The 67,668-nt window shown below is 36.3% G+C and overlaps 15 protein-coding genes and 1 non-coding gene across 23 annotated transcripts in view; 5 read left to right on the plus strand and 11 right to left on the minus strand.

Moving 5' to 3' along the window:
- LOC106436783 overlaps positions 1-326 on the plus strand; it is a 2,878-nt gene extending 2,552 nt beyond the window's left edge. Inside the window, exon 5 of the mRNA XM_013877727.3 lies at positions 28-326. Coding sequence (XP_013733181.2) covers positions 28-135 — 108 coding nt within the window. The 3' untranslated portion in view covers positions 136-326. The remainder of the gene's footprint in view (positions 1-27) is intronic.
- Positions 327-1,268: 942 nt separating this feature from the next.
- LOC111213754 (gamma-tubulin complex component 5-like) lies at positions 1,269-6,071 on the minus strand. The gene is made up of 16 exons (XM_048756109.1): positions 5,822-6,071; positions 5,486-5,743; positions 5,315-5,412; positions 5,076-5,238; positions 4,868-4,978; positions 3,760-4,722; positions 3,491-3,643; positions 3,306-3,405; positions 3,135-3,229; positions 2,846-3,040; positions 2,705-2,761; positions 2,557-2,628; positions 2,291-2,389; positions 2,023-2,154; positions 1,742-1,918; positions 1,269-1,665 (listed from the first exon to the last, which is right to left on the minus strand). Exons 1-16 carry the CDS (start codon positions 5,942-5,944, stop codon positions 1,522-1,524), a joined length of 2,940 nt encoding a protein of 979 aa, XP_048612066.1. The 5' UTR covers positions 5,945-6,071; the 3' UTR covers positions 1,269-1,521.
- A 120-nt stretch (positions 6,072-6,191) lies between these two features.
- LOC125575309 lies at positions 6,192-7,468 on the minus strand. 3 transcript variants are annotated; one of them, XM_048756120.1, is made up of 5 exons: positions 7,323-7,468; positions 7,110-7,199; positions 6,917-7,019; positions 6,627-6,840; positions 6,192-6,539 (listed from the first exon to the last, which is right to left on the minus strand). In XM_048756120.1, exons 2-5 carry the CDS (start codon positions 7,188-7,190, stop codon positions 6,524-6,526), a joined length of 414 nt encoding a protein of 137 aa, XP_048612077.1. In that variant the 5' UTR covers positions 7,191-7,199; positions 7,323-7,468; the 3' UTR covers positions 6,192-6,523. The 3 variants fall into 3 exon arrangements, with proteins under 3 accessions (XP_048612077.1, XP_048612075.1, XP_048612071.1); XM_048756118.1 differs by having other exon boundaries at positions 7,110-7,203; XM_048756114.1 differs by having other exon boundaries at positions 7,110-7,238.
- An 83-nt stretch (positions 7,469-7,551) lies between these two features.
- On the plus strand, positions 7,552-7,623 carry TRNAW-CCA. The gene has a single exon. It is a non-coding gene; the product is annotated as a tRNA-Trp (tRNA).
- A 9,202-nt stretch (positions 7,624-16,825) lies between these two features.
- On the minus strand, positions 16,826-17,605 carry LOC106408673. Its single transcript, XM_013849398.1, has one exon. It carries the CDS (start codon positions 17,603-17,605, stop codon positions 16,826-16,828), a length of 780 nt encoding a protein of 259 aa, XP_013704852.1.
- A 5,910-nt stretch (positions 17,606-23,515) lies between these two features.
- On the minus strand, positions 23,516-24,914 carry LOC125586249. Its single transcript, XM_048756137.1, has 3 exons — positions 24,573-24,914; positions 24,067-24,304; positions 23,516-23,982 (listed from the first exon to the last, which is right to left on the minus strand). Exons 1-3 carry the CDS (start codon positions 24,662-24,664, stop codon positions 23,728-23,730), a joined length of 585 nt encoding a protein of 194 aa, XP_048612094.1. The 5' UTR covers positions 24,665-24,914; the 3' UTR covers positions 23,516-23,727.
- A 224-nt stretch (positions 24,915-25,138) lies between these two features.
- On the minus strand, positions 25,139-27,313 carry LOC125575308 (probable DNA replication complex GINS protein PSF1). 3 transcript variants are annotated; one of them, XM_048756125.1, is made up of 7 exons: positions 27,035-27,313; positions 26,695-26,796; positions 26,511-26,578; positions 26,323-26,436; positions 26,080-26,242; positions 25,806-25,955; positions 25,139-25,358 (listed from the first exon to the last, which is right to left on the minus strand). In XM_048756125.1, the coding sequence occupies exons 2-7, from the start codon at positions 26,767-26,769 to the stop codon at positions 25,332-25,334; spliced, it is 597 nt and encodes a 198-aa protein (XP_048612082.1). In that variant the 5' UTR covers positions 26,770-26,796; positions 27,035-27,313; the 3' UTR covers positions 25,139-25,331. The 3 variants fall into 3 exon arrangements, with proteins under 3 accessions (XP_048612082.1, XP_048612081.1, XP_048612085.1); XM_048756124.1 differs by having other exon boundaries at positions 26,695-26,810; positions 27,035-27,312; XM_048756128.1 differs by lacking the exon at positions 27,035-27,313 and having other exon boundaries at positions 26,695-27,001.
- A 9,808-nt stretch (positions 27,314-37,121) lies between these two features.
- LOC125586254 (MAPK kinase substrate protein At1g80180-like) lies at positions 37,122-37,958 on the plus strand. The gene has a single exon (XM_048756145.1). It carries the CDS (start codon positions 37,335-37,337, stop codon positions 37,710-37,712), a length of 378 nt encoding a protein of 125 aa, XP_048612102.1. The 5' UTR covers positions 37,122-37,334; the 3' UTR covers positions 37,713-37,958.
- Positions 37,959-39,607: 1,649 nt separating this feature from the next.
- Positions 39,608-40,852, minus strand: LOC106390505 (glyoxylase I 4). The gene is made up of 3 exons (XM_013830992.3): positions 40,518-40,852; positions 40,327-40,432; positions 39,608-40,107 (listed from the first exon to the last, which is right to left on the minus strand). Exons 1-3 carry the CDS (start codon positions 40,670-40,672, stop codon positions 39,865-39,867), a joined length of 504 nt encoding a protein of 167 aa, XP_013686446.2. The 5' UTR covers positions 40,673-40,852; the 3' UTR covers positions 39,608-39,864.
- A 289-nt stretch (positions 40,853-41,141) lies between these two features.
- Positions 41,142-43,316, minus strand: LOC106390496 (pentatricopeptide repeat-containing protein At1g80150, mitochondrial). The gene is made up of 2 exons (XM_013830980.3): positions 41,544-43,316; positions 41,142-41,458 (listed from the first exon to the last, which is right to left on the minus strand). Exon 1 carries the CDS (start codon positions 42,940-42,942, stop codon positions 41,764-41,766), a length of 1,179 nt encoding a protein of 392 aa, XP_013686434.2. The 5' UTR covers positions 42,943-43,316; the 3' UTR covers positions 41,142-41,458; positions 41,544-41,763.
- A 183-nt stretch (positions 43,317-43,499) lies between these two features.
- On the minus strand, positions 43,500-45,913 carry LOC106408663 (probable polygalacturonase At3g15720). Its single transcript, XM_048752541.1, has 9 exons — positions 45,908-45,913; positions 45,182-45,292; positions 44,961-45,098; positions 44,712-44,888; positions 44,608-44,631; positions 44,307-44,514; positions 44,129-44,210; positions 43,805-44,027; positions 43,500-43,727 (listed from the first exon to the last, which is right to left on the minus strand). The coding sequence occupies exons 1-9, from the start codon at positions 45,911-45,913 to the stop codon at positions 43,500-43,502; spliced, it is 1,197 nt and encodes a 398-aa protein (XP_048608498.1).
- A 2,882-nt stretch (positions 45,914-48,795) lies between these two features.
- On the plus strand, positions 48,796-49,439 carry LOC106418686 (EPIDERMAL PATTERNING FACTOR-like protein 8). Its single transcript, XM_013859437.3, has 2 exons — positions 48,796-48,993; positions 49,088-49,439. The coding sequence occupies exons 1-2, from the start codon at positions 48,897-48,899 to the stop codon at positions 49,294-49,296; spliced, it is 306 nt and encodes a 101-aa protein (XP_013714891.2). The 5' UTR covers positions 48,796-48,896; the 3' UTR covers positions 49,297-49,439.
- A 676-nt stretch (positions 49,440-50,115) lies between these two features.
- LOC125586257 lies at positions 50,116-56,573 on the minus strand. 3 transcript variants are annotated; one of them, XM_048756147.1, is made up of 3 exons: positions 54,540-56,573; positions 54,114-54,185; positions 50,116-52,435 (listed from the first exon to the last, which is right to left on the minus strand). In XM_048756147.1, exon 3 carries the CDS (start codon positions 51,424-51,426, stop codon positions 50,161-50,163), a length of 1,266 nt encoding a protein of 421 aa, XP_048612104.1. In that variant the 5' UTR covers positions 51,427-52,435; positions 54,114-54,185; positions 54,540-56,573; the 3' UTR covers positions 50,116-50,160. The 3 variants fall into 3 exon arrangements, with proteins under 3 accessions (XP_048612104.1, XP_048612106.1, XP_048612112.1); XM_048756149.1 differs by lacking the exon at positions 54,540-56,573 and having other exon boundaries at positions 54,114-54,533; XM_048756155.1 differs by lacking the exon at positions 54,540-56,573 and having other exon boundaries at positions 51,793-52,435; positions 54,114-54,533.
- On the minus strand, positions 52,688-53,584 carry LOC111199963 (glutathione S-transferase T3-like). Its single transcript, XM_022690618.2, has one exon. It carries the CDS (start codon positions 53,582-53,584, stop codon positions 52,688-52,690), a length of 897 nt encoding a protein of 298 aa, XP_022546339.2.
- A 6,703-nt stretch (positions 56,574-63,276) lies between the features above and the next one.
- LOC106390491 lies at positions 63,277-64,911 on the plus strand. 2 transcript variants are annotated; one of them, XM_048756171.1, is made up of 4 exons: positions 63,277-63,971; positions 64,179-64,351; positions 64,497-64,551; positions 64,597-64,911. In XM_048756171.1, the coding sequence occupies exons 1-4, from the start codon at positions 63,399-63,401 to the stop codon at positions 64,702-64,704; spliced, it is 909 nt and encodes a 302-aa protein (XP_048612128.1). In that variant the 5' UTR covers positions 63,277-63,398; the 3' UTR covers positions 64,705-64,911. The 2 variants fall into 2 exon arrangements, with proteins under 2 accessions (XP_048612128.1, XP_013686421.2); XM_013830967.3 differs by having other exon boundaries at positions 63,278-63,971; positions 64,497-64,911.
- A 748-nt stretch (positions 64,912-65,659) lies between these two features.
- Positions 65,660-66,817, minus strand: LOC106390482 (protein LURP-one-related 5). Its single transcript, XM_013830953.3, has 2 exons — positions 66,433-66,817; positions 65,660-66,253 (listed from the first exon to the last, which is right to left on the minus strand). The coding sequence occupies exons 1-2, from the start codon at positions 66,658-66,660 to the stop codon at positions 65,849-65,851; spliced, it is 633 nt and encodes a 210-aa protein (XP_013686407.1). The 5' UTR covers positions 66,661-66,817; the 3' UTR covers positions 65,660-65,848.
- Positions 66,818-67,668: the final 851 nt, after the last annotated feature.

Consider the following 67,668-nt stretch of genomic DNA (forward strand, 5'->3'; position numbering starts at 1 on the left):
AACATTAGACATTGTTCAAACAAACAGAGGCTAGTAGCAATCTCAGGATGTGGTCATCTGCCGCATGAGGAGTGTCCAAAGGCGCTTCTTGCAGCCATGACCCCATTCATAAGCAGACTTGTACTTAGTGACTGAGTGATCACTTCTTGTTGTCTTCTTAGATCACAATCGATTAGTGGTTTGTGTTTTGTTTTTCTTTTTGTCTGCCCCAAAAGGAAAGAAGTTGGGGGGTGATTTTGAGGTCTTAGCAGCTGTGTGTGTATTCATCATGACCAGAGTTATTGTAATTTTCTCTGTTTTCATGTGATTGAAAGCTTTTCTATTTATTTGTCCGTTAAAGTACAAGTGTGAAATGCTGAATCTTGGTAAAAAGAATCCGGTTTGCATTAACTTATGTCCGAACCAAACCAAGTTTCTTTTGTACCGACTATAAATAAGGAAAGAGAAAAGTAATATTAGTTGTGAAGGCCTATCACGCGCCTATGGTTTTACTCCCTCTTTGGATTCTGGGATTGGTTTTACACTTTTACTCTTTTGATTCTGGGATGACGCGCTCAACGCGCTTTGCATGGGCATCATCAGACAAGCTTCTTCTCTCCTTGTTTATTTAAATCAGACAAATTTCATTTATAAATAAGAGAAACTCGTTTTGATCAAAAAAATATATATATATAAGAGACTCCATCAAAAATATTTCAAGACAAATACCTAAAATAGTAATAAAATATATTTTTATTTTCCAAATAGCACATAAGAAATAAAATTTCAAACCAGCTAAAAGTAAACTCTTTAAAAAATAGATTTAGATTTGAATTTATTAATGATAATATAATTCTTTTGTTACAAAAATGTCAATCTAGAATTTTGATACAATTTATATCGATTTTAACTGTAGTATTAATTGTAAAGTACTTTAATCTTACAAATAGTTTTGTTAAAACTATCATTTCAACTTTGTGTCAAATTATCTTATGACTATCATTTCAACTTTGTGTCAAATTATCTTATCCATCATCCACTTTGTTACATGGTTACTTTATTAATATCGTCTCTTAATATGGGTTAGTAGGCAAATTAACCCATTTTTTAACCAAAAGTAACTTTTATTTGCCCTGGCAGTGTCAAAACAAAAGACAAGGGATTCAAGAGTGAAGACGCTTCTTTTCCTGAGTGCATCTTTTTTTTTTTATAACATCCTGATTGTATCTCTTCTTCTGAACACCAGCACCGAGTATGCTTACAAGCACTCTCTCTGAACAGGCTGAAACTTTATAGAAAACTTTTCTTCTTTTCTTTTGCCTAACACCTTTTACATATTTTTTGAGTTTCAAACATCACAAGCACATAAAACATATACAAACTGGAAATGTCTTGAGCTAATAATGCATTCACCCACATCTTACAATCATATCTATTTTAAAAGCTTTGAAAGCTACTACGAAAGAACTGACGAAAAGTCTGAGACCATCCAAAGATTTCCCCCGTCTCAGATTGGTCGATTCAGACATCATATTTGGCAGTTCATGTTCTAGATGAGCTGGTCTCTGCTCCAGAAACAGTCATCAAGCTTCCAGTGTCGGACATGTAGTGATAATTGTAATTGATTCTGGTCACTAAATCAGCCAAATGAGGAAAGTGTCCAACATTCAGCTTCGAAGACAATACCTGCATATTCAATAATCAACTAAGCTTTCATATTACAACTAACAAGTATACAGAGTTTTAGATTCGATGGCCTTACTCTAAGGAGGAAAGCTATGCAGTCTTCAAATTGTTTCTCAATGCGGTCTATTTCCATTTCGCATCTAGCCTTGATCGCTGCTGAGACTGCTCCACCGCTGCTCAGAGTCTGTTGTATCGAGTAGAACTCCAGAGCTAATCCGAGAATCATGTTGATCCGACTTGCGATGATTGCCCACTACACAGCAACCATCAAACATGAAACACTTAGTTTTCTGGCGCCACAAATTCACACACACAAAATCTTATGCAACTGAAGAGATAATGTAATGGTCCATGTACCAGCTTTTCTTGAACCACAAAGCATTGCCTCTGAATCGATAACAAGTAGGTCTCATGTACATATATGACCTCGTCTAGAGACCCTGCTTTTACCATTGCTTCGCACAGTTCGCGCCATGCTGTGTGATATACCTGTTTACAAGATCCAGTAAGTATATTATTGAAGCCGTAAGATCAACTTTCTATTTTGCCCACAGCTCTTCCACATATATTACTTCAACGAAAATGATACTGTAATCATAATCAATCATATAGTATCAGACATTACCCTGTCCATTACGTATTGATGAAAAGCATCCACAAAATTAAGTAGCTTTTGTTCAAGTAACCAGTGGTGCTTGCGGATTTTTGTTGCTGAGCCTTTACCCTATCACATACACAAACGCACCAAATCACAAATTTTATCAAACTACACCACGTTATTATCAATACTCTTTATATTTATCCATATTGATCATAACATTGATTAGCCCCTTTGAAAGTGTATTTAGATGTCACATGAAACATTCTAAGAAGAAAGAAATGAGCAAGAACCTTCCACATCCACCTTCGTGCTTTATCTAGCACATATTTTGCTCGTTTGACCTTCAGCAAAAATCCCATCACCTGTTTTCATTTAAATAATTAACACATGAGAACGACAAACTGTTTCCCCAAAAAAATACAGATGAGAAAGGGTTACCTGGTTATACTTCTTAATGGCCTCACTATTGGCAATAAGCTCAAGCGGCCATGGCACCTTCAAAAATAGTTTGGATATTTAAATACACAAAAATGTTAATACGCTGCAACTGGTTGGACGAGTAAATGTCTTTCTCTGTACCTTGTATGTGAATTTGAGAGACTCGAGGCAGTCTATCCCAAAGTTGTTAATACGGCTTTTACGAGTGGAAGAAAGGGGTACTACATCACCCTTGTCATCTTTGTCTTTGTCTAAACAACCTTCTCTGGAAATAGATACCACCAACGAATCAGGACTGTTTAACAGCATGGCATCAGCTGAATTCCTAATTGATTCCTGTAGATAACCATTCAAATTTGGAATCAACCTTGTTTGTGTGAACACGATATACGGCAGTTTTAGTAGAAAGAGCTAAATCAAACTTGGTTACCTGAAGGATTATGTTCAACTCAAAATCATCATTTGTTAACTCTCCCTTGCCCAACTTGTTGAATATGACAGTCAGAAAATGCTGCAGAAGGTCCCCTGAAAATTTTACGGTTTCGTTAAGATTCCAGATACAGGCCATGTAGACAAAGATGCTGAAGCACATAAAACCTACCTGAACCTAACAAGTAAATGGCACGCAACACGGCAAGTTCGTGCATCAATTTCCAATCATTCATTAGTTTTGATAAAATCATTTTGCCAATGTAGTCCACCTACAACACGCACAACTTTCATAAGCTCACAAAAGTATGCAATGCCATAGAAACAAACGGCACTGCAAAGCATATATCACCGTACCTGCCTCCTGATGTAGATTGTGAAGCATTCTTGCATTATTACAACAGGAAGCGGAGCATCCCTTGGCTCTGCCTTTAGCATCCAGCTGAGAACTTTTGAAAGAAGGGTACTATTCTTTTGGAAAGGTAGGAACTCTGACATATGGAGCTCCGGCTTTTGTTTTTATTGTTGATAACAAAGATTCCAAAGTCAGCTATCAGAAACTATTGCACGTGGAATAAAAGTTAAGGAGTGGACATAGAATGATTATATCATCACTATCAAAGTACCTGGAATGACGGAAGCAAAGTGGGAAAGGGAAACAACGTTTCAAGAACTTCGGTGTCATCCTGAGAAGAAAGATATTCAGATGTACCAAATTGGAATCCAAATTTGTAGTTTGTGCCGCTCAATCCAGCATCTGCCAGGCCAGATTCCTCAAAAATAGCACCCAACAAACTCTCATCATTTAGAGACGGTAGACAGTAGTTGTGTGACAAGTTCAAGACATTCCAAGCATTCTTATTCCTCTCAAGATCCATTTTAGATACTGAAACAACAGGGTTTTCATGACAGAATAAACCCTGCAATGCCTTTTTGACAGTGAGGCTAGTTTTTCCGTCCTTCACACCAGTAAGATAACATGCACTCTGGTGTTCTGATTTGGCCTCCATAGCTCTTTTCTCTTGCACGGCACCGACCAACAACTTATACCACATTCGCTCTGAGCACGTGAGCACTGGAAGATCTTTGTCAACCATGCCACTCTCCAGCTCTCCACTTATATATGATGCTAAAGTTGGAGAAATCTCCCATTCATCCGCCTCATCTTTCCACAGATATCTAGAGACGTGATCACCATGGCCTATAAGGCCAGCAAGTGTTAGACAAAAGATTTCAGACAAGGATAAGTCTGCAGTGCTCCTAATGTTGTTGTTTTTCGCCGGTAGTGTAGAATTCCCAAAACAATTTCTCCCATGGCGCTGAATCTCTGAAGACGTGGAAGGAATACGCTGCATCAGCTGCAATGACTTTCCAGCAGAAACAATCGATTTAGAGATGTCTTTTAAGAATAATGGGCATAGCACCCGATTGTTCTGCTCTTTGTCTTTGTCAGAAACTGAACTGGAGTCAGTTCCACTCAGTCCTTTCTTTTCACTTGACTTTGGGCCCGGCACCTTCATCAACATATAACTTTTCTCCCAAAACTCTGCATCGTTGACAGAGACGGATTGATTGGCTGTAAAAAACAACTGCGAAGAGCAAAAACCACAACCAAAGATTTATCATCATCATTAAACTTTCAATGAGCTAGCCTTGTAAAGAAGTCATTGATGCATGTTAAACTGCTATAAAGAAATTTAAGAAGAGCCATAGAAGATAGATACAAACACGTACCTCACCAAAAGGATCATCAAGAGTTCCCTCAAACAACCATGAATCCAAACCCTCTATATAAGGCAATAAAGTTCCAGCAAAGATTTGCAGCAGCATGTGAAATCCTTCCACCTGGTCCAGATATTATCAAATACACCAGCTTGGGAAGAAATCAAAAACGAAGGGAGAAAGAAAAACATAAAAACAGAATGAGAGAAAGGCAACAAACCTCACCACGTTGGACAAGGCATACTTGATCCAACTTCTTGTAAAGGAAATCAAGAACGTGGACAGCAACTTCAGCAGTGGAAATAGTATAACTTGGATCAAAATACGCATGAGGAATAGCACCACGTACGACTTGCAAAAGGTATTCAGCACCTGAACACAGACTACCAAATAGAGAAAAAGATTAAATATACACAAAGTTATCTCTTGAATAAAAAAAGAATATAGGCAGCAACACACCTAGATAAAGCACTAGTTAATCCCAAGAGGGTTGGAGTGGCAGTAAGAGTAGAATCATTGATCTTCACTTCCTCGTTCAAAGAAATGTCTCTGAGTCTCTGTCCTAACGCCACTTGTATATCATCAGTCTCAGCAAAATAAATGTTCAAGAAAGTAAGTTTCGATGCTTGCCTGGAGCCAGGCAGAGACAGAGTTAGAAAATGCCATTAAGGTAGGAGGAGAGTTGTTGCTAATTCCAGCGAGGATAGACTCGACAAGCTTCAGACAAGTTGCGGCATACAAAAAAGGAGCGAGAAGGGCATGAAGGCTTGTCCGAGACAAATGAGAGACGCGAATCTCGTTGGTTCTAGCGAGGAAAGACTGTCGAGCTTGGTCCCAGACAATGACGGGGCTAGACAGGCCTTGCATAGCTTGTAAGACACCTCTCACCTATCAACAAAACAAAAAGAGGTTGTTAGCCGATGAGAAACCGAGGAGAGTAGTGTTTGGGGGGGGGGGGGGCATTACCAGATCCAGTTCAGTGACGGTCACTGAGGGAGTGGAGTGTGACCAAACTCTGCGACTGCACATCGCCCCCGGAGTTAGGGTTGTTTCTAAGCCAGTCCGATCAACTCGAACCGGCGACTCCATAATTGTTGGTTTCCTTCCGCTACCTATATATTTTGATTTTGATTTTGATTTCCGCAGTCATACGAGGTAAAGAGAGAGAGATCTCAGGCCCATTGGTAAAGTAAGCCCGTCGCAGTTACCAGTAATTACCAGAACATATCCTTTTTATTCACAAATACTTTTGTTTTTTTGCACTTTGAGGACTTCCACTCGGTACTAATCATGTTATAGCCCCACCCATTTTAAAAAATTTAAGAAAATCCCTGCGCCTCTGAACTTCTTTAACATTTGAATACAAAGCGATGATAAAGATACACTTGGGTCCTCAAACTAAAGCATCTTTGATATAAAATCATCATAATGCCTTTACTATGAAAGATGCAGCTTTTCTAAATCTGCCACAAGACAGCACAAAGTAAGCTACTTGCTTGGCAAAAGAAGCTAACTATCAAGGAAGCCACCCCTGCATCATTGCATCCACCATGTCCATGACCATGCTTATGCATTTTTCATCAAAATCCATCTTTTGTGCTCCTGCTGGCTGTTAAATATCCTTATTATTGGTTGAAGAGTCTCCTCTCCCCCCCACCGCAACCACAGCTACTTATAACGCCTCCTTCAAACACGAAATCAAGGCATAAAAATTTAGCTAGTAAGGAAAAAAGTAGATCCAAGTAGTGATTAGAATAACCAACCAACCAACCTTTTGAGAGATTTACTTCTTAATCTGATGGGTTTCCTCTTCTTCTTTTTCTTTTTCATTTTGCAGATTCCAGTCACAATCTCCTCAATGTCTATTGTTGTATCATCGACATGAGTTTTCAACAGATTGCATTTATCCAAACCCATCAGTTGATGAACAGCGCTTGGGACAAGGGAGGTATCCTTTTTTCTTACATATTCCATTAGCACAAGCCCTGTCATATACCCCCAAGTAACATACTTGTAAAAGATGGAAAGCTTCACAATAAGAATCATGATTGTGCAACATACCGAGAGCGCGGAGCAACTTGAGATCAAAATAATCAGCGAGTTCGTAGTGATCAGTTATTTCAGCTCGATGAATGGCTAGCTTCTTTAAGCTGATGAGCAAATCCTGCAAAAACGAATTTTGGTGAGGAGGATTGGTAATAACAATCGTTGAATGGGTTTCCTCGTCTCAAAGTAAATAAATAAATATAACTACCAGTTCAGGTTCTGAAAGAGAGCAAAGCCAAGAGATATCTTGCGTCCTATTGTTCTTCAAGACTTCGCTGAGTTCCTCCATCTTTTAAGTCTTCCTAAGAGAAGGAAGGGCATAAAGAACACTTTGTTTCTAACAGCAACAATCCAAATACTAAATCAATGGCTGAACCAATAAAAACCAAAACCGTTAGCTAACATGGACTAGTCGGCTCACCTAAATGGAATTAAACAGGCTTCAAATAAGAAAGCAGCTGGCGATTTAGTGCTTGTCCTCCTCACCACCTGGGTTTTAAAATAATGGAGACTCCAAGTCAGAGTAATAGTCAGCAAGGGGGAAGGAAGGAGACGCAAACAATAAACCCTAATTTATCTATCAACCTCTCGTCGGTAAATCAATTTAAATTTGGTGTGATTTATAATTAAGATACGTAATTAAACACCAAGGATCCGTGGCGCAATGGTAGCGCGTCTGACTCCAGATCAGAAGGTTGCGTGTTCGATTCACGTCGGGTTCAAAAATCTCGAAAATTTGATCCTTTATTTTTTTTGTTTCATAGTTACGTCTGTTTATTTAAAATTAATGTCGAAACAACGTAGCCAGGGGGGAAGTCGTTGGTCAAAAGCATTCCTCTTTCTTGTTTGATGATGCTGAAATGTTACTCTGTGAGACTGATTCATAATATGAGATAGCTTAAGCTTATAGCTACACCACATTAATGGTATGTTACTTTAAATTTTCATAATCTGCAAAGGCTCTGTGATGTATTCTCATTACACTTTCATCAGATTCTGATTGCTATTACTTCACCATTCACCAGGGAAGGAAGCTGCTCGATATAGACTTTCCCGAGGGTCCTTTTGGAACAAAGGTTACTACTGTCTTGGATGAAATCAACATGGGATAGACTGAGATTCTTGTTTTCACTTTTACTTTATCTCTGCTACAGTAAGCTCCTGCTATAGTCAAATCCTACTACCACATGAGAATAGTTGGTTGCCCAGGAGGTGAAGCAGGTGTTCTTCTTTTTCTCTTTCTCTCTACGTATCAGATATCATATCTTACCCACTTTAATGTGGAGCAAAGAGAGATATATCTTTTGAACGGCAGAGGATGAGCATGACGTTGTCTGGTTTTGGCTGGAGAAAGGCAAGTCTTTTGAGTGCCCTGTGTGTTCCCAGTACTTTAAGGTATGTATGTATCCTAGCTTCTCTTTAAATCTACAAAGCAAATTAAGTTTCATAAACTTATCACTGCAAAATGGGTTTAATGATTGATAGCTTCAAGTGGTTGGTCCTGGGGGACCTCCTGACGGACATGGCGATCACCACCACTGAACTCCCAAGAATAAGAAAGAAAGGGTGTGGTGGTGGCTTCGCTTCTGAAACGCGAACCCCCTTTTGGTTTTCTTTATGCTGTTTACTTCTCTTCCACCCAAGGTTTTGAAACCCGGACTGGACCGGCCGGTTGGACCGGTTCAACCGTGACTCCCACACCTAGCCGAGTCCGGGTCAGTTCTAAAACTGGATGTGAGTTGAACCGGTAAAATCGGCCAAAAACCGTAAGAACCGGTGACCTGGTTTTATTGAAAACTCCGGTTTATAATTCAAATCTAATTAACCATTTGTTCTTCATTGATTTATAAAGAATTTTCTTTCAATTTGCTTTGATTTAGCTAGATTTGATATAGCAAACGAAAAAGAAACCTTTTATGTGCACGAAAAAAAAATGTAAATGAAAACATTACAGGAACTTGAGCTCACGTAACAATGGAGGAGAGAAGAAGAAGAAACTGTTGAAACTCTACGTTAGATTGCTTATGGATTGTGTATGTGAATGAAGAATAAGAATAACTCTCTTATATTAACCTCAAAGGTAAAACTTACTCAAAACCTTTAATTCCTCAAACTCATACAATCTCATCATAACTCGATGGATGTATTTATATAACTAAACATAGATCCTATTATCATGCTTATAGATAACTCCTAAAACATCTTTATCCATATCTCAAACTCAAATAGATTAGGACTATGTTTAGCTTGCTTCACACGTCATTCTCCTTGTCTTGTTAACTTCATGCTTACTCCAACATACTCCCCCTTAAGCTTGAAGTGAACCTGTGCTGCATCTACAACTCCAATAAGTTCTCTCATCTCTGTGAATCTGATCTTCCCGAGTCCTTTAGTCAAGATATCCGCTTTCTGCAAGCTTCCTGAAACGTGCTCCACCTCCACTTGACCATTCTCGACACACTCCCTTATGAAATGATATCTTCGGTGAATATGTTTAGAGCGGCCATGGAAAACAGGGTTTTTCGTAAGAGAGATAGCGGACTTATTATCAACTCGGATGGTTACTGCCTCACATTCTCCTCCAGTGATCTCGCTTAGAAGTTCTTGAAGCCATATGGCCTGTTTCGCAGCTTCAGTGGCTGCCATGAACTCAGCCTCGCAAGATGATAGTGCCACGCTTTCTTGCTTCTGAGAACACCAGGTGATAGGACTGTCGTTGAGGTAGAATATGTGTCCTGTTACGCTTCTACCATCATCATCATCGACGGTGAGAGAACTGTCACTGTATCCTAGCAACCTTACAGTATCAGCGCGCGTGTAAGTGAGTCCATAAGTGCTGGTTCCACGCAAATACCTCAGAACCTGCTTCAAAGCTCCATCGTGAGAGACTTTAGGATCAAGCATATACCTGCTAAGAACTCCAATGCTGTATGACAGGTCAGGGCGTGTGTGGATAAGATATCGTAAGCATCCAATGCTTCTTCTGTATTTCTTCTCATCAACACCCTTCTCATCGGTAGCTTTGGATAACTTCAGATTCATATCCATCGGTACATGTGTGGGATTGCAGTCGTTCATACCTGTCTCAGCAAGAATACGTGAAGCATATCTCTCCTGTCTCAACGTGATGCCTCCCTCGTGCTGTACCACTTCGATCCCCAAGTAGTAGGTGAGCCTACCCAAGTCACTCATCTCGAATTTAGAGGCCATCTCTTGCTTAAACTCGCTTATCATTGCAACATCAGATCCTGTAACAAGTAAATCATCCACGTATACTGCTACAATAAGAATCTCCTCGTTCTTCTTTCGTTGATACAACGAAGCTTCTTTAGAGCACCGTGTGAAGTTCAGATCTCGGAGTATCTTGTTTAGCTTGTAGTTCCAGGCTCTTGGAGCCTGCTTAAGTCCATAGAGGGCTTTAGAGAGCTTGTACACCTTTTCTTCACTCCCTTTGACCTCAAAACCCTCAGGCTGCTTTACATAAACCTCCTCTTTAAGATCTCCGTGGAGAAAGGCGGTCTTTACATCGAGATGATGTACTTCCCAGCCATGTGATGCTGCCAATGCAATGATGAGACGAATGGTTTCGATTCTTGCAACTGGTGCGAACACCTCGTCGTAATCAACGCCATGTCTCTGTACATATCCCTTTGCCATCAGCCTTGCCTTGTACTTGTTCACACTCCCATCCGGATTACGCTTTAGCTTAAATACCCATTTTAATCCAATGGCTTTTGCCCCTGCAAGTAGATCAACTAGAAGCCAGGTGTGATTCCTTTCAATGGATGCTATCTCTTCTTCACAAGCATCTACCCATACCTTCATACCTTTAGCCTCTGAGTAATTCCACGGCTCCTCGTTTATTGCCATCAACAGCCATTCACATTCTGTCTCAGCCATCAAGATATAATCTGACAAGTACTCTGGAGTTTTCTTTACTCTTGTTGAACGTCTTAGATCAGATTCCTCATGTGCCTCTTCTTCTCCATCAGATATCTCTACTATCTCATTGTCAACTGCTTTATCATCATTACCACTTGTTTCTTTGCTTCCTTGTTCCATTCTAACCAGTGACGTATTGTTGTCTTCCATAGAGCCTTCATCAAGCTCGACTTCCCGAAGTCCTCTGTTTCCAAATTCTCCAATCTTGATGCTGAATGAGCCCGTACTGTCCTTCTCAACGCAGTCTTTCCAGTTCCAGCCTTCTTCCTCCATAAACACTACGTCTCGACTCACGTGAATTCTCTTGCTTGTGGGATCATACAGACGATAAGCTTTGGTACCTGGTTCAGTTCCAAGGTGTACTAGAGCACGTGATCTATCATCAAGCTTCTTCCTGTGAGGAGCTTCTGTTCTTGCGTACCCAATACAACCAAATACTCTTAGATGCGACACGTTTGGTCTGCTCCCTTTGAACATCTCGTAAGGGGTCTTGTAAGCAAGAGTTCTAGTTGCTGAGCGGTTGACAAGATATGTCACATGTCTTACGGCTTCTCCCCACATATAGTTAGGGACGCTCATATGCTTCAAGATCCTTCTTGTCATCTCCAGTACCGTCCTGTTGCGCCTTTCGACCACACCGTTCTGCTGAGGAGAGTACGGTGCAGTTAGGTGTCTTTGTATCCCATTTTCTTCGCAGAAGCTGTTGAAGTCATGAGATGTAAACTCTCCACCTCTGTCAGTTCTCAAAGTCTTGATGGTGGTTCCTGCTTCTCGCTCTATCAGTGCCTTAAACTTCTTAAATCTCCCGAAGGCTTCACTTTTCTCCTTTAATAGCATTGTCCACATATAGCGAGTGTGGTCATCAATGATCACGAATACATATCTGTTTTGGCCAATCGTTGAAGGGTTAATTGGACCGCAGAGGTCTCCATGTAGTAGTTCCAGTCGCTGAGATGCTCGAAAGTTTGTTGCTTGTGGAAAAGGTCGTCTTGCTTGCTTACCAAGTAAGCAGGAGATACATGTGTTCTTGGTGATAGATATCTTTGGTACTCCTGTGACTAGCTCTTTATCGACCATAAGCTTTATGTTATCGAAGTTAATATGCCCCAATCTCGCATGCCACTTGCTTGAATCACTGGACGTTATCACCTGCAAACACCTTGCGTTCTCTGCTTCCAACGCTACCTTATACAATCGATTTCTCCCTCTGCTGGTTCTGATCAAAAGCCTCCCGTCTCGATCATATATATTTAGAAGATCCTCCTTCATTCTCACCTCGCAACCTGATTCTGTAGCTTGGCCTAAGCTTATGATACTGCTCCTAAGAGTCGGGATAAAGTATACGTTTGACATCATCTTCTTCACTCCATCCTTGAATCGGAAAACAACAGACCCTTTGCCTTTAATGTCGATACGTGAATCATCTCCAAACTTAACCTTTCCTGTGATGCTGTGATCGAGTGTAGTGAAGTAAGAACGTTCCCCAGTCATGTGATTACTAGCACCATTGTCTAGATACCACACGTTGCTTTTGTCAAGACTAGTCTCAAATGTGTTGGGTTTCACCTTTTCCTCGTTGAGAAATACTATCTCATTCAACATCAGCTCATCAGCCAAGTGTGTTTCTTCTCCCTCTTTGGTTTCTTGAGCCTCCTGAAGCTTTAACAATCGATCAGGACAGTCAGAGGCGTAATGTCCTAATTTATCACATCGATAGCAGGTGATCCTCGTTGCATCTCTTGCTTCTCTTCCAGCATTGTAACGACCACGACCTCTTCCTCGGTTGAAGAATCTTCCACCACGACCACGGCCTCTGTGTTCACCATTGCAACCTTGAGTGTATTGCTGCTCTGTATACATCAACTTGTTTGTATCCTCGGACGTCTCTTCTTCCTCATTGACATGTTCTTCATAAGCTTTTAGGCGTCCGATGATGTCCTCAAAGCTAGTAGTCTTAAGATCCAATACCTGTTCCAATGCAGCAACAATAGTTATGTATTTTCTCCGGGGAAGACTCTTCAGAAACTTCTTGACGAGCTTTGACTCTTCTATTTCTTCTCCAAGAGCAGAGGATTTCGAAGAGATCTCTGAGATTCTGCTTGAAAACTCATCAATAGTTTCAGAATCTTTCATCTTAAGTCGGTCGAAGTCCGACATAAGTGTTTGCAGACGCGCCTCCTTAACTCTATCAGCTCCCATGTGTCTCGTTTTAATGGCTTCCCAGACTTTCTTAGCTGTATCTAGTCCTCCGATTTGTAGAACTAGGCTTTCGGGAATGGATTGGATTAGGAGTGCCATGGCCATGTTGTTCTTCTTCAAGTCTCCTTCTTATGTTTCAATAAGCTCCCACACATCATGTACTTTCAATAAGATCTTCATCTTGATTGCCCAAACCGTATAGTTTGTATTACTCAATATAGGACACTTGATCGTTGATGATCCAATGTCTTGTTGCTTCGCCGTAACCACCGTAAGATCTCCCATAGTTTCAACTTTGAAGCTCTGATACCACGTGTTGAAACTCTACGTTAGATTGCTTATGGATTGTGTATGTGAATGAAGAATAAGAATAAGAATAACTCTCTTATATTAACCTCAAAGGTAAAACTTACTCAAAACCTTTAATCCCTCAAACTCATACAATCTCATCATAACTCGATGGATGTATTTATATAACTAAACATAGATCCTATTATCATGCTTATAGATAACTCCTAAAACATCTTTATCCATATCTCAAACTCAAATAGATTAGGACTATGTTTAGCTTGCTTCACACGTCATTCTCCTTGTCTTGTTAACTTCATGCTTACTCCAACAGAAACGTGGATGTGCTGAAATGGAAAATAAAATATTTGAAAAATTAAAAAGGTGAATGGGTTTATGGTAGGGGAATAAAGTCAAAATATCATTAATGTTTAGTTTAATACAATTAACGGTAAAAATGGGAAGTATATCTGTGTATATATTATTTAGTGATATTATTATATACATATACAAAATACTATTATTAAAACCCGGTTAAACCGTGATTCAAATATTTCACCGGTTCGTTATCCGCTCCGGTTTTCAAAACCTTTCCACCACAATAGATATATATGTCCATCTACGTGGACAAGCGTTTCTCGGCCTTCAACCTTCTTTTGCCAAATAATTGAGAGAGGCCATACTCTTATTCTTTCCCTTTTTGCTCTTTAACCATTTCTCTATGCATTTGATTTTTTATATAAATATCTATATACTAGATTAAGATCCGGAATGAACATCGTATATATAAATTATTTTACATATTATATGTTATTTTATATATTAAAAATTAATATATATATATATATATATATTGGATAATAAAAGAGTCAGTAACTATTGCGTATATAATTAAATTGATGTGAATGCGTAAATAAATGTTATTAATCCAAACGAACATTTTTCTATTTTCTATTTTATATAATTAAATTTACATAATATATACATAGATAAATAGTATATTTTTAATATTGATATATTTTTAAATGATGCATTCTACTTATTTGTACTTTTTATAACAAAAAATTTAATTGTTGATAACAAATTTTCATTCTGCAATGTTTTTAAAAGTTTTAGTAATTTATAATTTTTATAAATATTCAATTCAAATTTTAAATTTTAAATTGTCAGAATTTTGTCAAAGATTTTATCAAAAAAAATTTGTTCAAACCAAATTTCAAAATTAAAATCTTTATGTATTTTCTATGGTATATAGTTTAATTAAAAGATATTAATAAATATGAGACTTTCTACTTACATGATTTTGTAATAATTTGTATCTTGTCATAAAAAAAAATTAAATCATGGATCATAGAAATTTCAATAGGAGACTTTAAAAAAAGTTCAAAATATAACATATACGAAAAAATCTAAATTTTTATTATATGATTAATGTGCTTGTTTAATTTATTTTAATAACTTAAAGTTAAACAAAAATGATAGATATACACTAATTTGTATCAAATCTTTATTATTCAAAATCATTAATTGTCATATATAAATTAGCCACATTAGGCAATTCCGTAATTTTTTTTTTAAGGAAATAATTGAGACATTAATAATTAATTTATGATTAGTTTAATAAAAATCATATTATATATTTATATGAATCAACTTATATCTCTAAGGATTTTAAGAATCATTGTGGTGATGACATGTGGCTACCTCAAATGTTGTAATGCTTCTCTTTTAATATATAGGAGATATATCAGCTATAAAATATTTCTGTGTGCACAACTTTTTTTTGGATTAAAAGTTAAATTCGCTTTTTACTTCCCGCACTCATATTAATTCTTGTGATAGTCAATTGTTAATTTATTACTCTGAATGAATTAAATAAACATTTTATTTACTAATTTCTGTTAACCAAATTTAATTTTATTTTTATTTTTAATTGTTTTCAAATAAAATTTATAATAAAATAAATATTTTTAAAAATTTCAAACGAATTTAGTATGAATATGTTTTAATATATAGTGTGATTTCATAAAGAAGAAAAATTCACAAAAATAATTTTGATATTAGAAAAGAAATCATTTTCCTTTTAAAACATTATCTTAAAAATATAATGTTATATATTTTCAAAATAATTAATGTATTTTATATCTATCCATTTTGTTAGATTAATAATTTAAAAATAACATTAAAAATTATCTTTCATCGCTTAAAAATATTTTATAGTTACCCATTATGAGAAAAAGACCAAAATAGCACTAAATCAAGTTTTTGTTCCCAAACTAGCACTCAAGGCCAAAAGTCACAAAAATAGCACTCAAGGGATGGGGTTTAAGGTTTAGAATTTAGGGTTTAGGGTTTAGAGTTTAGGTTTTAGGGTTTAGAGTTGAGAAGTGAGGTTTTGGGGATAAGATTTCAAATTTTGAAAAATAAAAAAATTTAAATTTTTCAAAAGATAAAATGTTATTTTGGTCATTTTAGTTTTTGAGTGCTATTTTTTGTAATATAAACTTAGAAATGTGCTATTTTGGAGATTTGCCCTACTATTATTGAGATAATTTATTCATTATTGCATACTAGTATTTTATAGAAAATTTTACATTTTTATCAGACTACAAAATGAAAAACATTATCTATAAAATGTTTCAAAATATTTAACTAATATAAAATGATTTTTCATACAAATCCCAAAAATCAGTGTGTATTTTTAAAAACAAATATTTTAAGCAAGATAAAAAATATTACAAAAGGAAACTAATAATACTTCTTTACTATGAACATATTTTGATCAAATAATTAAAAAAATTGTTTTAACTAGCATAACTCTAAATTATTTTAATAAACTAAAAGTATTATACTTTACCGTATTGAAAAAGAACTTTGTTTTGCTTAATATTTACTTTTGTTTTAATTTATTTTTTCTTTATATTCATATAATCCAATATACGTATAATAAAAATATACAAGAAAATCTAATTCTTATGTTTAATATTATTTAGAATAAATTTCAACATATTATCTTATTTTCATTTATTTAATTTTGACTCAGTCAACTTTAGTTATTTTCTATTCAATTTTTAGACATATATATATTGTTATACATTATTTTGCTATCAAACATAACAGCTAACCCAAATGCAAATAAAAAATTAATCGAAATTGTATCTGTTTAGAAAAAGTTATTTTTGAATTTGGAGAGATAGAAATAATTTAATACATCCAAATAATAACTAAATTGACATGACATTATATATCTAAAATTACGTATGTAATTAAAATAATATTATATTATTTAAAAAAGTTATATGTAAAATATTAAAAAAAATTGAAAGTAAAATTTTAGTTAGTTATTATAATATATTTACTTTATAAATAAGCACATGAGAATCACCTAGTATGAATTATAGAATGAATGATATGGTATTGAACCTTATGTATATTTTTGAAACATCAGAAAAGGGTTAATTATATATCCAAATTTTGAACAATGGCTAAGAATCTTCAGAGAGTCCATCTACGAATTATGTTCACGAGAGGCAAAGTAGTGTCAAGCCCGTTGAAGCGCAAAAGATAGTCCCGCACCACCCCATTGACCCCAGCCCGGACCACGAAACTTTGCGGAAGACTATTGGGAAGCTCATAATGCAAAATGCTCAGCACCACGCCATTGACCCAATGCAAAATCACTAGACGAGGAGGAACATTGGGAAGCTGTTCATAGGAAACCTCCAAGGCATGCGAGAGACCAGCTGCAGTCATGATATCATTGTGCTCAGTAGCTCTCTGCATCTGTTCCCATGCCCGCACTCTCTCCTGGTCGACCAAGGGTCGGGTGGAACCAGGGTGATCAGCTTTCAAGTGATTCTTAAGCTGAGAATATGTCCCTGAGAAGTTGCAGTTCTCGAAAGCGCAAGACCTCGGTTTAGCATTCATAGCTCTCCTTCCTCCCGACTGCACCTTCATCGCCTCATGAACCTCTCCTCTGCAGTACGGACAGTTCAAGACCTTGGTTACGCGGCTCATGTTTTTTTTGCGGTACTGCTTGAAACAGTTGGAGTGACGAAAATTCGTGTCGCACATGTAAGCACGGCATCCATTAGAGGATGAAGAGCAGCGCAGGAGGACGGCATTGTGTGGCACTTCCTGGCAGATCACACACATGACATCCTCCCATTGGCTTGGCCCTGGTGCCTCGATAGGTTCTTTCTGAGTCCTTGTAGAGCGAAGTGGGTATGGTGACACTCTGGTCCGGTTGCTTGGAACTGGTCTCTCCTTTGGCATTTTTCCTGCTAAAATGATGTCAACATTTACCAGAAACAACACTTAGCCATGAAAAACAAATTCAAAACCTTTTTCTTAAAGACTAAATCTCAAGGTTCATATCAGTCTTCCACACAACATTGACACTACTTGTACAAAAGAAAGCAAAAGTGCATAGAGATCCATAAAACATATATCATAAGCAATAAAATGAATTGGATGAATCAAATACAACAAATGATCAGAAAGCCAAAATGGTTGGTCAAAAAAAATTGAAGTATACACTACTTATCAAAAACAAACCAGTTGTAGATATTTGGATGACCATTGACCAATGATCATCTCTCATTAAAGAGGTTACTGGAATCTCGCATTATGATTGGAATCAGAGTTCTGGAGAATATGAATTATAAACTAATGAAAAAAAATAAAAATAGACACGACGAGTGAGAAAAGTAGATTACCTTCTCGTTTTTCGGTTTAGTCGTCTAAAGAGATGAAGATATGCATGTTTGTGTCATGTCTTGTGGTCTTTTATAAGCTACTTTTGCGTCCCATCTCTTTGTAGAATGATATGGAAATGTCATTCATTTTTACATTTATAAATTTTCCCTTCAATGAGATGAAAACAAAAGTCAAATAAATCATTTTTTACTGTTTGTAAAGAAATTTAAAGGTACGTATTTCCATAAATCATATCTCATGCAAATTGACAAAAAAAAGAACTATTCAAATCTTGTTTTTGTAATAGATTTAATGTGATTATTGCAGTGTTATTAATAGACTTAGTTATTCAACGAGAATCTATTACTCACGCGTCTATCTTATTAAAATAGAAGTACAAATAGAAAATACCCTAAAACTTATAATTTATTTACAAAAGCAATGCCAATAAAGTAATAAATAATCTTAACTTTAATTAATATTTGTTTTTTCCAATTTACATCATTTCCTAAAATAATTATAACTAATAAAAAATTGTTTGGCAACAAAACTGACGTAATATCCTCACTTTTAATTTCTCCTAACATTTGGTAAATTACATTTATTATACACTAGGGTCGGCCCGGGCTACGCCCGGGTTTTTTGTTTTAATTTTAATTTTGATTATATATTTAGTACGTTTATTTAATATATAAATTTTAGAATCTATAATGAGAATATAAATAGCTATAGACAAATATAAAATATATAATTTTAAATCATTCATTGCTTTTGGCTTACACAATTTAAAAATTTTAGTATCCAATTTTTTTTATTGGAAATTATATATAAGGTGAAGAGCAGAATGAAAAAAATGAATTAAATTCTAGTTATAGTATTTAATTGGTTAAATTGTAGACATGTGTTATTTCACTTAAAATAAAAAGGGTCGGTCCGTGCGCGGATTATATATTTCAATTTGTTATATATATTATTTATTTTATATTTTTTATTACTTTTTCTTATATGTTTTTGATATTTATAATATATTTTATTACAATATTAGTAGGTAAAGATAATATAAATACTCATTATTTTAAGTAAAACTAAATTATGTCTCTTATTCAAAGAAATTCATTAAAAAAAGTAAATAAAATGCATTATTTATTTACATGTTAAATGTCCTCAATATATTCATCTCATGTATGTTTTTTAGTGTGTTACTTCCCCCACATTGTTGAAGATTAAAAACTTAGAATTGTGATAAAAATTGGTAATGAATACATTTGTGAGTGACTTATATGCACAGACAATTGTTATAACTTTTATTTTTTTAAAAAAATTGGAAAGTTTTGTGTTTATGAAATTTAAAGAGTTCCACTAACTCTTTCTTCCATTTTTTTAACTTCTTCAATTATTTTATTGTTTACTCTGTATAGTTATATACTTATATATCTTATGTAGTTCTTTGTGCATGTCAGTCGAACCAATACGATGGAAGCACATATCTATATCTATAATAATAAAATTGCTTAGAAAAGCTCTTCCTGCGTCCACGTCACCTCTCCTATTCCAATATTGTGCCACGTGGCACGCTCTTTTCAATTACAAAAAATATTTTGTCGCGTTACAATGGGATTCGGATTTTAAGTGTCAAATTCAGTGCCCCACTATTTTTTCCAGAATTTATTTTGGGCTTCTTTCAATAGGGAGAGGAGGCTAACAGAGTTGTCGTGCCGTTCGAGATTCACCAAATCCCAGCAGCTTCTTTGTAACGTATGCAGTTTATGTTTTTCCTCTACATTACTACAATCATTCAAGTGATTTTGATCTCTCCTCTCACTCTCTCGCAATTAATCAGCCTCATCATCATCTACGGTAACCGATTGCACCTTCGCCTATAAATGTATTCGGTGAATGCGATGAGCAACTACACCTCTCTGTTCTCTGAAAGAACACTCTCTGTTAAGCATCAACCCGCTGGCGGATTCAAGAATTTTCCTAGCGGATTTGAAAGCTGGCTGCTGTTCAAACATTGCCAAGATCGTCGTGCCTCTTGGATTCTCATCGCCTCCGGCTCCTTTCAGTCCCAGCTCCGTAAATACTCTGATCTCCTTATTCACCTTAATCTTCGACGCCGCTTCAAACTTCTCCAGCTTCACATCAAAAGCTGTCTTCTCTACGGCTCTATTCTCAGCTGAGCCAGATGCGTGAGCGGCAAGATTATCGGCAGCTACAGACACAGTTGATACCTTAATTTTGATTAAATAGTGTAACCAATGGATGGATTTTAGTGTGGGTATTGAGAGGGAGCAAAATTATAAAACGTTAATCTATTGCCTTTTTAAGTTTCGATGATATAGTGTTCTTTTTAATAAAAACGGAAATATATTTTCTTTTCACATTTATAGATGTTCCTTCAATGAGAGGAATACAAAAGTCAATTAAATCACCTTTCTATTGTTTGTAAAAAACATAAAAAGTATGTATTTCTAGAAATCATATCTCATGTGAACTGACAAAAGAAAAAGAACTATTCAAATCTCATTTTTGTAATAGATTTAATGTGTTTATTGCGACGCTATTAATAGTTGTAATAATTAAAAGCCAATCTATTATTCACACATATGTATTTTATTTTCACTTAATACTAATCAAATAGTGCAACCAATGGTTGAATTTTAATGTGGATATTGCAGAGCGAATAATGAGAAAAATCATTAAAAGATAATTTATTACTCTCTCTGTTTTGATATGTAAGTAGTTTTAGTAAAAAATGTTTGTTTCATAATGTAAAATATTTACATAATCCAAAACACGTTTTACATTTATTACATGTTTTGTGACCAATCAAATAATTCATGCTTTTTTATTATTGGTTGAATTTATGTATTAAATACTAATTTTTCAAAAGTAAAATTTTTCTTAATATTTATAATTCTAGCTAAAACTACTTAAAAATAAAAACTAGAACATATAGTGTCGCTTTTAATCAAAACTAGAATATAGTATTCTGAAAGTGTCGTTGCATAGATGGTTGGACTTTAATGTGTTTATTAGAGCGCTAACAGTATAGAAAATCATTGAGCGATAAACTATCACTCACACATGTATTTAATTTCTTCTAATTTCGACAATATAGTGACGTCTTTAGTCAATGATGGAGTATTATTTTGAAAAATGATGTTGCAGAGACGGTTGAATTTTAATGTTTTTATAGCGGCACTAACAATAACTAAAATTATGAAATGACAATCTATTATTCGAATATATATACACATATATATATATATATTATTTTTATATTTTAATTTTGATCATATAGTATGTCACCATTAGTCAAAATAAAAACAGTATTTTTTAAAAATCATGCTGCAAAGAGATTTAGATTTTAATATATTTAGTGCGGCGCTAACAATAAGTAAAATCATTAAATGACAATCTATCATCATGCATATATCGGGTTGCTGGTAATCAGATTAAGAAATACTCTCTCCATTTTTTAATATAAATTATTTTAGAGAAACTTTTTTGTTCTAAATTATATATTGTTTTCGGTTTTCTATTTAACATTTATTAATAACTAATGTTATTTGATTAATGATAACATATCTTCTATATTTCTATTGGTTGAATTGTGGTTAAGTAAATAATTAATGATGTTTTTGTTTAAAAAATATAAAAAATTAATGGTTTTCTAAATTTACGTGCATAGCTGTAAAACGACTTATTTTAAAAACGGAGAGAGTATTATTACTCTCGGATTTCACTCATTTTTTGTTAATCTTAATGTGTTTATTGATGCATCAATAATAGGTAATGTCAATAAACAACAATTTCTAAGTGAAATATGTATAAATTTTATTTCAAATTATACAATGCCACCACCTTATAATTTTTAAAAGATATTCTTGCTTAATTTCATATTTCATTCATTTTTAATTAAATTAATTTTTTTTATCACGGGGGGTAACATTAGATAAAATCACTAAAAATATTTTATCACTCACATAAGTATTATACATTCATTTAATTCAAAAATAACAAATTAATTTTCACTCACTCTTTAAGTGATCTTAATATATTTATTGACAATAAGCAAAACCATTACAACAAACTTATTACTCTCAAATCATCCAGAGATGTCACTAGTAAACTATTAAGCAAAAGATTAGTACTTATTCATATAATTTGAAGAAAAATATTCGAATTATACAGTACACAATAAGGAAATGTTATTGACCGAAGTAGATAGAAATGACGTTTTTTTTTTTTGATCAAAAGATAGAAATGACGTTTAAAAGTGAGTTTCCTAAGGAAATGGGTGGATGCAGAGATAATAACAAGTCCACAAAGTACTGAACTTTGACCATGTAGCTTAAAGATGGGAGAAGACAGATTCGAGGATTATGTGGTCGTTAAAAGTAGAAAGAGAATGGTATAATATGAGGGCTTAAAGAGGCCTAATGAGTAGTTAAGAGGTTAATAGATAGAGAGGACAATGCTTAAATTGCAAGTAGTTCCGACACATAAAGTGTGTACTTTCTACCAACATCCTCCAATTAGAGTCTCTAGAATCAATCTCTGTGTTAGTTAGGTGTTTCTCAGCTTTGGATACTTTTGATGAATAGGTTGTTGGTAGAATCCAAGTTATATATATCGCTTTCCAGTCCTCCCTCTGATCTGATGAAAACCCCAATACAGTTCCTCCTTACATCAATGAGCCCTCCTGATTCTTGCTAATAAATTAAAGATTCTGTCATCGATTTTTAGACTCCTCCTTAAGCTCTTCAGACTCTCCATATAGTTCCTCGGCGACAGTCCTGACCAAGACACAACAGACACAGCTGAGCTACCTACAACTTCCGCATCAAAGGTCTCAACCTCTCTCTCTCTCTCTCTTTCCGTTTCACTCAGAGCTTAATGAAACATGTCAAATACTGATTTGGTTTCGAACTGAACCATTGTCTTGTGTATGCAAATACACATTGATGTTTCACTGAATAGAGTGGGGCTTTATTTGTTAACAATGCTGAGGCTAACACCATCGGGAGAGATGGAACAAGTGGAAACTACAGCAGCTCAGTTGTGGACATGTCTGAATGCATGCAAGAGGCCATGCTCCCTTCCAATTTGGAAACCAGGGTTCTTAATGAACATTCATCTACTACGCAATGCTTAAGCTTTAAGCCTTTTTTACATGCAGTGGTGTGGGGGAACGTACGTTAGAAAAAGAAGTCCCGCTTCTATGTTTTGCCTACTTCATCACTCCCTTCTCTCTTGATTCTTTTCTAGAAATGGGAAGGTTCATCCCCTTACTTTCATTCACAACATATCAGGCTTCCATGTGCAAGCTGATTGAGTAAGGGGATGGCAATATACTATCAAATGTATTTCTTACTCTTTGTGCTATTTGGACATGTGTTATCTTTCAAATGTAGGCATCTCTTGCTAGTTTACCCATCTGTAGCATTGTTGGTTTGTTCTGTCCGGTAAGATCAACTTTATCCCAAAGTGATATTTTTTTTTATCAAATATATAAATGTGCATATGATGATGATGATGATGATTGTAACAAAGATTCTAAGCAGTTTTTGTTTTTTCTGCAGAAAATACAAGCTTTTAACTGTTGATGTTTAATAAAATAGTAATAGTGACTTCTTCTACCTCTTTGGAGTGTCTAAGTTAGAAGACTAGTCTAGTTTTTAACTCATGTAGGGTCAGAGAGATTTGGAAAGGGGCTTAGAAGTGGAAGAAGAACACTGGATGATCTTCCTGACGTCGCTTCGTATGGAGAGGAAAGCAGAGAGTGAAGCGAGAAAGAGCGTTGGGAAGACACGAGCAGAGGAGTTGAAAAGGAGAATGTCTCTGAGAAGACCCCAATAGATCAAGAGCGTGCCAATGAAGGTTAGTCTTCTGGGTTTGAAGATGCTGAGTAAAGCACCTAGCAGACATAAACAGCACCCAGCAAACACCTGCGCAAGAACAAGAAGCAGATTAGTTGGAATATGAACTAAATGAGATTGTGTTGGATGGAGACAGAAAGGTCTAAAGCAAACCTCTAGATGGCGGATATCATCATCATCGGAGGAGGAGGGTGTATTGAGGTGGTCGAAATGGTAAAAGTGGAACAAGTTGTGGTAGCTTGGGAGTGGAGAGCCACGGAGAAGGGACTTGGCAATGGCACCAGGATAAAGGAGTGTCTTGACAAGTGGTGAAGGAACGAGTTCGCTTTCAACCAACTGAGAGGATATAACCTCCAGTGGTGATTCGCAGGTCTTGTTCCTGCACGCTACTCTGCAAATCCGACCAACACAGATAGAGAGAAAAGATAGTCGCTCAGAAACACAAAGCTCAAATTCAAAATTAGAAAAATGAAACCAAAAAAATAAAAAAACTCAGTGCATTGTAACAAGGTCTTGCTTGCTCTAATCTAATCCAATCCAATATATACACGAATCTAAAAATCTAATTCTTTCTACCTCGATTTCACCAAGCAAGAACATATTCTCGTTAAATGAAAGAGAAAAAGAGAGAGGAATGGTGGTGAGGAAATGTGTGTTACCGGAAGAGAGGAATCTGGAAGACGATGATGAATGCAAACAGAGATGAAGCGACGACGGAGATTGTCGATGCCCATTTCTTCGAAACCGCCATCCTTCGTTTTTTCCCACCCGATAGAATTTTGATATTATATTTTATAGGATTCTTTCTTTGTAGCAGAGGGAAAACTCAGATAAATGATTTAAGAGACTAAATGCGAAATGTTTTTTTTTTTTTTTTTTTTGGACAAAAATGCGAAATGTTTTTATTTATGTTACCCCCACGTTTTTCTTGGTCAACTGAAAAGCAAGTTTTCTCTCGTCTTTTCTTATAAAATAATAGTACAATGTTTTTGTATTTGCATTTTGTAAATAATGAATGCATTTGCTGCTTCAAAACCCTTATGGTTAATCCTCCAAGAGAGGTTTAGTCACTGGTGATTTTTTGTCGTATTTTTTTCAGTTTCACGGTTTACTCATAAGCAAGTTAAACGAAAACGACAGAGACTATTAAAAACCTCCAAGGCTTTGATTGCTCATTGATTAAAAAGTTGTTTGTGCTAACCCAAAGCAAATGCCTTGTTCCTTATAATGCATCACTCAAGTTACTTTGAAAGAGAAAATAGATTTTACATTGAGTTTTTTTGGGTATGAGGTTTCATTGTTCCTGTCTTACAATTATACAAATAAGAAAAAGACTATGTAAGCTTACACTCTTTTTGTTCACAAACCAATACCGTGTGATTAATCTGTGACACCACCCAAGCTTCTATTAAGATCAATCAACCTGTCAGCTCCTCCATTTGCCCCTGTTTTCCCAAACCATTCACAGTTCAGTTTTCTCCAAGAAACAGCTTCTCTACATTAACAAAACTCCAAAAGGACTCTTTATATTATAACTTGACATACAAAACTCCATTTAATCAACGACCAAAGAAACCAGTAGAATGGTTTGCCAATATCTACTAAACTCAAGGGAAATGCGACGAGGGTCATTTCTTCCTAAATCACAAAATGTACACTTACACTCACATTTATCTATTTAAATCAGTCTAAACCCTACGCTTCCCTATTTGCATTTCTATCCAGTTTTTTCTAAAACAAATCCTTTAGTTACCATTCCGCCAGCTATGATTTATCTTTAGCAGTAGTCATAGTCAACGTTTTGGCGAATTTCGATTGCTTACAGTATTTTAACCTTCTTGTCATTACACAAGGCGGAAAGAGAGGGAACAATAAAGCAAAAAGAAACTGACCCGAGCAATGTAGGGTTCTGCATCAGTTCGTTTGAGGAAATGCATAGAGTGACGTGCGAAATTTGTTGTCTTGTCACTCATCACAATTCCATCGTCGATATCTCCCACAACTCTGACCTTAATGTACGGATCCTTTGGAGGCACCATATCCTTCAAGCCAACAGCAAATACAACAGAATAATTGATTACTCTCGTGTTGTAGTAGTACAGCACAGCCCACCAAGTAAACAAAAAATTTCAAAATTCTTTGAGGGTGGAAAGAGTGCTTGCTTACGACATTCAAATCGATTCCTGCTTTCCCCATGTAGGATTTGATAGCAGCGGAATGGTTCTTGAAGTACTCCTTCTCGAGTGTGGTGAGCTTCTCTTGGATCTCAGGTGGGAGTTCAAGTCCTACTCTCCACCCCAAATCACGCACAATGTCGGCTCTATTGTGCCTGAACACAGCGGCACCAATATCATTCGTTACAAACTGTGAGGAGAGTCTCTGGAACTTGTCAAGTGAAATATGACTTACACATAGGCCATGAGGCAGCGCTTGTTGCGGATCAAAGAGAGGTGATGAACGAGTGCTCCATAGTAGTCAGCGTTTCTATTGTTCTGAACATCCAACCCTTCTTGTTCCATTTTCCTGGTAAGTGGGAAACATGTACAACCTCAAGACTTTGTTGGGCATCGATTTTTTGTACAAAGAGAGGGAGATACCTCATGAGAGACTGGATGAGACGTTGATTCTGCCTGCTTTCTTCGATTGTCTCATCAAAGAGCTTGCTCTGACAGAATGACCAAATAATAATAATAAGTAGTGACTTTTACCATTCATTGCATCCTATAGCTTCCACATTTCACAAGATGGCTGAGTGAGCATAGAAAATGGGGGAGGGCTTACATTGAAAGGTTTGAGCTGACCCTTCTCTCCACTCGCAAAATCCTTAACCAGCTGATACCCTTTTCTCCCGTACATGTTGAATTCGTCTTTGTGTTTTAATTTCTGAGGGCAAACATCTATTCAGGCAATTCATCAAACATCTGGCGTGCTTTCAAACAAAACCCAACAAAAAGAAAAAAACGAAAACCCCAGAGCTATAAAATAATTTATATTTATGTATATGTTTTATATGTGCGAATCGAATCTAGCCGGTTGAAATGGTTCCGTCATATCGCCGATTTAAACGGATAAACGAAAAAAAAAAAAGAGGATTTAAAAGCATTATGGATCAAAGACATACCCACTATATCATTCGGGTGAATCTGCAACGGAACAGCTCTCGCGGCGGCGGTCGGTCAATTCCAGAATTAACAAAATATAATCTAATCAATTACTATAATTCTCTTCTTTTATTTTAAAAGGGTTGTGGGAATTTTTGGCGGGGTGGTTCAAAAGGTTTTGAGATTTAGCGCCACTTTTTTCTATTTGCGTGTGTATATGTATGTATGGGTGTGTGTGTGTTGGATTTTTAAAGCGATTTGTAACTTCTCTTCTGAAGATAAGGCGTGACTGATGCTGTGGTTAGAGCAACCGCAACGGCGGTTTATACTCAGTCCCTAGGTGTTAATCCTTAACTATTAACAATATAATAACATTATTTATCTTAGATAAGCTAAGGATGAGTCCTAAGCTAAGGATTAAAATTGGTTAGTCCTTGTTGACGTGGCAGGGGAATTGGTTCCGTCTCTTCACGGGTTTCGCGACGCTATCGAAGGTAAGTTACCAAAAAATTATATGAATGTGTATTAAATTAAAAGAGTTATTATATAGTTGGAAGTCACACCTTTAATTCTATTTATACAATTGACGGTTCAATTCTAATATTAGAATCTAATAATTGTAAAATTAAAATCTAATAATTGTAAAATAAAAATATAATACTTGTGCAATGAACAAATCAAAAAAGTCATAAAAAAATTTCATTTCATTTTCATTTCAGGTGATGAAACTAATAATTGTTGTATTTCATATTTAATCATGTAATAAATAAATATTTCAATTTAATAAATAAATATTTCAATTTAACATGTTTTAATTTATTTTAAAAATGTTTATAATATTTTCAAATTTATTATTCTTTTATTCTTAAGGATTCCTAATGGATAACACCATTGGACATACTAATTTGATTAGAGTCCTTAACTATTTAAAAAAAAAAAAATAATACTATAATATACCTAAGGATTCCAATGGTGAGTACACCATTGGAGATGCTCTTACCACTTGTGAGTCGATCTCTCTAACAATACTCGTAGGCTGACATATTTCACACGCAAATAATAATATTTTTCTCCAAATCAATAGAAAATGACACAATCAAGAGACTAGGAACATGATTAATGGAAAAAATCTTAATTAGATTCTTGATAAATATTTAACTAATAAATTTAAGTTAAGAACTCTTGTTAAGAAAATATTAGTTTGAGTGTTCCAATGGTATAACTAAATTAAGAGTTTTTTTAATTATAAAACATTATTTTATAATAAATAAAATTTATTTATTTTATAAAACATAGTTTTCGTTCAAAAAAAAAAATAAAACATAGTTAAAATAACATTTTAAATATCTAATCTATTAAAATAGAGTCCTATTTGAAATTCCTGTGGCATGTTTTTTTTGGACCTATTGAAAATGTTGTGACTAAATATAAAATCACTTCATATACCATTATACTTATTAAATAAACAATTAATTTATTCTAGCTTAATAATCGGTTATGTCAAATGACTCAACAGATTTAAATGTTCTTTATCGGATCTAACCTGTTATATTTTCTCAATTATTTGTTCTAACCTATTATATTTTCTCTAGGTGTCACATGAATCTAAAAACTCATTTTTTACACGTACATATTCCAAACGTTTAGCAACATAATTTACATTAACATTATACGGTTATGTCAATATGTTACTAAATATGACTACATAGTTATGCATGTGCTTATAATTAACTTAATCTTTTCATGTCTAAATAGTAGATTGTAAGTCGACTAAACAGATGACATTCTTTTTTGACTTTTATATGAGTCGTACCATAATTTTTGAAACTCATATTTATGCAGTGTTTGATGTCAAACCATTTTCTATACCGTAAACCCTGATTCTTATACTAAAAATCATAAATTAATCTATTTTATGGTATTTTATAAATTAGATTTGACCAAGAATTGTGTTAGATCCATAACAACTTTTGTAAATCAATGAACCTCTTTATGGTACATTATAAATCAAATATATAATGTATTTTGATCCCTAACAACTTTTACACAATTTCACCAACTTATGGTATCTGATATTCATTTTCAAACATCTTTGAATTGATAACTAGATACAATATCTTTAGGTATGATTTCACATGAATTAAGTTATGATATTAATAACATATAATTAATTATAAACTTTACCAATTTTAAAAATCAATAAATATCAAAATATATCAGCCGAGATTAAAGGCAAGAAAATAGACCCGAGAAGTGGTTCCACAATTAAATTTGAGCAATGTTCGGTATATCCGACGCTATTTGCTTTCTCAAAATTGGTAACAACTAGATTTTTTAAATATTTAATATACTGCCGTGGAAAAAAGAAACTATTTTTATAGATAGTGTTCATCGACACTACTTTTGCAAAATCGTACCCATAAAATATCTTCTATGGCCTAAAAAGAAATCTTCTATCATAAACCTTTACTTTTTAAAAGAATAACATTTTTAAAAAGAGATGACGTGTGCAAGTCAAAATAATTAAAAATAAGCAAAAATATAATTTATTATATATTATCGATAAAAAATAAATAAATAGTAAATTATGTTCATAAATTAACAACTGTGTCAGTTTGCGGGTTAATGATGGGTTTCGAGTATTTTTACCAGATTTTATCAGTTTTTAGCTAATGAAGTTTTCAAAAAAATTTAAATAGATTTCTACATGTCACTAGATTTAGTGATTTACTGGTTCGATTGCAGATCCGGCTTAAATACAAAAACACTATATTTAAACTATTTGGTATAATATAAAGTCTTGCAAAACTAAAAAACTTATATTTAATATATTTAGGAAAAAAATTAAAATTAAAATATTTACATCTCACTATTTTACGAAACATCACGATAGTAAAGTTTCAAATTATGTTCTATCTAATCAAAACAAATAAGTTTATATATTTTTTATAGAAATTATCAACAAAAAATATATCCGCGCTTTGTAAGCGCGGATCAAAAACCTAGTCTTATATATTAAAACAGAATTCACAACCTTGATTCATGTGTGATTTTAAAAAAATGGACTTAGTGGACCATCACTAGAAATCAGTTATCATTTATTCATTTATTACTACTAATATGGCTTATTATATCATTCTCTAAATTTCTGTTTACACGCCTACAATTTCGGTTTGGTTTACAAACCAATATTTGCTTCCTTAATTATTGTAATTGTAAATCATTATCAAACCAATGCATCAACGTTTTTGCTCAACCGTAAATATAAATCATTAACAAACAGTCCTTAGACTAAAACATTAACGTATAGTTCTAGAATTGTAAATGTGAGTTGTTTGTTATTTAAAAAATGAATTAGAACCTCTGTTATATTTACTTACACGTTATATAATATATGATCAAGTGATGATCCACCTCTTACACATCCCCTTGAAGCATCTCACTTGTAAAGAAACATTAAACCGGCGGTTTTAATTTTCAACTTCTTACACATTATATACATAGATGATCACATATTCATCGCACAGATGCGGTAAATAATACAAAATACTTATTATACTAAATATTTATATAAAAATAAATGAAAACAAAAACCTTGCGTGGGTCGAGATGTAGATCTTTCTCTGATTATGGTCGTTTCACACTGATCCCGTAAATAAAACAAATAATTATATGAGTAATATTTTTGAATATGACAATAAAACATTATTTTACTAATCTATATATATATATAATTACGATTTTAATAATGAAATAATAATCCAAAAATATATATATAGAAGAAGATACAAATGCATGTGAAATTTTAAAACAATTTATTCGATAAAAAATATACTATATAATTATCATGTTTTAAAAATTGATAGACATATATATATATATATTATAATATATACCTATTTAGAATCAAAAACAAAATGTTTATATAAAAAAACGAAAACAAAAACCCGCGCGGTTGCGCGGATCGAGATCTAGTAGATTTTAAAATAAAACGTAAAAACATAGATTAGTAAAATAAACGATAATCATTTCAAAGAAGCATCCAAGCTCAGTTGTTATTTTAACTACGTTTAAAATTTACGCCATATATATTCAACCAAATCAAATTTCAGTTGATACACTTGTCTATCACGAGTTTTAGTTCGAACACCCATTATATTGGCGGGATTTGTAGGGATATATGTAGAATAAGTAAGATCCACATGTGAACTTCCGTTACGTTCTCCTTGTTGGAAATCTGAAACATCAAATTGAGTCTATCCATCTCGTTCGTCTTCTACTATCATATTATGGAATATGACACATGTCTTCACAATCTTTCCAATTTTGATTTTATTCCAAAAAAGCATTGGATTTTTAACTATGACAAATCAAGCTTGCAAGACTTCAAAAGCACTCTCCACATCTTTTCGTTCCTTGTGGAATTGGAATAGATTGGATAAAAGTTGCTCATTTCAGATAAATATCATCAGTGAAATAGTAAGCTAAATGATGCTCTCTTCCATTGACAGAGAAATTCACCTGAGGAGCTTGACCTTTTATGATGTCATAAGAAATAAGTGAGCGATCAAGAACATTGATATCATTTAAAGTACATAGAAGTCCAAATAACACATGACATATCGAGAATCATATGAAGCTACTGCCTCTAAAACGATTGTGGATTTTCTCGAACTACGTGAATATACCTCTTTCCAAATGGTGGGACAACTCTTCCACACCCAATGCATACAATATGCTTCCTACCATCCCGGAAATCCACTATGCTTTGCCATATCAAGTAGACGTTGAAGATCATACGGTGTTGGTATTCTTAGGTACTCATCGCCGAACAAATATGTTATTCCTTCCACAAAATTTTCCAAACATGACCGAGTAGTAGTTGCACCGAGTTGAAGGTATTCGTCAACTGTATCAGCCGCAATACCATATGCCAAGACATGAATAGCTGTTGTACACTTTTGAAATGTAGAGAGACCAAACCTTCCATGAACATCTTTCTTTTGTTGAAAGAATTGAACTTCATTGGAGATTCGATCAATAATATGCATGAACAATGACTTGTTCATTCTAAATTGTCGTCGAAATAAATTTGCAGGGTATGTTAGAGTTTCACTAAAATAATAATTCCATAAACGTATATAGCCTTCTTCACAATATTTTCCGATAAAAACTCATTTTTTTCTTCGCCTTCCTTTCATCTTCTTGATCACCATAATTAATGAACAGATTCTCGAACGCTTGATCAAAATATTGATCAAAATACTGATCAAAATTTTCATCAATTGATCCCTCAAAACTGTTATGGAAAGAAGATACCATATATGTGTGAAAATTGTTTTAGATTTTGATGAAAGAAATGAATATAAGGAAAAACATGAGAAGGAGAATGAAAAACATAGAAAGGAGAAGATATAATATTTATAAAATTTGTGTTATCTAATTTATGGAAAGACAAACAGTATGTGATACAACACTACAACTTTAAGAATATAAAGTTTACAAACTTTACAAACGTGACTGATGACACACATGATGTATGACCTGACCACAAGAGTACAAAATAAAATTCCAAACCTGCTTTACTTTTTCATTCTTTCAAGACCTTTAAATACAATAACTCCATGACATAACCAAAACAAGAAACACAGACTTAAAATACAGCAAACAATAAATTTAAGCTGAAATACAACAAACAACAAACAAACACATATATTAAGCAACACGAACCCGACACCTAAAACAAAGAAACTTAAACAGATGACTCATCTTCTTCTTAGACTTAAACTTAAGTAATTAGAGAACAAGTCATTAATGAGCTTTTTCTTTAGGCTTCTTCATATTCAGATAGCGGTTCTTTTTTTTTTTGCAATTAGCATATCAAGTAGACCCATCTTCGACAACATTTTTTTCATATCCAAATCATGCTGTTTAATGGACTACATACTCTGAAACACAGACAACGCCTTCCCCTCTACCATCATCTTCTTGCCACGTCCTTTTGCTGCCTTAGCACCAGGAGACGATTGGTTCCTTGATCAGCTTCAGCAGTCTTAGTTTCATTTACGTGAGAGTTTGATGATTGTGCACCGTCCTCACAGTTCCTCCTTTTAGAGCTTCCATCGGTTTTAGAACTAGAAAAGTCACACTATTTCTTGTCATTGTGCAGCTCATTCAAAGCATGTTCAAAGTTAAAGTTTTTATTATGGTTGTTGAGAAATATTCCATGAGCTAGTTGGAGAACATCATTCTTATTTTGACCTCTACTTTTCTCTCTAGTTGCAGCTTCATACGATCCACAAAACTTGCAGACAAGGTCATTGATCTTGTGCCAATGCTGCTTACAGCGACTTGGCTCTTTGTGTTCAGAACATGCAACCTTCGGACTTTCCATAAAGTAGACAGCAATTCTTTTCTAGAAAGCAACAAATTTTTGCTCATTCCCTACAACATGATATTTGCTCGTGTTTAACCACTAGCTGATGAGCAATACATCATTTGTTGGCGTGCATTTCCTTCGTTCTCTACGCTCTGCACGAGTGTCTTCACCAAAGTTTGATCTTCAATACCTTAAGTGCCAAATATATGAACATGTGAGGAAGATAGTTCGACACTATCTTGTACTAAACCAAATATATTATCTTATTGACTATTAAGAAGTTCAACAAAATTTGACGTGTGCCTATATGGATTAGAATCCATCTGAATATGTCAAAGAAGAGAGAAAGAGAAGAACAATGTTTATCACGGGATAAAAAAGAGAGGAATGAATGTGTTTAATAGATGGAAGAGAAGAACAATGTTGAAAAGACGAGAAAAAGGGAATGTGTTTAATAGATGGAAGAGAAGATGAACCAACCAAATCGACTTGACATATATCTAACACATTCATCACAACCAACCAAATCAACTTGACAAATATGTAACACATTCATCACACTACACCATCGATTTATATCTAACCATAACATTTATGTATTACCTAACACAACCATAATCTAACACTAACCAAAATATTTATTACCGACGATTCAATTCAGACCAGGATCAAAATCAATTCATTTCAGACAAGAATCAAAATCAACATCAATTTGAACATAATCAAAAGCACTAAGAAATATAAACAATGTTTTTTTAAACTTTAATCAATTGAATAGATCGAAGAGAAATGTTTTATCTGTATTGCAATTGTAGTCCTTTTTTTTTACGAACATTTCTCATGTCTCATGATCCATCCATCTTAAGACACAAAGACATAAACAAATAAAAAAGAATCACATGATTTATATATTAAATTGAGAAGTACGAGACAAAAACCAACACAAGAGAATCGAGTTCTACAAACGAGATATGCTTCATACAAACGAGATGAAAATATCTATCAATTGAAAAGCAGATCTTCCTTAAACAAGAGCAAATCATCTCAAATTGATCAAAACTGTTCTTGATTCTCAAGAATCAAGATCATGACACCAAGCCACCCAACGAGAAGCTACTAAACCAATAAGAACATGAATTAATAGACATGATGATCAATGAATGGAAATTTATCCATTGAGTCAAACGTTAAAGGAAAGGATCAAAAGAGTGTGAAAGCTCTCCATCAACATATCGTTATCAGAAACACAAATTTCATAAAGAACCGAGAAGATCGATGTTGCTGGGGAAAATCAAACCTTGAGTTTGCAAAGAAGATCGATTGTCTCTGCAGAGAATTTATGATGTTTTTCAATGAAACTTACATCTGCAATTGAAGAACTCATAATTAATTGAGAAAACTTGCGACCTAAACAAGAAATAGTACAATCTAAGACATGCATAACTAAGGGATTCAAACATAAAAACAAAATAACGTAGTTTTACCTTTCGATTCGACTGAATAGCAGCAAACGATTTTCTTCGTCTAGGAGAGCCACCGACGATTTTCTTCGTCGAGTTAAACCTGATTTTTTTTCTCAAATTCTTTTAGCCAATATACTATCAATGCGTGTCTTATAAAAAGCGTATCATTTATCCCTTATTTAGATACGTTCAGGTCCGGCCCTGTGTTTAAAATTCATGAAGTATGGGCTTCGGGCACCAAATATTATGAGGGATTCTGGAGCGCCAATAACAGTAATATCTCGTTGGTGTAGTGGCTAGAGAGCTTACATCTCGCGTAAAGATGTTGGGTTCGATGCTAACAAAGGGCATGTTTATTGTAAAATTGCTTTAGGCTTGTGAGGCTCGTCTCAGAAGTAAATAGGGCCCTGAGCTAGAAAAAAAATTGGGACCTTTTTGAAGAGAAAAAAAAATTGGAACCCTTTCCCTAAAGAAAAAATATCATTTAAAAATATTTTGGATTCTAATTTGGGCTACATTTTCTCTTTTAAAAGTGTAATGAACCCTATGCAAATGCACTTCCAGCACATAGCACATGCACATGCCGGACCTGAGGCTTGTTATTATTTTGAACCGGCACTGGATACATTCTTTTAGTTAAAAACTATTTTTTTTAGTTCATAATTACACTAAAACACCTTCTTGAAAAACTGTGTTAATCATGGTCTAATGACACAGCAATATTCGGTGTTCAATCAAATCTTCAGTTACGGATAAGGTGCCTTGTAAAATAAAGAAATTAAAGCCACTTTGTTCGCATGCATAAAATTAAATCAATCTTTTGTCCACAACTGTTTCTAGATTTAAAAGGCGATTTGAAAGCTTTGGCAGTGTAGATCTGCGGTGTAGCTCTAATGTTGGTGATTACAAAGTAGACATGGCCACACAAAATATGTTACCCATATGAAAAAGCGGCACATGAGCGAGTGGTTACTGTCCACAATATGCAAAAATAACTGGCTGGTCCAACCCAAGCCATACAACAAGATATTGTCAAAAATAACAAAAATGCACACTCTTCAAAGTTTTTATTTTTAAAACCTCTTAACGATATATTATCAGCTTTACAATTTCTGTGATTAATGATTTTTAATCTCCAATAATCAGTCATCTGCCGGTATTTGTTGTTTCAACATAATCAAACACAGCGTCGATGGATTTCTGTAAGAAATAAAGAACAACTTAATCCATGTTTTACACCCAAAAAAAAAAAACTTAATCCATGTTATTTTACCAAAAAAGAAAAACTTAATCCATTTTGCTGAAATTATGCGATGACCAATTCAAATGAAATTTTGATTTGGCAGATAAATGGATAAAGCTTTACGTTAAAATAGATTTTAATTTTCTACACCTAACCACACAAAATCTACTCCCATAATTATCCGTTGCTTTGACCGAGTTTTATCTCCCGTTTAACTACGTAGCTAAGATAATATTTGGTCATTTTTTTTTTTTTTCCATCTGTATTTTATTAAACAGGCAAAAGCCATAAAAACCATACAAAGGCCCAATCCCTATAAGCCCAAAAACAAACGGGCCAAAGAAAACGAAAAACACAAGGCCTACAGCCCACCTACGCGAGACGAAAAGAAGACCACGTGTCATCACCTCAACAACAAGGGATACACGCGTCACACGAGAACACACCTCCACCGATCGCGGCCCGACCGCGAAGAAACTACCGGCGAGGACGAAAAACGACCACGAGGTTCGCCGGAACACACCGGAAACAGAACCACACCACCAGATACAACCGAGACCTTGACCAGATCCACCGAAACCACCTCCAACGACAGTATTGGAACTGGATTCAGTTTCTCAAATGAACGCGTCGGAGAGAATCAATCGACCGGAGTCGAGATCTCATCCAAGCTCAGGCCCCCCCCACCATGACGAAACCTTCACACACCTCGAGCACTCCCCGAGGAAACCAAACGACCAACCAATCTTGCGATACTTTAGCCGGCAATCACCACCGAAGACGAACAGAACGGCTCAAGAAAGAGCTCGTAACGCCATCAATGTTTCAACGCCGGATACAAACGCTGGATGGTTCCACCGAAGAAAGCGCGAACCACCAGAAGCACAGCCAGCTACACGCCATCGAGGAGACAGCCGTATACCGGAATCGATAAACACAACTCATGGAGGGAACCACCGCGACTCTCGATCTCAAAGTCTCAGAGAGAAAAGAGAGAGAGTCTACCATTCCCTATCCATCACACTCGTGTCTAAAAGATAGCCGACTAAAAGATATAAATGGTAGGAAGGGAGATAACTTATTTTAAATATTTGGGATAAGGGATATGAAGAAATGAATCAAGTCTGAAACACAGTGATCAACCACTTTTAGCAAACATCCAAAAAACCAGACAGAGAGAGAACCTCAGACAACAAAGAAAGACGGAGGAAAAGGAGGAACAGTTACCGCCATCCATGGCGGGTCTTCAGAGATCCAACATCTCCTTCCGCCGACAGGGCTCCTCTGGCATAGTCTGGGACGACCGTCTCATCGCCGAGCTTAACAAACAGGCCAACGAGCACAAAGGCGAAACTGACGAACAGGATGGTCAGGAGGACCAGACAGCCAGACCCACCTCCGGAGGCGGAGTCAAGCCGATAAGAACCGAAGGGGACATCGAGAGGAGTCGTTCAAACGGCGGAGGAGCTAACCGCCATCATAGAAACACCGGAAGAGTGTCTCCGGCGGTGGATCCTCCGTCGCCGAGACTGTCGGCGTTTGGATGTTGCTCTGCTTTCGGGAAGAAACCGGTTAAACAGAGGAAAAGGCCACCGAAACGCAGATCCAGGTAGGAAGTTAATTACCCAGAGGCAGAGGATCAAAAGCGAGTAACGTCAAGAAGACAGACACACAAAGAAAAGAACATAAATACATATTACATACTAGGAGTGTTAATGAATACCACTCATATCTTTTTCATCTTTGTTTGTGCTTCTTCTTCTGCTTCTTTTAATTTAAACTTGTTTTGGACTCAGCCGATGTTTATATCTCCTTGGTTTACTTCAGATTCCCCCTACCTTGGGAGGGCGTTTTACCTATTTTGGTTCTTGAGAAAAATCAAAATTACAAAATAAAACAAGCAATTAAGATCACCTCCGCCTTGCTGATGAAGCATGTAACAATCTCAACAAAAACTGCAGAATTCAGCTGTTAAGAGAATCTCATTTGTTAATGTGCGGGGAACTTCAGTAACAAAACAAGCATTTAAGATCTCTTGTAACAATACTCGCAATTGATCATGAAACATCAAACGATCACAGTCCCTCTGCTGGGAAGCTTTATGGTTCCTGACTTCGAAATTCGGGTCAAGCATGCCCTCCTTATTGTCTCTCAGATGACAAACGCTTCCTGGAACAGTCCGTTCAGTCTGGGATCACATCTGTATCATACATTTGAAGTCATGTTTTCATATTCATTATGTAATAATTAAACTCTGATCATCTCCCCAGCAACTGTAATAAATTCAGGAAACATTTTGTAACGGCCTCACAACACATGTAATATTGATTGGCTTTTGAGCTTTTTCTTTTTTGGTTGCGGGTCAGAACGGCCTTTTGAGCCCTGAACGTGCTAACTCTTGGGTTAGTGTAACCCTTTTGATGTTATAAGACACCTAACTATCATCAATGCAAATATAGACATTAAAAACAGGCCCATAAGAACAAGTCAACCTTAAAAAAGAGAAGGGTCATAGGACTAGGAGCAGCGAAAATGACAGTCAACTAGTCAAGAATGATGCCTTTCGGTGACTTATCTCCCCCACCTCCTAGTGTTCTAAAGCTTGTAGCCTTTGAATAATCTAATCAAGCTGTTAGGTCAGATTTTATTGTATGCCATTCCTTTTCTCCAAAGAGAACCTTAGATTTTATGCTTAATTTCCTATTTTAATATAGAAACATATTATAGAGTATATGATCTAGTTGGATTGGATTATATTACTAGAAAGGGAAGGCATAATTTGCATGATTTTCTTTTAACTAGTTGCTGATATATGTTTAGTTTTGTTACTGGCTTAGATTTAAGTGGATAAGTGATGAAAGGATATGATATGATTGTTACTTATCTAAACGTCAAACTAAACATTCGATCTCTTATTAAATTATTCCTTACAAAAATTCCAAGTTGTTTCCGTAGGGATTAAAAAGACTCAGGTGAAGGGATAACAAATAATCCTATAAATACACCCCCAAATCATCACTCACTCACCATATTATCCAAAACATCAGAGTACCCACACATAAACAAACATAAAGGACAGGAAGATGAATTCTGTACAACAACTTCCTGTGCAGTTACGTAATGTTACCAACTCCAAGAAGGTTATTACAGAGAAGAGAAGGTCGGTGACAATTCCTTCAAACGGCAATAATCCAGAGAGCAGGCCAACGATTCATGATCACGACGTGGACAAATGCGCAGAAGCTTTCATCCAAAACTTCAGGAGACAGCTTCTTCTTCAGGGCGATGATTGATATATAACTTATGTACATATAAAAGGAGATCATGTCTCATGTGTGATTATTCCATAACATATCTAAACTTGACCTAGCTAGATCTGCATGCTTCCAATGTTTCAATTGTGCTATAAGTAACATCTCTTCATTTTCATAAATGTTACCAAGCAAACAACTATCAAGAGAGAGTTTGGTTTTCTCAACTAAATAGCAGAGAGAGAGAGAGGCTAGAGTGAAGCAAGTGGTCATTTTCCTGGCTAATGAATCACATCAATCTCAACAAAGAGTCTTATTACACGCAAATATTAACACACAAGGGAGAGAGACTAGAGGAAAGCAAATGATCATTTCCCCGGCTAAAAGAATCACATCAACCTCATAGTCTTATTTATTACACGCAAATATTAACATGCAAATGAAAGAGACAAATTAAAATGTTATACGCAAGTTATTAACAAATCATTGAGCTAGGGAGGGAGATGACAAGAGTCTAGGGGTGGATCTGAGGTGGCTGGACCAGTTGGTGGATGTTGACACGAGAGCATGAACGAGCCATCTCTCCTGCAAGAGGCACAACGGGGAGGCTGTCGCAGTTGCAAATCTCAATCATGAAGCCATCAGGATCGTGGAAGAAGAGCTGGTCGACTTGGATGCCACCTTCTTCCACCACTGCTCTCACATACTCTATTCCCATTTCCTTGAGCTTTTTCTCTACCGCCCCCATGCTCTCACACTGCATTCACCAACACACACAAATTAAGTTTCTTCCATCAAACTGAAATAAATCGGCTCTGGTTAACCCTTCTCTATTTGTGTGTCTTTTACTTTTATGTCAAGTAAACTAATATGGTGTCAGATTTCACCTATCCTCCTTCATAAATACAAACTGAATGTCTACAACATGAAGAAAACAAGGAAAAATGATATAAAAAAGACAAAAAGGGTGGGGTACCTGGAAAGAAATGTGATTATCCTTGGGATTGATCTCAGTTTTCTTGAGTAGTTTCTCAGGCTCTGTAGATTGCAGAAGATGAATCCCAACTCCGTGACCAAACAACCTACTCACACATACACAAAATATTCAAAAGAGAAAATTTGAAAGTAATTTTAAAAGAAATATTGAAAGTAATATAAAACATGTACCATGCGCCATCGAAATCAAAAGAGCCAGGTCTCCGGATCGGGAGGAAACCTAAAACGTGTTGGTAAAAGTTCATAGACTCCTCCACGGATCGACATAGAAGCGATATGTGGTTCAACGACTTGAGATGGAGAGGGTTTCCCGTATTTTCTTTCATTTTCTTTCCCGGACAAGCAAACAAAGAAACAAGAACGATCCAAAAGGCAAAACAGAACAGAAGAGTTTCTTTCTCTCGAAGATACGTATGAACAAAAACCACCGTTGGAAAATTTAAATCCGGAAAATATGGACTTTGCAGTTAATAGACGAAGGGGAGGAATGATCGATTATAACAAAGAGATTGATGTATATTGTACACGTGTGTGTATGTAATATGTGTCGTGATCGAGTAACCCACGCAACTTCTCTATCATTATCCTTCCTCGACCATATCATCATCGTCATGTGTTTTAACTTACCACTGAGATTCATAGTACTATAACGCATCCATATGATGTCATTCAACTTTGGACCCACAACTCCTCAAATTACTCTTATCAACAAACACGTATCAAGTTTTACAAAGCCCCCGTCCTTGTGAGTTCCACAAATCTGCCGTTACCAAATAAAACATTGTTTGCTTTCTCATTTGTGGTCTCAAAAGTTTTATGTATTTATTTTCATAATACAAAGAATATTGTTTGATCAAACAAAACAACGACTGTGAATCTTGAATCTTCTAAAGAAAACAAGTATATTCTTCTTTTGTTTATTCCTATACTGTAGCAGGAAAGTCTCTGCTGTTGTTGATACGGAACCCCACCTTTTCTTTTGGCCAGAAGATGATTTTTCCACGGCTAACTCAATACTTAAGCCACGCGTGTGTGCATCACCAGAGTCACCTACTCTCCAGCACATGGCAAAAGACTGTTCACAAATTTGCCAATGCCATATTGCTCTCGACCTGAAATCAAAAGAGAACATAACATCTTGTAAACAACTACATCTGTACAAGCAAAACTTTGATACTGAAGACATCCATGACTTACTCAGCATTCATTGGAGTTTTCCAATTTATCCTGAGAGAGAGAGGGCATGGAAGAACATATATTTGAATCCGTCAAGAAAGATGTTAGTGTGCCTCCTAATAACATCCGTTTTCCAGTTCCAACCACAACTATACAAAGAGAAACTCAGGGGTAATAAAGAAAGAGAATCCTCTGTCCCCGCATAGTCGTAGCAAAATTTGTTCTACTCCATGTAAACAAATTACAAAATGGACTTAAGTGGGATCAACTGTTTTGAGCTGAAAGGAGGAACTCGTTTGTGAACCAACTCCATAATCAACTTAGCTTGATCAAGCTGGCCTTTTTTCACAAGCCCGTCCACCAACACACCAACTGTGTCCAAGTTCGGGTACCACTTCTTTCTCATACAATCCTTGCACATGGTATAACCCAAATCAAACTTTCCCGCCTTACACAAATAGTGAATCATCGTCTGGTAGATCTTCACATTGGGTTTGTAACCTTTACCATGCATCGCTGTATAAACTCTTTCTGCCATTTCAGGGAACCCCGCTACGAAAAACCCTTTGATAACCATGTTATACGTCACGTTGTCCGGTTCCATCTGGAGTTTTGGCATCAACATCAACAGATCATTTGCATCCCAAGCTCGCCCCCTATTCACTAAAAACTGAATCCTAACATTAAAGGTGGTGAGATTAGGCTTACACCCCTTGAGCACCATATGGTTCCACAGTCCATTCCCAATCACATACCTATCATGCTTGTAAAACGCCGATATAAGTGTGGTATAAGTAACTACGTCTGGTTTCAAGCCAGACTTCTCCATCTCCTTCATTACCAGAGACGCCTTGTCAAGAAACCCCATGTCACAAACAGATTTAATGGCAATGTTAAACGAAAAGGCATCCATTACAACCCCATACTTGGACGGAGCATGGAGAAGGAAGTCCTGGATGGTGTGGAGATCAGGTTTCAAAGTTAAGACTTTAAGCGCGGCGTTGAAGGATTTAACACTCCTCTTGCAGCCGTACGAGTCCATACTGAAGAAAGTATCGAGAGCGTGCTTGGTCATCCCAGCCTTGCCGTATAACATAATAATCCTAACAATGAAGCCCTCGCGCCGACCTTGTGGAAGCGTCTTCTGATGCTCAAGCAGATCCTCTATGAAATCAAACCGGCGTGCCCCGGCTAATCTAGAAACCGTGTCTTGAAAAGCAAAACGATTCTCGAAGACCAAGTGGTTAGTGGCGTTGGCTTTAAAGAGGTTGAATAGCTTCTCAGGGTCTCGCTCAGATTTAAGCTTGACAAGGGCAGGGGCCTCCTCCTGATTGGATTCAGCTGGAACGTGTAAGGTCGAAGCAAATACGCCAGTGGCTAGAGAAGGGTATAATCTGCGAATGGGACGCAGAGATAGCATGATCCCTCGAGGCTAAACATGCCCGCCGTATGCTGAACTCGATAGCATGTAGGTTACCTAGTTTCCCCCAAAGGTTAAGTCTTTTTGGCAATTTGTAAGATCTACAAACCAATCATTCCAAATCAATAAAACCAGATTCCAAGAGAAAGAGAAGATTAAATCAAACCCTCATGACATCTCAATCGAAAAGACCTAAAACCCCAATGCGATTCAACAATAGCCCATCTCCGAGTAATAACACAGGAAACTTCAACCTATGATGCTACGCGGGGAAAAGGAGAGAGCTTTCGATCTGAGGATCCCTGAGAATGGAGGCTAACGACGGTGGAACTGATTGGAGACGAACGGAGGTTTAAGGTTTTGAGAATGTGAAAAACAATGAAGCAAAGTTCAGTGACTCTTGGGCCTTTTTGGGCTGACATTCTTTTATCGGCCTTTTTATCTTTAATTCTTGTTTATTTCCAATATGGCCCTTAATTTCATCGTATTCCTCCAATTTATACCTCAACTTTCAGTTTTATACAATTTTTTTTTTTTTAAATGAGTCAATTGGTGGTTCACTGGATACAGGAGGAAGGTCGAATGGTGCCTTGAGTTGAGCCTTGTACAAAGCTGCAGGTAGAGGAGACAGAACCAATGCCATTGGCTGGAGACAAGTCAATGTCTCTCATGAAAACGTTGGAACATGCATTCTTCCCTGAACACTCGAGCTTCATTGCCACCTCTGTCCTCGACGTTCCACTCATCTTCATATATTTCACTTTCTCTATGTGAACTGCCTTTTCCTGATCATATTAAACAAAAATTAACTTTATTTTTTTTCATTTAAATCTTTCAAAAAATTTTAGAAGAAGATACTTACAGTCTGAACGCAATTAGGAGCACAACCATAGAACTGATCAATGATGATGGGATTTTGAACGTTGGAGAAACGGATGTCAAAGAATTCTATTCCACGGACGTAGCCAGTTCCTCCAGGCCAGGTCTTGATTCGGGCTCCGTTAGTCGTTCCTGTGAAGTTAACGTGCGCCACACGTATGTCTTCCACTTCTACCTCTGTTCCTCCTCTACCTAAACTCCCAACGCTGTTTCACATTTCTTAATCTTATTATCTTCTTCTTCCTTAATTTGTCTATATATTTTAATTTAATTTAATTGCGAGGTTGATCAGGGAGATTTTAATCACCTCACACCGTGACCAGGTCCACAGTTGACAAAGGTAACACTCAAATTATGCACTTGATCTCCTATCGACACACAATCATCACCTATATTTGATAACGAGGTCACACACAAATAACCAGCAAGTTAGCATTTTAAATCTTTTCTTTTGTTTGTCAATGATTATAACTAAATAAATTTACCAGTGGCGAAGTCGGAATGAGTAATAGAAACGTCAGATGAAGATGTGATGTGGACACCGTCGGTGTTAGGACTAATCTCCGGAGATTTTATTTTGACGTCTTTGATATGCACATTTTGGCTTCCCATCACAAGAATATGTGATTGTGCACTATTTCTAAATCTCAAACTCTTCAATATTACATTTCTGCAATTGCTGAATGTCATCATCTACAGGGACGAAAAAAATATATAATTCACACATCCCTCCGAGCTCTTTTTTTTTTCAGTTTGTCTCCGTAAGAAAGAAAGAAAAAAACTTACCGTTGGTGCAAGCCAGATGCAATTCTGTAAATATATATTTACATAGAGATGATTAGTTATAAGCTAAGAAATAAAAAGTTGAAAATAGGGAACAAACAAATTACAGGGCCGGGGTGGTCTCTACAATGAATGTCCCACCATCCTTTGCCTTGGCCGTCCAACAAGCCACGTCCAGATAGTACAAGTCCCTCCACTCGTTCGAATATGAGCCATGGTATTATCCCGTTCTCTCCTTTTTGCCACTTGTTTGGATCACTCTGTGCTTTCATCTCTCCATCTATCTATATTACATATAAACTTAATTGGAGGCTGTACTTAGTTACAGTAAAAGTGATCCATGTAAGGGGGTTTACCGTGAAAATCAGAGGTTTGAGTTTGCAAGGACCCGTAAAGTGAAGAGACTTAAGTAGGAACACCTTCCCTGCCGGTACATATACACTTCCAATTTTGGAGCTTCCGTTACAAGCACTGTCCCACGCCTTTTGTAACGCCTTTTTTTGTCAAAATATGTTTAGGGTAAGCTAAACTTTGTAACTTAAGCTTTACTTTAATATACATTACACAAATAACTTACAGATGTATCATCTGAAATTCCATCCCCGACAGCTCCATATTTCATCACCGATTCACCATAGCTTAACCAGGGAAGTCCTAAAACTGCAACGAATACGATCAAAACAAGATCCTGCCAAAAAAAAAAAAAAAGAAATCAAAATGAGTATTGGCTTTTGAAATCAGGTTTAATGTTTAATTGAGAGAGAGTCAAAAGAGTCTTTACCATTTTGACAAGAAATGAAACTAATCAGATTTGAGAATTTGAATCATTTCAGATTGTCGTAAAGCATATATAAGCCGAGAGCATAAGAGATTGATTCAGGCCTCACATTGATAACATAACAGCTTGGTGTGTAAATAAATGCATGCACTCTGTTCGGTTTTTAAGAAAAATATATATATACGAGCATCAAAGGATTCTCTGTATGTATTTAATTTGTAGTAATAGAGGATAATTTCTCCTTAAGTTTTTCCTTTAATATCCGATCCTTTTGAGTTTGTAACAGCCCCAAAAAGAACTTGAGTGATTTTCTAGTTGACCCAAACAAAATTGTAAGTTTGCATTTTTTTATTTTATTTTACAATTAATATTACAAATTAGACAAGTTCTTTAAATTAAGAATTTATAGGTGAATATTGATTTTCTAGTTGATCGAAACAAAAGATCAATATTCACTTGCTATATATGCTCTCTGTATTATTACAGATACAAGGTTTCAATATTCATGATTCAAAAAACCTTTACCAACATTTTACATTGCTTTTGTTTGATTCAATCCAAGAACAAATGCAGTCAATTCAACATAATCTCCTCCAGGGAAATGGGAAACAGGTAGTCTAACAATTTTTGAGATAGAATAATCTCCCTCAAAGAACTCGGCCAAAATGTTGAACTAAGTCTCAGTAGGAAGTTTCAATCTCATGAGCCGCTTGCTCATGTATTTGTATGTGCTCTCTATAAGTCTCTGCACCAGTAATGCCTCTTAACTACTCAGTTCTGAAGAGCATTTCAACAAACAATACAATATTTGGTCTAACCTTCCAGACGATTTCATCAAGACATAAACACAAATGAACTTCATCAAAGTAGACTATTTGTTGGGAATGTCCTGAAATCTATTGTACTTACGTGACGTCGAAATTCGACCGTCATATAATATTAGGTGGTTATAATGTTTGGCTAGAAACCGTTTATAATCTATAAATTAAGAATTCATTATTCTACCGGGACACAAACATAAGCAAATTGGATCAATAATATATTAGAGTTATGGGAATAACATTATATATATATATATACTAAGTGTTCTCCTGCGCCATGTGCAGATATAAAATATTTAAAAATGTTATATATAAATAAAATTTTCTATTTTTCTATTTTTCTATTTTACTTTTATTAGTTTAAAAATTAAAACCATAATGTAATTGTTTTAGTTTGATTTATTCAAGTTTACTTTGACGTTTTAATTTTACATTAGTTAACTTTTGATAAAAATAATTAAAATTTATAAAGTTACTTTATTATATTATTCTTTATTTAATTACCATTTTTAAATATTTTTATTTTTAAATATATAAATTATTTCTAATAATATATACATTAAATAAAAATAACTTATATACGTTGATAAAATATATTTTAAACTACACTTGTTTTAATAATAAAAATATGATTCATATATTGATGTAAAATTTCAATATTCGTAATTATTATTCATATATAAAAACATATTATTTTAATAGATATAAAAAAGTTATTAGGTATCATAAAATCTTACCAAAATGAATATTTACTGAGAAAAAATATTTTTGATATAAAATTTATTAGTTATTACTATATTATGAAACTTTTCCAAAAAATATAAATCTGTATATAGAAAATCATCATTATTATATTTAAAATTTTTACCAAAAATATAAATCTAAATATAGTAAATTTTACATGTCACAATTAGATTTATGTCATGTCATATTTATTTTAAGCTATGTCATCATCTTTGTGTGAAAGTTAATATAGTGATGACACATATACAAATCACTTCTCAAATATAGTCTAGGGGATATATATATTATATGTGATATAATAATAAGTATATGTATTTTATACTTATCACGTGGAAAAGGAGATAGTGATCTCATTCACGTTGGTATAGATATACAGAAATTAATGGGTGTGGCCCATGTTACTAATTATGAGAATTAGGTTAAGTCGAAGTTTGTTATAAAACTGAAAGACTATATGACAAGGGCGACTAAGAGAAAACCCTAACTTGAATAAAGAGAGAGACAAAAGAGTTTGTCAAAGTTTTTGAGATTTGATCTCGACGGCACTAGCATCTCGTTTCATCCAGTTTGTAGAGGCACAGTGATAGAAATCTTGATTTGATTTATTTAACTTTCCCTGCAGAATAACCAGATATATTCGAAACCTTAAGATCTAGATTTATTTCAGTATTGACATGAGATTCTAGGCATATGAATTCATAGGTTGATTTATAAATTGTTATAAACCTGTATGAATTCTAACACTATCTTCAGTTTTTCTCATACATCTTTGACATCAGTGGTGATGATAAAGATGGCTTCTGCCACATGATGAGATTCGACAGCCATAAAAGATCAATAATTCAAAATAAAGAATCCGTCAAATTTAAAACAAGTCTGAAGAAAGATAAGAGTCAAATAAACTTCAAAACAAGTTCATCAGATCAAGACAGACCCTAATCCCTATGGAAAGAATCATATTTTCCTTTGGGATGCTTCTTCCTTCTCTACGATTATCTTCTTTGCATTAACCCTGACCGCTAGAAACTTAGAAAGACAATCAGCAGAATGCCACGTGGAAATTTCTTTTTGCTGTTACCAGACTGTAATTAAGAGATCACAACAAGTTTTTGTTGTTTGCATTGGGATTCTATACTTGAAAATCAAGTTAGCATTAAGTCAACAGCAACGTTTTTCCATAAGTAGTAGTAGAATAAACGTAAAGAGGCTTTCAGTTTTGTCCGACGTAGACATACTTTAGCTATCTTCGATTAGTCGTCCTTTGGACCAATTGGTATCCTTCGACAGGTCTCTTGTCTCCTCTCCCCCCCCCCCCCCCCCCCCCCCCCCCCACATACATCATCGTTCGAGATGACCCCATCCTATTAACCAACTCCCATCTTGTTTCATTTTTTGGTATCTTCAGTTTTTATTTTAACTAAACTTCACAATGATCATAACTAAACGTTTACCGGTTAATTAATATGGCTAACTCCTGTTCCAGTTGAGAGGGCTTACCGGTTAATTAACATGACTAAACGTTTCATTAATTTGACTTGTGTGTTTCACCGGCTACACACAAAAAGTAATACTACTACATTATAATTCAGATCTGAAACACATATACTTGTATTGTATATAACTAAACACATATAACTTGATCATGAGCGCCTGCTCAATTAATCCGATGCTTTTTCATTAAGAAAATTAACTAATAGTTTACCCTTTTAATTTCACGTTTACGATTGACATGCAATCAATATATAGCCGAACTGGCCAGCGGGAAAAGGGGACATGCTCTTTTCCCATGCAACTTATCTATGCACATTCACCTATATATATATATATAAATATATACTTAATTATGCACCAACCCATACGTTGCTACTTAGTATATATATCTATGTACCAAAGCATGTTTATATGCTCTCTATAACACAGGCATTGTGTGTTTGAGGAATATTGAAGAAATGGTCACGTCGCTAAAATATAAACGACATGGTTTTAGAGCTGCATTTTTCCTTGTTAACATCTTCTCTTCACTCCTATATCCACACTGCATGTCTGGTATGAACATATCCGTCTCCCTGATAGAATTTTCTCTTTATTAAAAAAAGAAAACTCATATATGAAGTTATCTCTGATTTATATGTACAAGCAGGCGCTCATGATCAACAACTAAAGATGAAGGAATCGGTTATTGGTTCAGAGCCTCCTGCGTGTGGAAACAAGTGCCTGAATTGCAAGCCTTGCCTTCCTTATCTATTTGACATTCATGGTGCTCATGATGATAATGATGATCGCGAACCATACTATCCGGTAAAGTGGATGTGTAGATGCCAGGAAAAGATATTTGAACCTCAAGAATAGTATCTATACATACATTATGTTTGTAGTGCTTGTGTTGATTGTCATGGATGTTCATGAATCCTGATGATCCCATCAATGATGGTTCATCGTTATCTTTCGAGATTAAACAATCTTATAATATGTAAACATTTCATTGTCTCAAATTTTGCATGTGTGTTTCTTTAGAGCATACACATCAGTAGAACCCAGGTAACGTTTTTAAAAATTGAAAAATTAATATTTTTATTTAGAAAACAATTGTCCGACGAAAAATAGACATATGGGTGCAGAGTCTCAAAAATGTAAGAAATGTATCTTTATAGCACCGTATTAGCACCTTTATCGGTGAGTATGTAAAATATGGGTTCTATACAAATAATACTGATATTTAAATGCGACTGAATTGCTAAATTTTGTTTTAATAATTGTTTAAAAATTAAGCCATTTACAAACAAACACATGGCATAACAAATTGTTGTGGGGTTCTAAAACTATGTTGTTTTTTTAGATACGATTGTGTCTAAAAGTCACTTTTATAATTTCTTTTTATTTTTTCTTTTTATGGTTTAGATACCATACGAATATCTCCTATTGCAGTTGCTCTTAGAGCATCATTATCCATTGTCCTTAAAATGGTGTCCTTATGATTTTTTATTGTTATTTTAAGCTTAGGACATTTGTAAGGACTTTGTGTTGAAATGATGATTATTGGTGGGACTTAATCTTGGTCCTTAGGATTTTTTTTTTTTAAATAATTAGTAACATATATATAAGATAAAACTTATTTCCATTTTACATATTTAATATAACACACAAATTATCGAAAACATACATAGAGAATTAAAAGCAAACACATATTTTATTCAATTCATAGAAACTTTAAAATTACATTGGGAGATGTCCAAATTTATCCCATATATTTTCAACCAAATGTGCTTTTAATTGGTGATGGCCTGGTGTATCCCGAACATCTGCTCGACGTCCCAATGTAGCACCGAGATTTGTAGGTCGTCTGACTACAAAAGTGGGATCCTCATCTTCTCCTTGTTCAAATACTGATGCGTTTCCGTAGGAATCTCGTTCATCTTCGACAATCATATTATGGAGTATGATACATGCTCTCATAATATTTCCTATTTTGTTTTTATCCCATAAATTAGACGGATTTCTAACAACCGCGAATCTAGCTTGCAGGACTCCGAAGGCACGCTCAACATCTTTACGCACAAATTCTTGGTGTTTAGCAAATAAACAATGTTTTGGACCTTGTGGGAGTCGGATAGATTGAATAAAAGTAGCCCATTTCGGATAAATACCATCGGCGAGATAGTAAGCCAAATCGTACTCCCTTCCGTTGACATGGAAATTGACTTCCGGAGCGTTTCCGTTAATAATGTCATCAAAAACAGGTGATCTATCAAGTATATTAAGATCGTTCATAGTACCTGGAGCTCCAAAAAATGTGTGCCATATCCAGAGGTCTTGTGAAGCTACCGCCTCCAACACAATTGTGGGTTTTCCGGTTCCTCGTGAATACATTCCTTTCCAAGCGGCTGGGCAATTCTTCCACTCCCAATGCATACAGTCGATGCTTCCAATCATTCCTGGAAATCCACGTTGTTGTCCAATATATAGTAGCCTTTGCAGATCCTCCGGTGTTGGACGTCTTAGGTAGTAATCGCCAAACAACTGAATTATTCCGGCGGTAAAATGGTGCAGACAATTTCTAGCTGTTGTTTCACCCATCCGGATATATTCGTCAACGGCATCAGCCGCACCACCATACGCCAATTGCCGAAGTGCTGCGGTACATTTTTGGAGCAGAGATAGGCTAGACCGTCCGGCTGCGTCTTCTTTTGGTTGAAAATACTCAATTTCTTGCGAGAGACGATGCACAATACCCATGAACAATGTCTTGTTAATCCGAAACCGTCTCCGGAATATATTGTGCGGGAATGTTGGAGTGTCGCTAAAATAATCATTCCAAAGCTTCATGTGGCCTTCTTCTCGGTTTCTCTCAATATGGATACGTTTTTTTCGTCTTCTCGGTTCAGGAGTAGTATCTGGAATTTGTAAGAATTCTTCTACCATAGTTTCAAATTCATCATCATCATCCTCTCGGTGATAATGATAATGAGAAGAAGATCCCATTTTGAATTAAAAAAAAACAAATAAAAAGTTGTAATTGTATTTGTAGATACTGGAGAAATTGTTTTTGATATGAGAAGTTGAAGTGTTGTAATTGTATAGCTTATATGTTTCTATAATTTATAGGTGAAGAAGAAAAAATCTTGTGATTGTACATTGTTTGTCTTGTGACCCTTTCGTACATCATGTGACAATTGAAACCATTTTTTTGACATCTACTCAATTATAACACGAGTTAAATGTATATGGAAGTGGGTACGAGTTGTATAGTCACATGTACTGACTTACCAGTCATTCAATTACGAGTTGTATAGTCACGAGTTGTATAATTTATAGTCACGAGTAGAAAGTAAATAATTAGAAGAAAAATTGGAGATTGAAAGTGCATTTTACACTAATACAAAGTTACACATCCGAGTCATTCAGAGCTAAGTAGAGTCACATTTTACACTAATTACCAGTCACATTACACATTAGATAAACACAACGACGAGGCCTATGAAGACTAAGACAATAACCATAGCCGCAACTAAGGACTCGAAACTCCACGTTGATCTACTCTTAGCCAACTCACAGACCATGTTCTCTAGTCTAAATAGCGTCTGGTCAGTGTCATAGTCACTCAACAAGGTCAGAGCATCTACCTTCTCATCTAACTGAAGTGTGTGTCGATCTCTGGCTCTCATCTCCTCCATTACAGCCTCATCCCACCACTTCCACACATGACACTCTCCATCATCTGCATTACCACAAGTATAGTATCTGTGGAAATCCTTAGACGTAGCTATCTTCGGTGCATTCCCACAGTAGCAAACCTGTGGAATGCCGAACTCAACCTCCGGCTGAGGAGGGTACACAAAGGCCTGAGCGTTCTCGTACTCTAATTGAGCTTGGTCCTCCTGAATGAGAGCTTCTACTTCGTTGTACTCACTCTCGAACCCATCCCCACCAAACGTCTCGGACTGTGAAGGTTGTGAATAGCTGTAATCAAGACCCATGGCTAATCCGAAAACTGCAAAATATTACAAGATAAATATTATTAGAGAATTAATTTAAAAAATGGCAAACAATTACAAGAAATCATGGAGAATGACAACGAGCAAGTAAACATACTACATTAATTCATAAAGGTTTTAGTACACATCGACCACGAAGCAAATTAAACATAGTACAGGAAGCAAACAAACATATAACAGTAAGCAAATAAAACATAGACCCCGACCACATTACAAACTTAGAAACCAAACGACAGAAAGATATCTCTCTAGAAATACTCGGCGAGGAGCTTGTTTTTGGCTACTTCTTCAGCCTCACTGAGTGGTCCGGTTCTGGCTAGAAGAGTGTCTAAGATGGCAAGCTTTGACAGCTTTTCTTTCCTCTCCAAATCCTCCTTCCTCAGCTCCCAAACCGCCGTACAGTCAGCAACAGATTTTCCCTTACCCATTGCACTCCGATTAGCTTTTGCAGCCTTTACTCCTTCGGGGCGTATCTCTTCTCCACCAACATTTGGGGTGGTAGGTTGGGAATCTGATACACCGGTTTTCCGCTTTGAACTTACAGTAGCGTGAGTGGTGTTGAGGTTAAGCCATTTCTGCTCATACCTCAACACACACCACGCATGTTCAAGTGTAAATTTGGACTGGTGATCGAGATAGAAGATCTCATGGGCCTTCTTGAGAACATCATTCTCATGCTGACCACTACTTATCTGTCGCTCCGCAGCCGCATATGAAGCACAAAACCTGTTGGTTTCTATATTAATCTTGTGCCACCTCTGCTTGTAATGAACATGTTCGCTACTTTTAACAACATTTCCGCCATCTCCACCATTCAGAGCTGCGAAGAAATAATCTCCCACTCTTTTCCAGAACGTTGAAAACTTTTGGTTATTGCCCACTATAGCATCCTTCGATGTATTTAACCAGGCACTGATGAGCATCTCGTCCTCGGATGGGGTCCATTTATGTCTCCTCCCACGCTCCACGGGTATCTCTGTAGGTGGAGTTGGAGCCTCACTTTCTTGTGAACTAAACTGAGGGAACTGTTGAGATAGAGAAGGAAATGTCTCATATGGAGAGTTTTCAGGACAGACACTTCCTTGTTGACTGTTAAGAAGGCCCATATACCCAGTGGACTGGCTATACGGAATCCTTGGATCCATAGAAATTCGAAGACAGAAGCAATAAGAGAAAATATAGCGGAAGAGAATACAAGATAGAAAGAAGATGATGGAGAATGAATGAGCTCTATGAAGGATGGTTTAATAGACAATTCCAATTAACTCAACCATAATGACCTATCTACCACAGTACATATCACTTAATACGCATCCCACAACCATAATGGGAGAAAAATAACAGTGCATTAACTACCTAAAACAAACTAGACTATCAAATCAATATACAAACAACAGTTCAAGCCTACTTGAAGTCACAGCAATGAAACTAGATAGTTAATTACAAACTAGACTATCAAATAAATATACAAACAATAATTAAACTCTACACGCTAAAGTTGCAATCAAACTTGAGTGTTCAAGACGCTTTGGTTGCAATCAAACTAGAGAGTTCAAGTGTACAACAAGTCCACATCAAGTCTACTACAAGTCTACAGCAAGTCTACAGCAAGTCTACATCAACTCTACTTCAAGTCAACTTCAAGTCTACATGCTATGGACGGAGATTAATTACCTTGAACACTGGACGAAATGGTTGTTTCCTAGTTGTGTATCACTGGCTCTCTTTAGACGAGCCTCACCTCACCTAGTTACCTCAGAAGCAAAGGAACACACATCAGAAAAAGAACACACATATCACACAGAACATCAAATATAATTTATATCCATAAATCAACACCAGTAACTACAATTAAAATTTTATGATGGATTAATCAAGTAATCAAAGCAATGAACGAGTACGAAAATTATTTCAGATTAATCAAGTAATCAAAACAACCGTCGGGTAAATCTTTCAATCAGATTAATCAACTAATCAAAGCAATGAACTCGTAAAAATTTCTATCAGGTTTAAACACAAACCGAAAACAATAAAATTCCCAACCAAGTTTATCGAGAACCAACTACATGCAAATACTGAATACAGAGGAGGAACACCCACCCTTCCACCTTCGAATCGCAGAATATGATGTTGATGAGAGGGTAGAACCGTCGACAGAACCGTGGAGAGATCCGTCGGGAGAACCGTTGAGAGACCGGTCGAGAGATCCGTCAAATAAATCCGGTGGAGAAGAGAGGAGAAACCTCGGGAGGAGATCCGTCGGTGGAGAAGAGAGGAGAAGCCTCGGGAGGAGATCCGTCGACAGGAGAAACCTCGGGAGGAGATCCGTCGGTGGAGAAGACAGGAGAACCGTCGGGAGGAGATCGAAGAGAGGAGATCGATGGCTCGAGATTCGTCGGTCGAGAAGAGAGGAGATCGAAGGGAGGAGATCGATGGCTCGAGATTCGTCGGTCGAGAAGAGAGGAGATCGAAGAGAGGCGTTTCGTCGGTCGAGAAGAAGAAAAGGCAAGAAAATTAAATCACAACACTTACCCAAATCGATTATCCCCACCCCGGTTTCATCGCCCAATCACACCAAGCCACGTATCACCTAACGACGACAACAAAAACATCTTAAATTAGATATGTCCTTAGATAATTGTCTCTTTTTGATTTAAATTAAATGTCATTTATGCTAAGGACATCCCATTGGGACGCCGTTAATCTTGCCCTTAGAGTATCTTTAGCTAGAGTACTTCACTAAATTTCTCATACATTAAATAATAAAAAATAATTATAGAAGAAAAGAGAGGTTGAGAATTGAGGAGGAACGCCTCGCGGGGGAAAGGACGATCATCCCACTTATGAGAGCGACTGCAACGGAGGCTCAAGTGTGATCCTTAGCGTTAATTCTTAGGTTAGGGGTAATATAATAATAATAATTATCCGACTTAATCTAAGGATTGGCCCGTCGAGAAGGATTTTAAGGAGTTGATCCTTGTGTACGTGTCATTGTTTTAGTGGGTCGGTGTCGGTTTGTGTTGTGTTGGGTCAAAAAAGAAAAGTTATTCTCGACCGACGGCGTAGAAAAAAAAAGGAGCTCTCGAGAGAAAGGCGACAGCTCGGCGATTCCTCTCCGTCTGCTTTACGAAGGTAGATCGATGGCTAAAATTGTAGATATTTCGATTTAGATTAGTTATCTTCTTGATTCCTCTCAATCGGGTTGGGTTATCGGGTTTTAATCGATTTCGTTTAACGATTGAAATTAGGGTTTCAAAACGATTTGGGTATAAATCGATTTGGGGAGAGGGTGCGTTTGTAGATAGGGTTTCAGATCGATTTTGGTTTCAATCGGAAGCGGATCTTCTCATTTTTTCTTACACGAATTCAAAACCCATTTTCGTTTCAATCGGTTCTAATTTTTTTTTAAGCTTTTTCAATCGATATGTTCTCCGCTTCGTTGCTCGTTGCTTTTTTTTCTCTAACTCTTTGATTTTGTTAAGTTGTAATCTTCTTTTAACTTTCTCTAACTCGTTGAATTCGTTTTTTGTTTGATGATAATTATAGTTGTTCGATATTGGAGAGAAACGCGGGTTTCTTGGATGGTTGGAAGCATTGACTACATGCATTGGGAGTGGAAGAATTTCCCAACCGCTTGGAAAGGACAATACGCACGTGGATCAGGAAAACCGACAATTGTCTTAGAGGCTGTGTGTGACACCCCCGATCTGGTCTAAGTATAAGTTGACTCGACCAGCCGTGCAACAATCAAACAAGAACATGCACAGCCGATCACTCATAACTGAAACCAAACCGAGAAGCCACAATGTGTACATAAACGACTAACCCGAAGTTCCCGAAATAAATCCAGGTACCTTAGGCCAACCGCCTAAGTACACATATCCTATTAGGTACAACCCGAGGCTTTACAACCTTAAGAGTAATACCCAATAGTTGGTTCGTCCGGACAAGGACTAATATCATTTGGAACCCATACTTTAAAAACATTCTTTATACACTATATACTTATTCATTTAAAAGAATCTTACAAAATCTTATAGATTAACCTCGAGGTTTTCGGTCAACAAACCTTATACATAAAGTATATCAAAACGCCTTTGCAAGGATAATAAAACTACCGCTGGTTAATGATGTTCCTTCCCGTCCTAGAGTAAGGTCTCCCGTCTACTGGTTACCTGCATCACAAATGAGTCATGAGTAACTAGTTTACTCAGTGAGCCTAGTCCCACACCCAAACACTTATCAATAGTATCCCGAGAAATCGACACCATTTGAATGCAGTGGAATTATATTCCATAATTAATATAATCATAAGGCCTCTCAATCCATCCATGTGAATCTATCTTAAACATCACCTCCACGATACCCGCCAATCACTCATACTCTTAATATATATATATATATGCTAAACCCGGAAAACCACCAAGGCTAACCGAGCCTAACGGGGAATAAATATAACCATCATCTCCATCAAATATTCCAAGATAGAACATCCAACGCTGCATGCAGTTACACGGCCTCCAGGGTGCGACCCCATCATCGTGTCTTCATGACCTTGATCCATATCGCAGGACCAATTCACGGCAATGCGGGACTTTCGGGAGAGTGAGTATACAATAAGACTTCACATGATTCACACTTATTCATAGAATAATATAGATTAGTACTTGAGAACAAGTACTAAGGCTCGGGATAACCTCAAAGAATTATTCTTATTAATTCTTAAGTATTTAAACTAGATAAATACTTCATATATAAATATAGATCAAGGAATAATACTTAATCAATCAACCATAATTACTCCTTAATTAATCCATGATTAATCCTTAATTAATCAATGATTATCCCTTAATTAATTCATGATTAATTCTTAATTAATCAACCATATTCAATATGCAATCATGCATAATCATTCATAATTCATTCATCATCTATCTAGACTCACCTTTAAATCCATGAGATTGGCTAAGGAAGACTAGACTCGAGCTCAAGCTAATCACACTTCACTTCTGGATCACTCTCGGTTCAGAACCATCACAAGGATCCGGCTGATCCGAATACTCTCCTTGGCCATCTGAATTCAAAACATACAGTTGGAACATAAGTTTCACTAGTCTGGTTCAAGAAGAAACTCAACTCAGTTCATAACATTTCAGTTCAGTTCTCTCATATCAGTTTGGTACAAGACAAGTTCAGGTCTGGTCCTAAAAATTCAGTTAAACTCAGACTATATCTGTTCATGACAAGTTCAGACCGTAGACAGCTCGGCTCAGATCAGTTGAAGACAAGATCAAATCAGTTCGGTTTAATTCAGACAATTCACATAAGTTCAGCTACTGGTTCTATGATACAAATTCAATCATACACCAACCAAGAGTGAACCTTATATGAATTCAGACAACTGTTCCTGATAGGTTTATCAAGACACAGCACTTGGTTATCATCAAACAGAACTGAAACAGGAGACTGAAGCTTAACAAAAACTGATCTCATCAAACCCATAAGCTCTTACCGATTCAAATCAACAATCTTCTGAATTCAGATGGTACACAACTTATCGTTGAAGCCACTCCTAACCTGATCAGTGCCATATCAAGCCAAGGTCGGATTCATTCAGACAAAGCCTCAAGTGTTTCCAAACCAACAGAACTTCTCACTGAAAACTGATCAAAATACATCTTACCGATCAAAACCAAAGGCTGAAGAACATGGGTGATTCTGAACTTCAGGACACCAAATATTCAGCTCTTAACCACACCAATACTCACTGATTAAAGTCAGAAGAGGGTGAGAAAGGGTCGTCCAAGCTCACTTCTCTTCTCTTATTTTTTTCTGAATTTTTCATGTATTTTCCTCACAGATTTTTCTCTCTTTCTTTCTCTCTTTCTCTCTGAATTTTTCTTTCTTGTTTCTGAGATGAATGAGCTCGACCAGGAAGAGGACAAGGTAATAAATGACAGGGGAAATAGCAGGAGAAGAGTCAGCAAGAAAGGACAAAAGTTTCAGATCAGTATGAGACATGTGGTGAGCTGAATCACACTTTCCTTCCCATGAAGTAATGTCATTTCCTCTTCATGAAGAAACTTCAAGCAGGTGTGCAACTCACATGACTTTAATGTAGCAAGCAAGCTGGAAGGTGCAAGTCACATGTACAGGTCAGGAAGGAAGCAAGCACCCAGGCAGCACATGACATGCACATGACTCGCAAGCAGCTGGAAGTATTCAAGACCAGTTTTGGATAAAATGTTTCCCGTCCATTGGTTCTCATCCAGCTTATAGATAAAACTCGACCATAATAATTAACACTTGGTCAGAACTATTAAGAGTAGGTACTTTGGCCTTGAGACAGTCCGATCAAGAATAATTCACCGGGTCGATTTTTATTTTTAATTCTGGTCGAACCAACTCCAAACTGGTCGAGCGGGATTTTTCTCGATAAAAATTATATATACTTGTGAGGATTATTACACTGTGGCTTCACAAGATCTTTGGATATGACACACTTTTTTTGGTCCTCCAGGTACTTTAAACGATATTGATGTCTTGGATCGGTCTTCCGTTTTTGATGACATTTTCCAAGGCCGAGCTCCCACGGTAGAGTATGTGGTCAACGGACACAAGTATAACTTGGTGTACTATCTCACAGACGGTATATATCTCAAATGGTCAACATTTATTCAATCTATCACGCACCTTCAAGGTCCTAAGGCATAATTATTTTCTAAAACTCAAGAAGCAACCCGAAAAGATGTGGAACGGGCTTTTGGAGTATTGCAAGCTCGATTTGCGATTGTGAAAAACCCGGCTCTTTCGTTGGACAAACAAAAGATAGGGAAGATTATGAGAGCATGTATCATACTACACAATATGATAGTCAAAATGAACGAAATGGATACATTCGGTACGATGATTCTGAATTTGAAGAAGGAGACGTCACCAGAAGTTCACGGGTGGGTACCGACAGGCCTACAAATATCCATAATATGCTCGGCATTCGGGATGATGTTCACGATACCCATTTACATCAACGATTGAAAAATGATTTAATTGAATATATTTGGAACAAATTTGGTGATTCATAATCATGTTGTATCTTTATATTTAATCATGTTATAAATAATTATGTTGTATCCTTTTTAATCATGTTATTTATAATCATGTTGAAGATTAATAAATATTGTATCTTTATATTTAATCATGTTATAAATAAATAAATTTATATTTTACTTTCAAAAATAATATAAAAAATAATATTTTTTTATTAATAAGGACTCCAAAAGTGAGGCTCACCATTGGACATAACATTTAGATTAGAGTCCTTAACTATTCAAAAAAAAAAAAGTTTTATAAGGCTGAGGACTCCATGGTGAACCTCATCACTGCGGATTCTCTGAGGTACTCTATCTCGAGTTGTTCTTTTTCATTGGTTAATGCTTTTGTGTTTTAAAATTTAATGACAAAAAATAATATATAATAATATAAAATAAGGAAGAGACGATTCTGTGTATTTTAATTGCTAAGAGCACCTTCGATGGGAAATTTTTCCCATTGGAGTTCTAACCATACATATATATGTATGTATATGTTGTATGTGTGTGTGTAATTGTGGGTTTCATGATTTTACGGGAAACTCAACCGAAAGTTTCTTTAAAAAAATGTTTTAAGGAACTCTTGGTTGCGTTTCTCGTAAAATCATGGACCCCATAATTATACACACATACAATGTGTATATACATGTTTAGAACTCCAATGGGTAAAACCCCTAAGAGCATTTTTAACCCTAAACCCCACATTGGGGTTCTTTTTTTTTTTTTTTTGTCTGATTAAAAAAAAAGTTAAAAAGAGAACTAATCACGGGCCGTCAGGTGTCAGTGGGGGACTGCAAACAGTACAAAAAATGAAGAAACATAGTGCCTTATTTTGCATACAGAAGGGATGGTGGTTTATGTTTTGGTGGGGCCCATGCACTTTTTTTTTTGTTAAGTATGTGAATCTTCATTAAATCAATAATGATACAAGGAGATACACGGTTTTGGAAGATCAAATCCTAAGTATCTAGGAAGCTAATGAAAGCAATTGTGTTGTAAAGAGCCACAAAAAAAGTTAAAAAGACTCTCTAGAACAATGAAGGTCTAATCTTAATCTATAAGAACAAGATTAAAGCTTAGCTAGTTTGCAGAAAGCATAACAACCATTAAGCTACAGGAGATCTCAACTTAGTCTCATTGTCGGAACCTGCAACGAGAGAAGAGATCAGTAGAGCAGACAACCGGAGAACAGTCTGGGGCACCGCAGACCATCCCAAAGGCGACTCCGACTGGCGGACAGGCGAAGCAGGGGTGACCAAGACCTGGTCCGGCCATCGCAACCGTCGAGGTCCACTCCAGACGTTGTACACACTCCAGAAAGATAACAAACCAGGTCCCTGTGAGTCCATCCCAACACGAAGAAACCAGTAAATTAAGCACCGGTGAGTACCAGCTGTTAGGAAGCGGAGGTTAATACTGCAGAACTCCGGTCCCCACAAACTAGCAGAGCACTAAAGGATTCCAGCTGCTAGGCATCGAGGAGGCAGGTAATGGCATACATCATTCTTCTATAGCTTTGTATACGGAGGAGTTGGAGACTCCCATCAACAGGCAGAAGGAAAGAAGGCACATCCCTTAAACAGAGACATAACAGAGCAAGGCACCAAGCCCATGACCATACCAAGCCCATGACCATCTCACGTCAAAGAAAACAAACTGTAGCTTACCAACACGCCATGGAGGCTGTCATGAAAACTGGATGGAGAAGAAGTCCCCAGCGAAGGCCTCAGCTTCGCCTTTTCATCTTAGACCGAAGGCTAGATGGGGAAGTTCTGGCTAGAGCAGTCGACAGCTGAAACATGGGAGGACAGAGGAGGTAGAACACACCGGAGAAGAGGAGGCAGCGACGCTCAACCACTCCGACAGACCTCCAAAACAGATCTGACCCAGATCTGGTTCAAGTCAAACCCTAGATCTACAAAAACGTCGATGCCTCATGCTTAGATCCAACCACCAACGACCTCGCCACCACTCTAGAGTTGCTGAGTACACACTCAAAAACCGCTTTGGTTCACCGGATCCAGCCGCAACCCGATGAAGAACCAGAGATGATATGCAAAGAGGAGAAAATAACGACATATCTAGCAGGAGAGGAGGCTGGACACGGGAGCGTTTTGGGGGTGGCGACCGATGGGTAGAGACCCTCCGTCAGCCACCGGAAGAAGAAACAATTGGATCGGCGAAGAGAAGAAGGGTTCGAGGGAGAGAGAAAAGAGAGAAACAATCTCTCACCTCTCTCTCCAAAACTGTGTAGGTTGAACTTTTTATAGTGACTGGACTCATCCCGAAGGGTCACCTCGCCAGAAATCCTCAAGGCGCACCCGAGAAACCTCTAGGACCTTAGGCCCATGCCATCTGCGAGTACGGGATTTATTTAGCTAACCCAGTACCACTCTGCTGTCCCCGAGTATCGAACTGGCGACTTCGGGTAGTCGTGTGTGAGAATCCCTTCAGTATTGCCGCTAGGCCACTTGAGAGTTCAAACTGTGTAAGTTGAACTTTTTATAGTGACTGGGCTCATCCCGAAAGGCCACCTCGCCAAAAATCCTCAAGGCGCACCCGAGAAACCTCTAGGACCTTAGGCCCAGACCATCTGCGAGTTCGAGATTTTTTTTAGCTAACCCAGTACCATCCCGCTGTCCCCGAGTATTGAACTGGCGACCTCGGGTAGTCGTGTGTGAGAATCTCTTCAGTACTGCCGCTAGGCCACCTGAGAGTTCTCCCCATGCACTATTTTTTGGATAGAAATCCCCCGTAATAAAAATGCTCTAATGATGCTCTTGGACTCTCTCTTTATTTCATTGCTTTTTCAATTTTATATTATTAAATTTCTCTCTGGATACTCCATCACATACCATTGATGGACTTCATCACATACCATTAATAGTGGAAAAAGGTTGTGCTGATGTGTTTGTCGGCATCTATCTCTATCCATCCATGCATGTTGAATGAAGCACCGTTCACATGCATGTTGAATGAAGCACCATTCACATGCGTGATAATTTTTGGTCTGAATTTAAATGGGCCCACGAAGAGCAGCTATTGCATAGCAAATATCAGAATATGGGACTACTAAGCGTGAGAACATGATTAATGGGATTCTTAAAATATGATTAATGAAAAGTTTTTAGAGCGAAGTTGTTAACAGAATATAAAAAAAACCGTATCTTAACTTTTAACTAAAAAAATTAAGAATCGGCTCTTAAATAAAACCTCCATTAATCATATGTTCTGAAAGCTACTTATAACAAAGTTCAATTAGAAACTCTCAAATACGTTATTATATACTGCATACATTTATTCCGCAAAAGAACAGTGCCTCCGCCAGTTGATGAAAGCGTGAGAATGATGAATCTGAATGTGAAGCATTCAGATCTCTCGTCTCTCACCGCCTGCCGTATTTAGCGTCTCCATTCCTCAGCTACAATCTAAAAAAACGTGTCGCTTATTGTCTCGACTTGAGATTAAAACTGTAGCTGACAGTTACGTTTAGAGTTTGTCTCCATCTCATGCTTCACCCAGCACCGTCAGTTTTCCGTAAGAAACTATGTACTGATGCGGACAAAAGGGTGAAATGTGGATCCCACACTTGCCCATGTGGTGTGCTCAATGTGTCAAAGCATCAAAGGCCAAGGGTTTTCTACGATCTTTATCTATAACTCTATGGTCCCGTCACATATTGTTTTTTCTCTTGGCTGGTGTGTACTGAGACCAATAATATATACATGCGGCTTACCATTATATAAAGACCCCCCAGTAGACTAGCGAATATACACATTATCAAGAGACTCATGCATGAGCGGTTTTAATCTAATGGAGTTTTTATTAGTATAAAAAATTTATTTTGATTAACCGAGTGGCCATCATCATCATGTTACTGAGAACCACATCTGCTCCAATACTCAACTCATGGCTACAACAACACTGCTCGAGAGAATCGTCACCGGAGCCGGAGTCACTGCTCCAGCCCCGAAACAGATCGTTGTCTCTTCTCGCTTCAAAGTCCATAGATGAACACACTGGGGAGATGTTGCACCAAGCTTTCTCTGAGCACAGGGAAAGCGTTCTTAAATCAAGTTACAACGACCATGACAGCAGTAACGTATTACCACGAAGGCAACGAAGGTCATCGTTAGATGAAAGTTCCCATGGAACAGCCTACAACGGAAAGATTTTGGATCCGTCCTCGACCCTTTTAACGGAAAGACTGTTCTCGGGCTCTGGGCTGGGAGAGAAGGTCAGTGATGATGAAGATCATCTGGAGGCTCTTGTGATTGGTGGTGCTGGTGGTATGGGGAGCAGCGGCGTCAAGATCTGTAACGGCGGAGATGACAGTGGAAGCAGTGGAAGTGAGGACGCCACCGATGTGTATTACCGGGAGATGATCAACTTGACACCTGGAAATTCGCTTCTGACCGGAAACTATGCCAAGTTTTTGAAAGAGGTACATAAGTTGAGTAGAGATTTGGAAAAACAGAGAATAGACATAAACAAAACAAAAGAAAAAAAAATATATTAGCCGTTTTTAAATGTCTCTTTTTATTATTTTATACAGGATATTTTATATAGGATCTTTAATAGTACATGATATTTTAGTAGAAGATATCCACGTAAAAAGTTTGTAATGCATGGATATTTAAATATGAAACAGGTGAGAGGAGACATGAAGAAAGCAGAAGAGTATTGTGAAAGAGCAATTTTGGGGAACACCAACGATGGAAACGTTCTCTCGCTATACGCCGATCTCATTTTGCATAACCACGGCGATCGTAAAAGAGCCCACTCCTATTTCCAACAAGCTGCCAAAATGTCCCCAGAAGATTGGTAAAAATTTTACAAGATCTGTACCTATAGCTTATGTAACACTTATTTCTTCCTTTTTTCTTCTTTTTTATATATATATTTTTTGCTTACGTAATAACTAATCAGACTTTACGGACTATGGTATAACAATTATATAATGGTGCAGCTACGTGCAAGCTTCATACGCAAGGTTTTTGTGGGATGTGGAGGATGACGAATATGAAGAAGAAGAAGAAGAAGAAGAAGAAGAAGAAGAAGAAGAAGAAGAAGAAGAAGAAGAAAAAGAGCAATTGAGTGATGAAATTGGCCACATGCCTCCAACTACCATCTTCCGTGATTTTCCCAAGCACGCTCGTATTTCCACGACATCCTAAATCACATATGTACACCTTCCTATACATACATTAGTATCTAAATTCTAAATAAACAATATAGTATGTATGCATGTTTAATACACATATGCAAATGCAATATGCGTGTATAATATTAAAAAGAATGCGTGTGTAATATACATGTAACGAAAATTTTATATGGTTTGTAGTATGTACACTCAAAATAAATAAAAATGGCTATTTCCTCTCTCTCTGTTCTTCTGTCTCCGACAACTTAACATATGCTATATTCAAACTGAGCCAGACAGTTAAGATGAAGTACATGAAGGAACTGACATAAGATCGATTTAGTTGACATCACCAAAGTTAGCTAACCACAAATATTTTGGGGTGGAGCAAAAACAAACACCTTAATTCCATATTTATCCGGGGTTGGACTATTGAATAAATACTTGGGCTTAATAATCAGAAAACGTGGTGTATGTTGTGATGTTCATCATGAATCCATATATTACAATTTTGAAAAGCATCATAGCCCATTAATCTTTATTCTATCAAAGTAATCTTACTCTAGAGAACGTGTGGGAATAAAGCATATTCACAACCGACGCAGGTGCGTAACTCGCGTTCCGGCCCTGTGAACAGCGATCCACATGTGATCAAGCTGGTCAGATATGACGTAAATAATTCTCTCAAGTCCCATTTTCTTTTGTGTCTGTCAACAGTTTTCTTTCTAATTACTTAATTTACGTCATATCTGACACAGTACAACATTATTTCCCATAGTTTTGGAGTAATAAAGACGTTGAACCGTTCTATGGACTATAGTATAACAATGGAAAGAGAAAGTAGATGAGGTTAATAGCTTTTCATATTTTGTTTGACTAATAAATGTGAATTTTGAACTCGTTAGAGATACACAACTCTTATCTTTTTGCCTAACTCACCAGCAAAAGGAAAATTTATTTTGCCCCGTTATCTACAACTAATCTCTGTCTTAAAAGTTAACACCTTACTTTCTTTCTTTCTTGAAATAAACAGCTGTAATTGAGTAATTCAACTTAGCTCAAATCAAATCACATCAAAAGGGACAGAGCGAGAAAAATATTTGTCCAAATCGTTCCTTTCAAGCCGACAAAAACTCACAATTATTAATATTTCCACACGGAAGGGAGGGACGAAGAAATCAAAGATCTACTGCGGAAGGGTGCACCTGTTCCTCACCAACCTCAACGTAATCGTCGCCGTAGATCTGATCAAGCACAAGGACCAATCCCATCGCGAAGGCTCCATCAAACCCGGCCTTCACGTTCAACGAGAATACGTCTTTCCCGAGCATCACGTTCGTTGACGCATCCACTTTTCGCCGTATCTCCGCCACCTTCCGCCTCGTCTCCGCCTCCACCACCGTGCAGCTCCTCTGCCCGAAATTTCCTTCGATGAGGTACTCGCTGCACTCGTACTCCGCGTAAACCTCCACCGTCACGCTGTTCCTCCCGATGATCGAGGATCTCCTCACCCCGAAGATTGGTTTCTGACCGTCTGTTCTCTCCCCGAGATACCCCTCCCATCTCCGTCGCAAACTCGGCCTCTGTTTTCACCGTTTAGAAGAAGAAAAACAGAGTTAGTTATAACTCTCCGAGTTGACTCAGTGATTAAAGTATAAAGCAGATGCTTCTAATTCCGACAACAAATGTCCAAATAAATTCTCTTTTGGACAAAGTATATGAAGATGCGTAGAACCAGAATATATATGTATAAAGTAGCTACCTTTCGTCGGAGGGTGAGGAGACAGCGACCGTGAGCGTCCATGAGGACAACCTCGTCGGTGTCGCGGTTGTTGGGACCACCGTAAGAGTCCACGCGAAAGACCAAAGAGCCCTTACAGTCGTAAACAGTGAAACCATCTCCGGAGAAAAAGAGGGAAGTTTTCCGAACAGTCAGGTTCGTCTCTTCTCCGTGAATAAATTCATCGTCCACAAGCAAACCTCCTTTCATTTTTTTTCTCCCGAATGCTGATCGATCCAACTGAGAGTTCTTTCGGGTTGTTGTTGTTGTAATGATGCTTGTAAGCTCTTGGTTGGAGGTTACGACCAGTTTACTTATTAGAGAGAGAGAGAGAAGTGAAGGTTGGAGGAAAAGGAAGACAATGAGTGCAAGATTTATAAGGGGAACCCGACACGGAGAGAAAGAATCTCACTGAGGAATTTTTACAGTTTGCGCAAACGTTAAACTGACACGTGGGTGCTGACTACTATCAAATGCGTTAGAAATAAAATTTAAATTAAATTATTTTATTTTTCTTAGAGATATTTTTAATTTAATTAAAATCATAAAATTTAGATAAAATAAATAATAGTAGTTATTTTAATATTTAAGAATATATACTTATATATTTAAAATTATAATTTGGATAGATTTTTATCTACTTCTTTTAGTTAAAATACACTAAATCATATTACATAAAATTAAGAGGACATTTTATTGAAATAAAAAATTGTATAATCATCAAAGGATAACTAAATATTAATATTACAACAAAAATTTGTAGGTATCGAAAGGAAATTTATGGTATTAGGATTATAAATTAAAAATTGCATAAAATTCTTAAGAACTTATTTTAGTAATAACAAGTTGTATAATTATAAAACTATAATTAAATAATATTTTTGAAAATTTTGAAATTATTATTATATTATATTATATTATATTTATTTTATTACATTACTTTATTGTTATATTCGAATAGATTTAATTTAGTGATTATGTATAAATTATTAACATATTCAAAAAATTACTAAATATAAATCACTATTAAATATAAATATTTTTGTTATATTTGTTTATAAATTTCTCTGATTGGTAACAGTTTTCGCTTTAAGCTTTCGTTTTAGAATTAGAAATTTTGACTTTACAAACTTTGGTTGTTAGATTAAGTGTATATATATAAAGAATATTAATAGTTTGAAATATAGAATATGTGAATATTACTTTAGTATTTATTTT

This window comes from Brassica napus, chromosome A2 (assembly GCF_020379485.1).
Source record: "Brassica napus cultivar Da-Ae chromosome A2, Da-Ae, whole genome shotgun sequence".
Classification (NCBI taxonomy): domain Eukaryota; kingdom Viridiplantae; phylum Streptophyta; class Magnoliopsida; order Brassicales; family Brassicaceae; genus Brassica; species Brassica napus.

Excerpts from the sequence above, each read along its gene's own strand:
- LOC111213754 (XM_048756109.1), bottom strand. The coding sequence starts at position 5,944 with ATGGAGTCGCCGGTTCGAGTTGATCGGACTGGCTTAGAAACAACCCTA. Across the intron at positions 4,979-5,075 it reads GCCTTGTCCAACGTGGTGAG|GTGGAAGGATTTCACATGCT; the intron begins GTTTGTTGCCTT and ends TATCTGGACCAG. Across the intron at positions 3,041-3,134 it reads AGTTGAACATAATCCTTCAG|GAATCAATTAGGAATTCAGC; the intron begins GTAACCAAGTTT and ends GGTTATCTACAG.
- LOC125575309 (XM_048756120.1), bottom strand. The coding sequence starts at position 7,190 with ATGGAGGAACTCAGCGAAGTCTTGAAGAACAATAGGACGCAAGATATC. Across the intron at positions 7,020-7,109 it reads CTCTTTCAGAACCTGAACTG|GATTTGCTCATCAGCTTAAA; the intron begins GTAGTTATATTT and ends TCGTTTTTGCAG. Across the intron at positions 6,841-6,916 it reads CAAGTTGCTCCGCGCTCTCG|GGCTTGTGCTAATGGAATAT; the intron begins GTATGTTGCACA and ends GGTATATGACAG.
- LOC106408673 (XM_013849398.1), bottom strand. The coding sequence starts at position 17,605 with ATGCCAAAGGAGAGACCAGTTCCAAGCAACCGGACCAGAGTGTCACCA.
- LOC125586249 (XM_048756137.1), bottom strand. The coding sequence starts at position 24,664 with ATGGCGGTTTCGAAGAAATGGGCATCGACAATCTCCGTCGTCGCTTCA. Across the intron at positions 24,305-24,572 it reads TTCCAGATTCCTCTCTTCCG|AGTAGCGTGCAGGAACAAGA; the intron begins GTAACACACATT and ends TCGGATTTGCAG. Across the intron at positions 23,983-24,066 it reads ATGATATCCGCCATCTAGAG|GTGTTTGCTGGGTGCTGTTT; the intron begins GTTTGCTTTAGA and ends GTTCTTGCGCAG.
- LOC125575308 (XM_048756125.1), bottom strand. The coding sequence starts at position 26,769 with ATGTACGGGAGAAAAGGGTATCAGCTGGTTAAGGATTTTGCGAGTGGA. Across the intron at positions 26,579-26,694 it reads GTCAGCTCAAACCTTTCAAT|AGCAAGCTCTTTGATGAGAC; the intron begins GTAAGCCCTCCC and ends TCATTCTGTCAG. Across the intron at positions 26,243-26,322 it reads CGCTGCCTCATGGCCTATGT|GCACAATAGAGCCGACATTG; the intron begins GTAAGTCATATT and ends CGCTGTGTTCAG.
- LOC125586254 (XM_048756145.1), top strand. The coding sequence starts at position 37,335 with ATGGCGGGTCTTCAGAGATCCAACATCTCCTTCCGCCGACAGGGCTCC.
- LOC106390505 (XM_013830992.3), bottom strand. The coding sequence starts at position 40,672 with ATGAAAGAAAATACGGGAAACCCTCTCCATCTCAAGTCGTTGAACCAC. Across the intron at positions 40,433-40,517 it reads TTTGATTTCGATGGCGCATG|GTTGTTTGGTCACGGAGTTG; the intron begins GTACATGTTTTA and ends ATGTGTGAGTAG. Across the intron at positions 40,108-40,326 it reads ATAATCACATTTCTTTCCAG|TGTGAGAGCATGGGGGCGGT; the intron begins GTACCCCACCCT and ends TGGTGAATGCAG.
- LOC106390496 (XM_013830980.3), bottom strand. The coding sequence starts at position 42,942 with ATGCTATCTCTGCGTCCCATTCGCAGATTATACCCTTCTCTAGCCACT.
- LOC106408663 (XM_048752541.1), bottom strand. Across the intron at positions 44,889-44,960 it reads TCAAACCTCTGATTTTCACG|ATAGATGGAGAGATGAAAGC; the intron begins GTAAACCCCCTT and ends TATGTAATATAG. Across the intron at positions 44,515-44,607 it reads GCATCTGGCTTGCACCAACG|ATGATGACATTCAGCAATTG; the intron begins GTAAGTTTTTTT and ends TCGTCCCTGTAG.
- LOC106418686 (XM_013859437.3), top strand. The coding sequence starts at position 48,897 with ATGGTCACGTCGCTAAAATATAAACGACATGGTTTTAGAGCTGCATTT. Across the intron at positions 48,994-49,087 it reads ATATCCACACTGCATGTCTG|GCGCTCATGATCAACAACTA; the intron begins GTATGAACATAT and ends ATGTACAAGCAG.
- LOC125586257 (XM_048756147.1), bottom strand. The coding sequence starts at position 51,426 with ATGGGATCTTCTTCTCATTATCATTATCACCGAGAGGATGATGATGAT.
- LOC111199963 (XM_022690618.2), bottom strand. The coding sequence starts at position 53,584 with ATGGATCCAAGGATTCCGTATAGCCAGTCCACTGGGTATATGGGCCTT.
- LOC106390491 (XM_013830967.3), top strand. The coding sequence starts at position 63,399 with ATGTTACTGAGAACCACATCTGCTCCAATACTCAACTCATGGCTACAA. Across the intron at positions 63,972-64,178 it reads ATGCCAAGTTTTTGAAAGAG|GTGAGAGGAGACATGAAGAA; the intron begins GTACATAAGTTG and ends AATATGAAACAG. Across the intron at positions 64,352-64,496 it reads AAAATGTCCCCAGAAGATTG|CTACGTGCAAGCTTCATACG; the intron begins GTAAAAATTTTA and ends ATAATGGTGCAG.
- LOC106390482 (XM_013830953.3), bottom strand. The coding sequence starts at position 66,660 with ATGAAAGGAGGTTTGCTTGTGGACGATGAATTTATTCACGGAGAAGAG. Across the intron at positions 66,254-66,432 it reads TCCTCACCCTCCGACGAAAG|AGGCCGAGTTTGCGACGGAG; the intron begins GTAGCTACTTTA and ends CGGTGAAAACAG.